The sequence below is a fragment of the Dasypus novemcinctus genome, chromosome 16 (assembly GCF_030445035.2).
Source record: "Dasypus novemcinctus isolate mDasNov1 chromosome 16, mDasNov1.1.hap2, whole genome shotgun sequence".
NCBI classification, from domain to species: Eukaryota; Metazoa; Chordata; class Mammalia; order Cingulata; family Dasypodidae; genus Dasypus; species Dasypus novemcinctus.
Window position 1 is genome coordinate 31,967,628 of NC_080688.1, and position 72,089 is coordinate 32,039,716.

The 72,089-nt window shown below is 40.9% G+C and overlaps 1 non-coding gene and 1 pseudogene across 1 annotated transcript; one reads left to right on the forward strand and one right to left on the reverse strand.

Annotated features, from left to right (window-relative positions):
- Nucleotides 1–23,711: 23,711 nt before the first annotated feature.
- LOC101443633 (V-type proton ATPase subunit d 2-like) lies at nt 23,712–59,667 on the reverse strand (annotated as a pseudogene).
- LOC111759409 (U6 spliceosomal RNA) lies at nt 52,220–52,325 on the forward strand. Its single transcript, XR_002793397.1, has one exon. It is a non-coding gene; the product is annotated as a U6 spliceosomal RNA (small nuclear RNA).
- Nucleotides 59,668–72,089: the final 12,422 nt, after the last annotated feature.

A 72,089-nucleotide genomic window follows, 5' to 3' on the forward strand; every position in this document is an offset into this window, starting at 1 on the left:
ACCTGGGGAACACCTGATTACTGACAGTAAACAAGAGGCTCAGCGATGATTGTGAGGAGTATATTTGGGAAATCACCCAAAAGGAGTAATTTCAGAATCCTCAGACCTCCTTAGGCAGTCTTACACATTTCCTATTTAGAGTGTGCATCTGCTCGGGTCAGCACTCAAGGGGGTTAATTTTCATTTTCAAGGAGGCCTGAGAGCAGGGGCTGGGAGGCCATTGCCTCTGCCTAACTGCTCCTTTGGCAAGTTTTTCTAGGGCTGGAGGATGAATGCCACTATTCTTCAGGAAGGAGGGTTTTCTGGTTTTGTTTTTGCCTAAGTTTCGTTCCGCAATAAAGCTGAAACTAGTTCGTGCCTCCAGCTGAAACCAGCTAAGTGGTGATATGATTTCCCTTTTGTGAGTTTTGAAACTCCTGCAGCCTACAAAAGCCCACTGAGCAATTGTCCAAAGAATTCTAGAACAGGAAGAGACCGTCAAGGTCTTCAGCCAGCTCTGCCATTTCACACGGGAAGATTCTGGGCAAAATCTGTGCAGAATCAGTGCTCAGGAAGGGGATGGAATAACTGGTGGGAGTACTGGGCTATCGTCCAGGTCTCTAGCTCCCTCTTCAAGGACAGACATGGATCACTTTTATTTTTCACTAAACAAGCCTATGTTATGGATATGATAACTGGAATGCCTCATCATATTAATTAAATAATACATAGTTTTAAATATTAAACTGCAATTTGTTCCCAACTTTCAAGCCACAAAAACACACACCCATCCTCCCATCCCTAAATTTCCTCATGATTTCTTTCATTTTTTTTTTTTTAGGTACCAGGGGCTGGGGTTTGAACCAAGGACTTCATATGTGGAAAGCCGGCACTCAACCACTGAGCCACATTGGCTTCCCTGAGTTGTTTTTTTATTTGTTTGTTTTGCTTGGTTTTCTTTTTTTTCAGGAGGCACCGGGAACTGAACTTAGGACCTCCCAAGTGGGAGGTGGGCGCTCAACTGCTTGACCCACATCTGCTCCCCTTCGTGATTTCTTCAAGTCTCTACCACTGAGTTCCCACTGCCAATAATGGATTCTGGGATCTAAGTTCACAGATGGAAAGAGAAAGAGGAAGAAAGAAGCTGCGGGAACCAGAAGGAGCAGATTAGAAGGTTGGACAGCAGCATAGAGCTAGAACCCGTTTCTCTGCATTCCCAAGCCAGGAATTTTTATACAGTTTTTGTTTCTTGTAGAAGGAGAACAACAATAAAATCCACTTCATGCTCCTGGTGCCTTGATTTTATTTACATAAGTCATGCTCAAACTCCTGAGATCATTTCACAAGCAACTTCTCTCTTTAGTGGAAGAAGTTCACCTCTTTGGGGTAAAATGAGGTAGAAAGTCTAATCACAGGAAACTATTCTTTATCTTTTACAAAAATATGTTATTTTCTATACAACAAAAAATTTTAATCACTTTCATGTGTACAACTCAGTGACCTTAATTACATTCACAATATTGTGCTTCCATCACTACCTCTTCCATCACTACCTTTTCCATCAGCCCAAATAGAGACTCCAAACTCATTAAACTAACTGTCCAGGCGTCCAGCCCCCACGTCCCCCACCCCTAGTAACCTGTAAGCTACTTTCTGTCTTTCTGGATTTATATATTCTATTTATTTCATGTAAGTGGAATATGTGTCCTTCTGTGTCTGGCTTATTTCCCTCAACATAATGTCTTTAAGGTCCACCCATGTCGTAGGATGCGTCGGGACTTCATTCCACTTTGAGGCTGGATAATCCTCCATCGTGTGTACACGCCATATTGTTTATCCTATCATCAGTTGATAGGCACGGGGTTGCTTCCACCTTTTGGCAATTGTGAATAATGCCACCATGAACACTGGTGTAATGTACACTTTTTCTCAGTGTTGGGAGTAGGGTTGCCAGATAAAATACAGAACGCCCAGTTGAATTTGAATTGATAAATGACAGGCACATACTTACACAAAAAATATTATTCATTGTTTATCTGATATTCAGATTTCCCTGGGAGTCCTATATTTACATTTGCTGAATCTGGCAGTCCTAGCTGGGAAGTTCCCAGCTGAGCTGCTCTCCCTGGAGCTCTTCTTACCTGCTGCCTGCAGAGTTACTGCTCAACTGCTCAGACTTGCTTTGTGAGGTTGGTTTGAAGTTATTTGGAAGTGATAACCTTCTTTCTCCTTTTTGCAGGAATCTACTCACCATGGCACCTGGAGGAAATGGTAATCAGATGCTGCTTTGTAGAAACGCTATTAAATTAGCAGTCTCAATCTCTTTTCCGTCTTCCCTCGGTCTTGGGAAGGGGATCGTTGGGATAAAGCCATTCTGCCTTCTTATTTTAAAATTTCTATTTTGCATACACTTTTTACACAATTATCATTCTATAGAGTAGTTTTTTAGTCAAAAGCTCATTATTTACATTGTATTAAAAATCTTATTGTCTGACATTTTTTTCCATTTCACTTAATTTTTTAAAATTTATTTTTGTCTTTTTTTAAAAAAAGATACAGAGATAAAAAAAATGTTATGTTAAAAAATATGAGGTTTCCATATACCTCACCCCTCACCCCCCCACATCAACAACCGCTTTCATCATTGTGGCACATTCATTGCATTTGGTGAATACATTTTGGAGCACTGCTGCACGGCATGGATTATAGTTTACATTACAGTTTACACTCTCCCCCAGTCCATTCAGTGGATTATGGCAGGATATATAATGTCCAGCATCTGACCCTGCAATATCCAAGTCCTGAAAATGCCCCGACATCACATCTCTTCTTCCCTCTCCCTGCCCTCAGCAACTACCATGGCCACAGTCCACATCAATGATACAATTTCTTCCATTGCTAGAGTCACAATAGTTCTATAGTAGAATACCACTAAGTCCACTCTAACCCATACTTTATTCCTCAATCCTGTGGACCCTGGGATAGTGATGTCCACTCCACCACTGAATTGAGAGGGGGCTTAGATCCCACATGGCTGATGGATGGGATTCTCCTGCTTGCAGTTGTAGGTACTCTCGGTTCCCTGGTGAGGTGATTGACCATCTTCACCTCCCTTCACAAACCGGTTCCCTGGTGAGGTGATTGACCATCTTCACCTCCCTTCACAATAGGATTTGCAACTCTGCTGAGGCAGGTACTCTCAGTTCCCTGGTGAGGTGATTGACCATCTTCACCTCCCTTCACAAACAGGTTCCCTGGTGAGGTGATTGACCATCTTCACCTCCCTTCACAATAGGATTTGCAACTCTGCTGAGGCTCAGGACCCAGCTGGCACATGGCCAGTCCAGAGATTCAAGTCTCCAGAGTATACACCAACCCCAGTGCCAATCACAGGTTCAGTAATAGTGACAGAAGAGGCATGTGTAGAAAGGTCACATCTGAGTCCAACTCCATCATACTCAGGAGCACAAATTCCAAAGTAGGGCCGCCTGGCAAGGCACTGAACTCCAGAGCTATCTGTCATGACTGTAGAACCTGTGTGTCTCTGTAGCCCTCAGGAGCACCAGTATCTGGGATTGTATCTACTTTGGCTGTCTCTGGGATACTGCTGAGACATGCACAAGTGCGACCCCTCTGATGACCTCCCGACTCATTTTGAAGTCTCTTAGCCTTGTAAACTCATTTGTCTTCACCATTTCCCTCTTTTATTCAAAGTCTTTTTCTAGTTGCATCATCAGCTAGTGATTGGTAGTAACCCCTTGGTGCCAGGGAGGCTCATCCCTGGGAGTCATGTCCCACACTGGGAGAAGGTAATGTGTTTACATGCTGAGCTTGGCTTAGAGAGTGGCCACATTTGAGCAACATGGAGACTCTCAGGAGGTAACTCTTAGGCACCATGCAGCTCTAGGCCTAGTTGAAATTTCAAGTACACAGGCTCATAAGCATAGTCATCAGTATCAAGGGCTCATCATCGGACCACCCTTCTTCACTGGTTTTTGCTGTTACACTTGGGGGATTGTTGCTGTTCCATTGGGGAATGTGACAGAGCTCCCCTGGCTAGGAACTCAGCACTCCCTCAGTTGTCATTTGTAACTCTAACTACTATGAAAATACCCCATGAATATCCGAACATTTTTATATACCCTATATACATGCCCTGGAGAACTCCCTCCCAAACATGTATCCCCCTTCAATAGCACCCCACACCAGTGTTCCTTCCCTGCCATAGTTGAACACCTCTGTCTGACATTTTTACTTCAGGGACACACAGCAGAAAATAGGGAGCAATGTCCAAGCAGCTCGGTTTCAGTGCATTTCTGCAGATAGAGACACAGCCTTTTCTAGAATACTCCCAACTCCAGGCACAATTATTAGACCCCTAGTGAGACCGTGCAGGGTGAGCTGCAGAGGCTTACTGCTCTGCCACATATTACCTGTATGCTCATATGCAGTAATTGACTTCATGGTGCCTCATTCTCCACTTTAATAAAATAAGATACTATTGCAGTTATTGTGAGGATGATGCTAGTTAATAAAATGCTAAGCCCTTAGAACAGTGCTCAGTAAATAGCTTCATTTCTGGGCAAGCTATCTCTTCTCTGTAGTCACCAGTGACCCCATCTGTGAAATGGCTACAACTATCGCATTTAGCTTATGGTACCTGTAAAGAAGTAAGTTGTTAACCAACGAGCCAGTAAAGGTTCTTAGAGAATGTAGCCATTCCTATGGAGAAAGTATAAATTGTTTTCATCACTGACAGATACTTTAAAAGAGATCGAGATTTTTCTGAATGTCACCAAGAAGGGAACTGGTACAAATGGTAACATATTTCTGGATAGGAAAGGGAACTAGGCCCCCCAGAAGAGTTGATCCTCCACCAAGTCACACTGAGTGAGTGGTCCTGTGCCAACTCTCAGGCTGCTGGCTGGAATTTGGATGCTTTTTCTGCAAAGCTCCTGCCCAGCCCACCACTTCCTTTCTCATCTCCGTGATATTCTCACCAGATGAACAAGGAGAGCATTTGGTAACCATCAATTCTGAAGACCCGACAGCCAAAACACTAATAGCAAATGTTATTGGGCTGTTGTGTTCCAACAGGGGTGACAAGAAAGAAGAGAAAGTTCATGAAGAAAACTCTGTCAAGGTTAATGAACTGTAGATAATGGTGAGAAGTGGCAAAGACACTAAGGAACTCAGTGAGGATGTGAGTTGTGCAGGAATGTTTGGCAGGACTACCTGCTTTAGATAATAGGAATCTTCACTTAAAGCGCCCCGAGAATGGTGGGAGAGGTCCAGCTGGAGTGGACTCTGAGCATATGGGTTTAACAAGCTCCACAGGTTAAAAATAACAGATTTGGTCTATTCTAGGACTTAGGCTTATATTATTTAACTTAAGCCTCATGAAAACCCCACTTGGTAGTTAATAGTCCTCTCTTAACCCTAAAAAACAGGGGAGCAGATGTAGCTCAGGCGGTTGAGCACCTGCTTCCCATGTTTGGGTTCGATCCCTGTTACCTCCTAAAAACAAAAAACAAATGAACAAATGAAAAAATCACCTCTCACAGGGGAGCGGATGAAACCCAAATGGTTGAGCACCTGCTTCCTGTGCACAGGGTCCTGGGTTCAATCCCTGGTACCTCCTAAAAAGAAAAACAAAACAGGAAAACATAAGAAACAGATCCAAGGAGACTGACTACCTTGCTCAAGGCACATAGCTGTAAGGTGTGAGGCCAGAGGTTGGTGGCTCCAAAGCCCAGCTCTTCCTTCCATTTTATTGTCTCCACTTCCTTAGAGATTCAGGGCAGCTCACAGGCCTCTGTCCAGCCCTGGGTGCTGCCTTCTTCGTAGGAATTTTCTGGCCACGGAAATGAATGATGTGGCTTGGTGTGGGAGTTTTCTTATTTATAAAAACCCAGTGAGAGAAAAAAAATAGCAACGAATGAGGAAGTGGATGCAGCTCGAGCAGCTGAGCACCTGCCTTCCACATGGGAGGTCTTGGGTTCAGTTCTCAGTGCCTCCTGAAGGAAAAACAGACAGACAAAAAAAAACAAGCAAAAGCAATGAGCAAACAACAAGCAAACAGATGAGGGAGCTGACACAGAGGAGCCAACACAGGGGAGCCAAGGTGCCTCAGTGGTTGGTGCCGGCCTCCCATATACGAAGTCCTGGGTTCAAACCCCTGTCCCGGCATCTCAAAAAAAAAAACAAAATAAAACCCAATGAGGAAACAAAACTAATTAAGCTAAAACACACTTTAATGATCCTTTTAGAATTATAGTGTTAGACACCATTTAGAATTATTAAATAATAACAAAAAAGGAGAACATTCAGAAGGATTTCAATTTGAATTGTTATTTACAGTTTTGTTTTTTTGTTTTTTTTTAAAATATTTGGTTGTTCCAACACTACTTGTTTATTTTTTTTTTAATTTATTTAATTCCCCCCCTCCCCCGGTTGTCTGTTCTCTGTGTCTATTTGCTGCGTCTTCTTTCTTTGTCCGCTTCTGTTGTCGTCAGCGGCACGGGAAGTGTGTGCGGCGCCATTCCTGGGCAGGCTGCACTTTCTTTTCGCGCTGGGCGGCTCTCCTTACAGGGCGCACTCCTTGCGCGTGGGGCTCCCCTACGCGGGGGACACCCCTGCGTGGCAGGGCACTCCTTGTGCGCATCAGCACTGCACATGGGCCAGCTCCACACGGATCAAGGAGGCCCGGGGCTTGAACCGCGGACCTCCCATGTGGTAGACGGACGCCCTAACCACTGGGCCAAGTCCGTTTCCCTTATTTACAGTTTTTAAGCCTATAATTTCACTCCATATCTAGTCACTATCTCCCAGTGCTCCTTTTTGTCTCCCTTCTGAGAATGTTCCTCGTCTGTTGGCTCACTGTTTTTGCTCACTGTTTGCGCTCATTGTCTGCTCGTTGTTTCACTTTGCTTGTTGTCTGCTCCTTGCCCGTTTGTTTTCTTCTTTAGGAGGCACCGGACACCCATGTGGGAGGCGGGTGCTTAACTGCTTGAGCCACACCCTCCCCACCAGAGTTCTTTGACATCAGTGTGGCAGGACTCACCCTGTCCCAAAGGACACCCCCACCTCCCTTAGCAGTGCCACCCACAGTTCATCTCCCCAGGAGCCTCAGCCACCCGAGGAAGACAGGAACTGTCAGACACAACACCTGCCCACGGACCCCTGCCCTAAGAGATTCCTAGATAGATCAAGACACGAAATCCACGGGTCTGCCATTCGTCAGCTCAGTCCTGGCCCACACAGGAGCTACAGGAAGAAGACTGGGGTGTTGGGCACAGGAAGTCCAGCCCCCTTCCTCTACTTCAGCAAAAAAGAGACGAGAGTAGGAAGTGCAGAGAAAAGTGGGAGGCGCTCATGCCTGGATGGGGGAGAAGCCATTTATCGCTGTGCCCCTATCTATACAATCTCACCACAAGAATTCTATAGAGCCCGCCGTCCTATCTTGCTTTGGGGCAGAACTCAGGCTGGCAGAGAGGGCTCAGTGTGGTGGTGTGAAGCTGTATGGACACCCAGGAGATCATGTTCTTAAAGCTGACCTATTCCTGTGAGTGCGAGCTTACGGTAAGGAGCTTTCGATAAGGTCACTTAAGTTACACTGTGGCCCAGGGTGGGTCTTGATCCTTTTACTGGCGTCCTTTATAAGAGATTGAAATTCAAAGACAGAGAAAGCCGTGGAAGCAAGAAGCTGAAAACAAGGAAACCCGAAAGGGAAGGGGGAGACCAGCAGGCACCACCGTGTGCCTTGCCATGTGGCAGGGGCATCCAGGATCACCAAAGGCCAGTCTTCAGGAAGAAAGCATCGCCTTAATGATACCTTGATTGGGACATTTTCATGGCCTCAAAACTGGAAGCTTGTAAGCTAAAGAATTCCCTTTGTTAACAGCCAACCCGTTTGCAGAGCGGATGTAGCTCGGTGGTTGAGCTCCTGCTTCTCCTATACAAGGTCCGAGGTTCAATTCCTGGGACCTCCTTAAAAAAAAGCCCACTCGTTTTATGGTATCTGCTTTCAGCTGCTTAGCAAACTAAAACACTCGGAGAGAGGCTAAGAGCTGCAGGATAGCAAATAAAGGCTAGCTGTTCCCAGGCAGGGGGAAAGGAAGACCGGCGTTCTACAAAACCTTTACGAGGGTGGTTTATTAACCCTCCTTCCTAAAATCTACACTTTGAGCAGTTGTAAACAGAGATTGAGAGAATTGGCAATATCTGGCACAAGGAAATAATTTTTCAAGGGTAGGCAGTGGGACAAAAAGAACTATCTACAGAACTTTGACTACAAAAGAAAAAAATTAAAAAGACTAAGGTTAGCTGAACTGTGGTAGAACAAAGGCAATCCTCCTAAAGTAATTTTAGGAGTTCGCCTAAGAACTCATTCTATGTTATTTATAGTTTGTTGCACGTTTATATTAATTACGTGATAGACTGTACAGAGTGCTCACTCCTTGGTTCCCATTCATTCCTGATTAACTCCTTTTGTTGCTTTATCGAGGTGTGCTTTAAACTGCCCTCCAGATCCTGGATCTAGATAACTCTCTGGAGCAGACAGTCATCTCTTAACAGTCAAGGGAAGACTTTCCAGATGGGAGGTATAAGCAGTTCCTCCTAGATGCTGCTAAATTAGCCCAACTTACTTCTTTCTGCGTTTCCCACCTTAGGTGCCCGGTTGGAAGGGCAGTGGGTTTAGGAACTGGCCTGAAACACTTTGGGACAGGCTCCCAGGCACACCATGGATCCCAGTGTTTGGAAATCCTCGGGATTCAGCTCGCCGCAGTCAGACGTTATGGTATGGTGATACAAGAGAAAGAGGGGTGACCACTCAGCGAGAAGGCTGGAACTGCAGTCCCACCGCTTCCATTTGCTGAGCTGGTGGCCCTGGCAAATTATTTTATGCTTTCAGAGCCAAGGTCGTGACAGCTTCCTCAAGGAACAAAGAGATCCTCTATTCCTGGGGAAACCAAAATACTTGATGGTATTAGTCAGTGTAACGTCCCGCATCTCAAATAAGCACAGGCAATGTGAGAGTACTGTTTAAGGTTTCACCTGCCCTGGGGTTGTATATATTAGCCTCTAAGGGTGGGGTCCCATTGCGTCACTCATCAGTGATTACCTATGCTATGTATGAATAAGCTGGGACTCATTCTGTAATTACCACCAAAAGACAGGGCTACGAGCGGATTTTGTAGAACAAAAATGGTGAGCCTGTTGCCTCTGTAAAAAACATTTTTCTATGCTAGTAAGCAGAGAGAGGCTTTCATGTTTTTACAGAGGATTTCACAATAAAGTCGGTGATTCCTCTGAAAAGATCTCTGGTGTCTTTACAAACTGCGGTAAACATTTAAACCCTCCCAGGAGAAAGTTCCCCTGCAGCCTCACAAAACTGCATCAGAGCCGAGCAGTCTCACAGATTCTGACTCACAAATTCACAGGGGCTAGGTGCCTACAATAGAACATCAAAGAATTGGTAGAAATGTCAATGGCCCAGGTACTTGTGTTTGCTGATAGCACATTCACTTCCTGAAGGGCCATCCTGGAGGAAAGCTCCTTAAAATACAAAAGCCTCCCCAGAGAGCCAGGAATCCAAATAAAGGAAGGCAGGGAAGGTGAACAGTTACTAAGCACCAGAGCCCGGGAGCCTGGGACATTCATTTCCAGCTCAGGGTCACTCCGTCACCCCCCACCTGTAATCAATATAACAGGTCGAGGCCAGACGTTTTTAAAAAAGGAAGTAGATTTAACACAGGTACTGCACTAATGCAAAACAGTTAATAAAACTGTGTGTGTGAGAGGAGGGTGTATGGGTACCCTATATTTTCTGCCTGCCTTTTCTGTAAACCTACAACTGCTCTAATAATTAAAAAAAAAAAAGATGAAAAGATCAGAAAGAATTAACCTAGTAAGAATAAGCTTTGTTTCAGTGAAAATTTTGTTTTTGGATAGACAGGAAGTGAGTACTGAGTCCCATGAAAAAAACAATGTGTTTAAATACTAGTCGCTGTGGGAAGCAGATGTGGCTCAAGCAGTTGGGCTCCCGCCTACCTTAGAGGAGGTCCAGGGTTCGATGCCCAGGGCCTCCTGGTGAGGGCAAGCTGGCCCGTGTGGCAGGCTGGCCCACGTGGAGTGCTGGCCTGCGTGGAGAGCTAGCGCAGCAAGATGACGCAACAAAAAGAGACACAGAGGGAGAGACAATAAGAGACGCAGCAGATCAGGGAGCTGAGGTGGTGCGAGAAAAAGATCACCTGTCTCCCACTCCAGATGGTCCCAGGATCAGTTCCCAGCGCCACCTAATGAGAATCCAAGCAGACACAGAAGAACACATAGTGAATGGACTCAGAGAGCAGACAATGGGGGGAAGAGAGAGAAGTAAATAAATAAATAAATAAATATTTTTAAAAAAACGACCAGTCACCACTTTCCCCCAAAAATGTGTGAAAGTCACTTCTATAGAGATCCTGACATCTTTAATTTGTTTAATAAATACTTACTGGGTACCTGCTCTGTTTATAGCTTTTCTCAGAAAGAGTACACTGGGGGTGGGATTCTGGGAGAGAGAAAAAGGAATAAACTCGTAATGATACCCTTTGGAGTCACATTTTGCAGGTCCCAATGTGCTTGGGGCACGCAGCCTTAGAGGAGTTCCTCTAGCTCCAGCACCTTCATGTGATGCTGGCCACGGCTGGGTCAGCTCCCAGACACAGCAACTCCTATTTTGCACAGAGGGCCACTTTCATCCCCGACCTGTCCAGTTTCCTCTTTCCTCGTTTCCACCTCCTCACTGTTTGTGTATCACCCATTCACATTCTTGAAATGGCCCTGAGGTGGTTTTGTGTTTTTTTCCCCAGGAAGTTATTTAAAGATAACCAGGCAGAATGCCACATTAAATGTACAAGTCAAGAGCCTGAATGGTTATAGCTGAAGGAATCCTGGAAATTAGTTTCTGCCATCATCTTATTTTCATGTGAAGAGACCCAGGTCCAGCCAAGCTCTGACTTGCTAGGGGCCAAAGTCATTCGATAACAGATCTGTCCCGAAACCCGTGAGTCCCCAGCCACCCGGTCCAGCACTCTGTCACTCTGCCGAGCAGCCTAAGAGAAACCTGAAAAAAGAGAACCAGAGAATTGTTCTTTTTTGGGTTGCTAAAGGGGTATCATCCTTCTCTCATTCCATGATTGGCTAACGTTAACAGGTGTGGGGAAAGACAGATGAAAACATTTCATGATGACAGACTGGAGGCGCTCTGTTATTCACTGGGATAAAAATGTGAATGCATCATTTGCTACCTAGTAACTCCATTCATTCATTCATTCATTCAACCAACCAACAACACCTACTGAGACCTTCTGTAAATGAAGCAGTCTTCTAGGTACTGGTGATATATCAGGGATTACAGGAGAATAAGTCCCTGCCCTCATGGACCTTCATTATAGCGGGTGCAAGGGAGGGAATGCCCCACTCAGATCCCTCCTCAAGGAAAAACCTCCTGCTCCTTTAGGGTCAGTCTCGGCTGCAGGGCACTGTTTTGCCTGAGATCAGCCACTCCCTGTGGCCGAGCAGGGCAGAGGAATTAAGAGCCAGAGCCGGGCATTTCAGCAGGGTACCAGAAGATTCTGAGCGGCAACACTTGCTCTAGAGTGCCCCACCGGGCCGCCCGAGACGTTGCCGGCCTGCACCTCCCTCTGCCCCGTCCTGCTCGGCCCTCACCCTTTGCAGGTGCTGATCCCTAGTAAACATTTTGCATAACAAACTGTCTTCAGGGGCAGCGACCAGGAAGTCCCGTGTGTCTGTGTGGCTATTTTATAAAAGGTTGGTGGAGGCTTTTCTAAGTGGTGACTTTTAAGCACCTGGGCAGACGTGGAGAACATCAGGAGAGGAGCCCTGCCAAGAGCTGCAGGAAGATTGTATCAATATGGCCTGTGCATGAATTCAAACGTATCTAATTCCGTGTCCAAATGTGCCCAGTTTCCAGAAAGCCAATTCAGTGATACAGACTCTATAGGTATTCTTTGAGTATTCAGGAAGGATGTAGACTGAATGTGTTTTCGAACTTACATCCAGACGGAATGTGGGCGATAGTTAATTCAAGCTTACCTGGTATTCAAACAAACCCCTAAACTCTAAGAAACTAACAAAGAAAGTCCTGCCTGCATCAAAGCGCCGCTTGACCCCCACTCTTAAGTCCTCTGTATAAAAAGGACCCGGAAATATTGCTCTGGGCTCGGTCTTTGGACTGAAGCCCGCCAGGCCCGGCCGGCTGTTGATAAACCTTCCCTCTCAGAGGAGTCTGGCGTCCTGGCCCTCAATACTGCGATCACCAGCTTCTCTCTGCTACTACAGTTCCAGGCCAAGAGAACCACGAGTGCAAAGGCTCTGGGGCCAGACCTTCTTGGCCTGTTTGAGGATCAGCAAGCGGGGCTAGCACAGACTGGAGGTGAGGGGAGGGAGGAAGTGAGGTTAGAAAGGTGTGTGGGTGGGGGGCGATGCTGGGCAGTCCTGTAGGACTTGTAGGTGTGGTGAGAACCCGGCTTTAACTCTGAGGAAATGCGGCAGTGTGTTGATTGCGTCATGTACCCCAGTTTCGACAAATTCCTAATCTTAACCCTCAGTCCTGGAGGTGTGAACTCTATAAATAGGGCCCCTTGAAGAGGTTATTTTGCTCCAGGTCTGGCCTAACCCAAAGAGGCTGGGCCTTAATCCGGGTCACTGGAGTCCTTTGTAAGCCGAAGAAATTCATACACAATCAGAGAAAGCCACGGGGAGAGGCTGAAGAGCGGCCAGAAGCAGGAAGTCTATGAAAGGAGAGGGGATCCCTGGAGCCAAGAATGCAAGCCAAGGAACTCCCAGGATGGCTGGGCACCAGCTCCAGGATGTCCCAGACTTTGGGGAGAAAGTATTATCTTCCTGATGCCTCGGCTTTGGACTTCTTCTGGCCCTGAAACCGTGAGCCAATTAATTCTGCTTGTGTAAGCCCAGGGTGTTGTCATCATGTCCAGGCAGACTAAGGCAGCTTCCGAGGGTTTTGAGCAGAGGATGCACATGATCCAATTTATGCTTTAAGAGTTTGACTCTGGACGGGGGGTGGATGTAGGAAGGCCAGGCGGGAGGAGCTCGCAATAATCCAGCAAGAAGCGATGGCTGCCTGGGTCAGGAGGGGAGCAGAGCAGGTGGGGAGGAGGGGTCAGATGCTGAAGAGCCATTGGCTGGATCAAGAGGTAAGTTTGGGAATGTTAGGTGTGTGGATAGAATGTTCTTCAGTTTTTGTTTTGCAAGGTTTAAAAAAAATTTTGAAGTATATCACCCATACATAAATAATAAGGGTACAGTAATAGTTGTGAGCTCACGAAACAAACATACATAACATCCTACGGGCTCTCGTACCTCACCCTACCACCAATACCTTGCATTGTTGTGAAAGATAGAACGTTGACTAGAATTAATATCACTTATCGTCCAAACAAGGATACTTTTGAGAAAGAAAGGGCAAGTAACTACTAATTTGTAGGGGATAAGAGGAATAAACTGGATGGTCTGGAGCAAACCAGGTCATAGGGCCCCGGATCAGCCCAGGACACAGGAAAGGGTTGTCAAAGGAAAAATTGACACTGGACCGTGTTTTTTGTTTGTTTGTTTTTCACTTTAAAACAAAATTTATATTTTAATGCAAAATGGAAGGGTGGAGAGTGTGAGGTCCTGGAGTGCAGCTGCAGAGCAAGCAGGGGTGGGGGCTGCTGCCCCTCTCTGGCAATTCCTTTGCTATTTGGACCATGTTAAACAGGCCAGGATAACTTTATTCAAAGCTATAGTTTACAATAGAGAGAGAGAGCCCAGAAGACGACGAGAAGACTAGCACCACAGGGGTTAAAGCAGAGGGCAGGAGAGTTTTTAGGGACTGGAGTGAGCTAATGGAAAAGTCGCGGAGGGGGAAGTCTAACAATGGGGTATGTCAGTCCTGTGATGCTGTCTCCTGCGTTTGTGCTCAGGCCAGCTGGAACGGATTCTATCTAGATTCTTGAGGGCCAAGGTGGAGGAGGGCAGGGTCCTGGGTCGAGAAGCAGCCTCTCTGAACTGGACTCAAGCTAAGGAGCAGTTAAGGATGCCTTGGTCAGTAACCCAATGGACAGGTGCGTTTCTAAACCTCTGCAGTTCTCTGGATCACGGCTGCTGCAGCATGTGCTGGGGGTCTGGGTTTAAGCCTTGTTGCTGGCTCTGCTCAGTTTGAGCGGCTGTTCTCTAAACAGGAGCGAGCATCGTGGGCCATGGAAGGTTTGCACTGAAAGTATGGCATTGAGTTAGGGCCCAACTGTGAGGTTCCAGCCCATGTGTCTAGCATAAAGCTCATCAGTCAAATTAACCTTGGAAGTGGTGAAACTTAGCCAAGTCTGACAAACCCAGAATTCAATTGGATGTCACTTCAACACTCCGAAGAATTAAAAGTTCCTAAGAACAGACGCAAACAAATTCAAAGTTCTTTAGTGAGTCAGGAAAAAGCATTTACATAACTCAAGAGCCAAAGAAATGCAAAAGTAAATCAAGTAGTGTGAGAGGGCCAGACTTCCCAAGAAGGAGAACTAGAGGGTTTGCTCTTCTCTTTCCTGACATGAGGGGTAATTGACAGAGCAACTACAAGTAGAATTCAGTTTGCCCTCTTAGGGTCACCAATAAAGTTAGCGTCCAGTTCACTTAGCATCCTGGCCAAAATCTTTCGTGCTTATGTAATCTCAAAGAATAATTACATGGAAAAGTCATAATCTAAGAGGGAGAGGTCTTATAAATGCAAGAATATTTGAGGAAACAAAATGTATGGCATTTGTATTTTTGTGTTAAGCAATTTGTACATATTTGTTTTATAAACTTATGTTTTAAGATAATTGACTTATCAGAGTAACTGCCTTGTAAATCCTATTTAAAATGAGGGGATGCATAACTGATGCAGACATGTGACTAAATTTATATCCAGGACTGAAATAATGCAGAGAACTTCACATTCAACATATAAATTAAATTTAAAATAATTATCAGATTTAAAATAATTATTTAGTCTTCAGGAAGGTTTTAAGTCAGACAAGACAATTTATGAAATCAAATATAAACTTTAAAAGTGTAGTATAAAGGATGTGAAAGTGTTTCTGTTTATAAATAAGTTTTAATCAAAGGTCTCTTTAAAGTTATTGATAAGTGTATTAGACTTATAAAAATAGAATTTGTAAACAACTTAAAATGCTAAGGAAGCATTATGCTGTGAGATTTGCACTTTAGCATACTGAATAGTCATAGTAAAAGTAATGGCTAGGTGATTCCCCCCTTTATTTTATAGCTATAATTTTTTGGTTTGGCTTTATTAAAGAAGCACAGGTAACAAAATGCAGGATTCCCATATACCACCCCGTAATTAACAACTTGCATTGGTGTAGTATGTTTGTTACAATTGATGAAGGCATGTTTTTATAATTGTACTATGAACTGTAGTGTTACTGGATTTTATCTAGGTTTTAGTCTATGCTGCAGAAATGAATTCAAGAGCATGCTGGGTGAGTTAGGTCAGTAATTTATTCAGGTAGGGAGGGAAGAGAAATGGGAGAAAGTAACAGAGCAGGGGTCCCAGGTAGAGAGGAAGGGGGTGAAAAGGGATAAAAAGGGCTGATTTACAAGCTACAATTCCCCATTATAGATTGTAAATCCCCAGGTTTACTTGTGTGGCCACATGGCAGAGGAAAAATGGTGAGGGCGGCAGGCAGAAGGTAGGAATGGGTCCAGAGGCAAGAGAGCAGGGCGAGAACGAGCTCAGGCCTGTGCCAGGCTTTTAAACTGTTACTATTCCACCCCTGTGCTGATGGCAGGGGAGGGGCTCCAGCTGTTGGCTGTTTTGATTGATTACCCTACCCTTTAATCCCTTAGTGAGGACCCAATGATAAAGTCCCCAGGGAACATCCAGGGCTTTACTTTGCATCCACAAGAAGTCTTTGTTCTGGATAGCAGAATCCTGGGGGTGGGATCCTCCAGCAGCCATCTTGGGGGTTTCTGATGTCCCCGTGGACTCTCTGCCAGGTACCAGATCTGTCTATTAATTCCCTATCTTACTAGCCTGCTTCAGTAGTCCATGGTTTAACATACGGTTCACAATGTAATGCAGTTTTGTGTTCTTTTAAAAATAAGTTTTATGCTAGTATCATATATACAAGCTAAGATTTCCCCTTTGAAACCACATTCAGATATATATTAGAGTGGTCTTAATTATGTTCACACTGTTGCGCTACCATCACGGCCATCCATTACCAAAACAGTCTCCTCATTCCAAATAAGACTTCTGTACATTTTCAGCCTTAACTTCCTATTCCCTGTCCTTACCCCATTCCCTCGTAACCTATATTCTAGATTCTGATTTCATAAGTTTGCTTATTTTAATTGTTTCCTGTCCATGAGATCATACAATATTGGTCCTTTTGTGTCTGGCTTACTTCACTTAACATGGTATCTTCAAGGTTCATCATGTTGCTGCATGTATCAGGACTTCATTCCTTTTTAAGGCTGAAAAATATTCCATTGTATGCACATGCTACATTTTGTTTATCCATTCATCGGTTGATGGACACTGGGGCTCCTTCTGTCTTTTGGCACTAAACCTAGAAAGGGGATTGCTGGGTCATACAGTAATTCTACAGTTAGCTTTCTCAGGAACTGCCAAACTTTTCCCACACCAGCTCTACCATTTTACCACCAGCAGCAAATGAGTGTCCTAATTCTCCGCATCTTCTCCAACACTTCTAGTTTTCTGTTTATTAGTCATCTTGGCCTTTGTGAAATGGTGTCTCATTGTGGGTTTTTTTTTTTTTTTTTCTGGATATCAAGTCAGTGTAAATGTTAAAATGTTCCAGCATGCACAGGGCTGGCCGTAAGCCACCAATCTGCCTGCCTCCCCAGCAGGAATAGACGACTTCCTCGCGAGAACGTCGCAATAGAAAATTCTGTGGTGGATCCAAAAGCACGTGGTTCAAATACTCCCTTGCTAGAGACATCGTGTGCTATTTGGACTGAGGCACAGACTGTGGGCCATGGTGACCTCTGCCATGTGGGCTGTGTTTTTTTAAAGCAATTTTATTGAGCTATACTAACATACCGTACAATCTATCCAAAGTGTATAACCAATAGCTTTTAGTATAATCATAATGTTGTGTATTCATCACCACAAAAAAAAGTAGAACAATTTCATTACTCCAAAAAGAAAAACTCCACACCCCTTAGCATTCACTTCTCAGTCCCTCTATCCATCCCCAGCCCTACATAACCACTAATCTAATTTCATCTTCATATGTTGATTTATATTTATATTTTATATAAATGGAATCACACATATGTAGTACTTTGTGTCTGCTTTCTTTCCCTTAGCATAATGTTTTTTTTGTCTGATATTAACATCTTGTAACATTAACAAACATTTGTTCAGTTTCAAAGAAAAACAGTCTTATATATGCAATATGACCCATATTCATATTTCACAGGAGGTTTTACTATGCTATACAGTTCCATGTTAAGTTTTTTAGCTTTCCTTTTAGTAATATACAGGCATACCTTGGTACTCGACTGCTTTGAAACACGTTGAATTTGGTACTTGATGCATTTGATGCGAAAATTTTGTCCCTGTATTTGTTATTTGTTTGGTACTCAAGTGCAAGCTTGACCTTGCCGGGGTTGATTGCCTCAGGACTCACTACCCTTTCCAATTGAAACAAAGGGTCACATGTTAGTCACGTGGTAGTTCTTGCCCTGTGCGCATCCCATTGCAGACTTATCTTAGCTTCAGAGGTCATTTTGTGTATTTTTGCATTTTTTTTCTTGTCATGAGTCCTAAGAAAATGAGCAGTGACAGTGCTGAACAGAAAATTACTTCATACCACCGTTGAGCAAAAAAAAGAAATAATAGGTAATTATGAGAGAGGTACTTGCATTCCTGATCTTGCTAGGGAATACAGACTATGGTATGCCTAGAACAATGGTCTCCCACCATCATTACGAATAAAGAAACAATAAAAAAGGCTGATGTTGAGAAAGGAGTTAAAGCAGTAACAAAGCAGCATGCCCCAACACTCAAGGAAGTTGAAAAGCTGTTATTAATTTGGGTAAACCAGAAGCTGTTAGTGTGTGACAGTGAATCTGACGCCATTATATGTGAAAAAGTGAAAAGTGCATGCTAATCTTTTGAAAAACCCTGTCTTGTTCAGCCTCCACACATTTGTGAATTTCCCCTTTTCCCATCTATTATTGGTTTTGTTTCATTCAATTATGATCTGAGATGGGGCTTTGTAAAATTTCAATTTTTTAATATTTATTGAGACCTGCCATGTGAAATAACATATGATTTATCCTGGAGAAAGAGCCGTGAGCACTTGAGAAGAATGTATATCCCTCTGGTTTGGGATGCAGCATTCTTATAATTCTGTTAGGTCTGGCTCATTGATCATATTGTTCCAATTCTCTGTTTTCTTGCTGATCTTCTATCTAGTTATTCTGTCTAATGATGTGAGTGGTATGCTGAAGTCTCTAGCGATTATGTAGAGATGTCAGTTTTTCCCTTGAGTTTTGCTAGAGTTTTCCTCATGTATTTTGGGGTACCTAGTTAGGAGTACAGATATTTATGATTGTTATAGCTTCCTGTTGGATTGTCCCTCTTACTAATATATAATGGCCTTCTGTATCTCATAACTTTTTTGTATTTAAAGTCTGTTTTGTCTGATATTAGCATAGCTACGCCTGCTTTTCTTTGGTTACTATTTATGTGGAGTATCTTTTTCCAACCTGTCACTTTCAGCTGGTTTGTATTCCTGGGTCTAAGGTGAGTTTCTTGTAAGCAGCATATGGATGGCTTATGTTTTTTTATCCACTCTGTCAGCCTGAATCTTTTGATTGAGAAGTTTGATCCATTCACAATAGTGATATTACTATAAATGTATTATTTATGTCCACCATCTTATTCTTTGGTTTTCATGTCATATCTTATTTTTGTCTGTCTTTTTACTCTTTTGGTCATCTGTTCTGCCATTCTTGCATTTTATACTCTCTTCCAAGCCTCTCTCTCCTGTCTTTTTCTTTTAGGCTGTAAGGGTCCCTTTAATATTTCTTGCAAAGATGGATTCTTTTTTATGAACTCTCTTAGTTTCTGTGTATTTGTGAATATTTTATACTCACCTTCATATCTGAAGGACAATTTTGCCAGATAAAGAATTCTCAACTGGCAATTTTTCAGTATCCTAAATTTATCATACTACTGTGTTCTTGACCTCCATGGTTTCTGATGAGAAATCAACACTAGGTCTTACTGGGCGTCCCTTGCATGTGATGATTTGCTTCTCCCTTGCTGCTCTTGGGATTTTCTCTTTATCTTTGATTGAAATTCTGAGTAGTATGTTTCTTGCAGTAGGTCTATTCACATTTATCTGATTGGGGTACACTGAGCTTCTTGGACAGGTATGTTCATTTCTTCCATGAGAGTTGGGAAATTTTTATTCATTATTTCCTCAAATACTCTTTCTGCCCCTTTTCCCTTCTCTTCTCCTTCTGGAACTCCCATGCCACATATGTTATTATGTTTCATGTTATCATTCAACTCCCTGGGCTCCTGCTCAATTTTTTCCATTCTTTCCTCTCTTTGTTCTTTTCTCTCTTCAATTTCAGCTGTCCTATATCATTTATTCTTTCTTTTATTATTTTGAGTATGATGTTGTATGCATCTGATTTTTTTTCTCTCCCCTTCCCAACCCTCCCCGCCCCCCCCCCCCAGTTGTTTGCTCTCTGTGTCCATTCACTGAGCGTTCTTCGGTGTCCACTTATATTCTTGTCAGCAGCACCAGGAATCTGTCTCTTTTTGTTGCATCATCTTGCTGTGTCAGCTCTCCATGTGTGTGGCACCACTCCTGGGCAGGCTGCACCTTTTTCGCACTGGATGGCTCTCCTTATGGGGTGCACTCCTTGTGTGTGAGGCTCCCCTACACGGGGGACACCCCTGCATGGCACGGCACTCCATGCATGCATCAGCACTGCACATGGGTCAGCTAATCACATGGGTCGGGAGGCTGAGTTTGAACTCTGGACCTCCCATGTGGTAGGTGGATGCTCTATCCACTGAGCCAAATCTGCTTCCCTCTGATGTTTTTTTTAATCTCCCCTATCATGTCTTTCATTCCCATGAGCTCTGTTACTTTTCTCTTCAGATTTTCAAATTCTTCTTTGTGCTCTCTGTGTCTTCTATTTTTCTTTTTACATTTATTTTATTTTTTAGGAGGTACTGGGAATTGAACACAGGACATTGAATGTGTGAAGCAGGTGTTCAGCCACTGCGCTAAACCCACTCTACTTGGTGTCTTCTTGATGTCCTTTATCTCTTTGGCCATATTGTCTTCCAACTCATTAATTTGATTTTGGAAATTTGTATGAATCTTATTGATTAGTTGTTTCAAATCCTGTGTCTCATCTGGGACTGACGTATTTCTTTGCTTGGAGCATTTCTTCCATTTTCTTAGTATGACTTATATTTTTTTGCGGATGTGTAGGCATCTGATTAGGATGGCGAGTTTATGCAGATGCTCAGTTTCTCTCTCTTTGATAGGGATTTAGTGGCAGGAGGCTCTGTGCTACTGCTGGTCCTTGATTCTTGGTTCAATCTGTTCTGGGTCTTTAGGACCGACCCTGTTACCCAGTAATGGGTTGCAAACCCACTGCCCAGGGCCTTGGGGAGGGAGGTCTTAATACTCATGTGCACTTCTCTGGTCGCCGGCGATGGCATCTTCAGCAGCCCTTGATTTTTTTCCTTGGCCCCCTCTTCTGGGTGATGTCCAACCTTCCCCTGCTGTCCTAAACCCTAGAACATTGCTTCTCAGGTCATTTCCGCCTGTCTTCTAGCTATTTTTCTGGGAGAGGAGAGAGTCCTGTGTCTTTCTAGTCTGCAGGCTCCCTCGTTGTGGTTTTCATTTGCATTTTCTTGATGGCTCATGAAGTTGAGCATCTTCTCAAATGCTTTTTGGCCATTTGAATATCTTCTTTGGAGAGTTTTCTGTTCAAGTCTTTTGATTTCCCCCCTCCTCCCCCCCAAAGCAGAATCTCTATTTTTAAGCAGGAATTGCAGGAAAACCTAAAGTTCTGCCAGACACCTGAAACTTGGGAGACCAGGAAGAGGGCAACAGAGACTGGAGAGGGATCCCCATCAGGAAGCAGACCCTTTTGCTCCAGGGAAAAGCATACCTTTTTGCTTCCAGGGACCCCAAACTCTTTTGAGAGAAAGCGGCAGGATGGCGCAGCCACCAAGCGAGTGGGGCCAGGGCTGGAGGCTCCGGGGGCTTCTGTCTCATGCTGGCTGGGCGAGGTGCTCAGGAGGCTGCAGCCTCAGGGGCATGGCCACAGGGCACCAGCCGGAGGCCCATGTGATACAAGGGACTAGGGACAGACTGCGGATGCAGTGAGGGGCAGTGGGACACAGGTCTGCCCACTGGAATCTAGAACCCTTGAGCCCCACCCCGGACAGTACAGCTCTCCTGGTACCACAAAGACCTTCCACGACAGTCAGGCAGGGCCTGAACGCACCAACCGACAGGGGACAGAGGGGCAGAGGGTCTCCTGGGCTGGGAGTCTGAGAGGAGGACCCCACACTCCCATCCAGGCATGGGGAACAGGCACACAGTGCTCTGGGATATTCCCGGGTGGCTCTTGCTGCCTCTTCATTGCCTACATTTCATTATATTACTTTATCTTTAAATTTATTTAATTTTTTGTTATTTTATTTTTATTATTATTTTTTGCAGGTACTGGGGATTGGACCTGGTCCTCATAGGTGGGAGGCAGGCACTCAACCACTGAGCTACATCCACTCCTGCCACCATTTTTTGTTCTCGGTACCATTTATATCTCTGTACACTGTAAGTACAAAGCAAATGGTTACTTTTACTGGAAGTCTTTATTTCTCTATTCCACTTCCATTCTGAAGAACTTCCTTTAGCATCTTTTGTAGGGCAGGTCTAGTGGTGATGAACCCCCTCAGCTTTTGTTTATCTGGGAATGTTTTTATTTCACCCTCATTTTTGAAAGCAGTCTCACTGCATATAAAGTTCTTGGTTGGAAATTGCTCCCTTAAGTATAGTCATGTATTTCAACCCACTTCCTTCTTGCCTCTATGGTTTCTGATGAGAAATCAGAACTCGGGCTAATTGGGACTCCCTTGCATGTAACATGTTGCTTTTCTCGGGCAGCTTTCAGAACCCTCTCCTTGTCCTCTGAATTCAACAGTTTGATTGTTATGTGACAGGGTGTGCTTTTCTTCATGCTTGTCCTGTTTGGTGTTCTCTGGGCTTCTTATATGTGCATATTCATGTCTTTTGCTAGGTTTAGGAGTTTTCCATCATTATTTCTTTAAATGTTCCTTCTGCCCCTTTCTTTCTTTCTTTTCCTTCTGGGACTCCCATAATGTGTGTATTGGTACACTTACTTGTCCCAGAGGTCCCTGAGGCTCTTTTCACTTTTTATCATTCTTTTTTCCTTTTGTTCCTCAGACTTTCTCATTTCATTTGTCTTGTCTTCAAGTTTGCTGATTCTTTCTTAAGCCAGCTTCAATACACTGTTGAAACCCTACCAGGAATTTTTCATTTCAGTTATTGTAGTCTTCAATTCTAGGACTTCTGTTTAATTATTTTTTAGAATTTCTGTCTCTTCATTGAGGTTCTCAGATTGCTCATTCATTGTTTTCCTGATATTCTTTAGTTCTTTCACTGTGTTTTCCTTCTCCTTGAGCACAGGGAAGATCATTTTTTCAAGACTTTGTCTGGTATGCCCATGACATGGTCTTCATTGTTTTTATTTTCTTTTTTCCCCTGGATTTTTATTCCTTTGGATGGACCATCATTTCCTGTTTCTTTGTCTTGTAACATTTTGTTGCGCACTGTATATTTTAATTAATATTTTAAAATGTTAGCTTGGCAGTTTATTGGCTGGCATGTCTGTTTCTTGATTTTATACCAAGCTGGTGTTATGACAGAGATTTTCTTGAGTGTCTGCCATCTTATTAGGAAAGTACAACCAAAGCAAATGCAAAGTGCATTTTTTTCTAGCCTTTTGTCTTGTCCTGGGTTTGTACTTAGGTGTTACCCTGTTTATAGGAGTTTAAATGCCCTCTCTTACATCCCAAGAGACAGATATTCTCCCCCTTCCAGGTGTTTAGAGCAGGTAGTCCTTTGCCCCAGGCCATCTGCCTCAGTAGTTTCCTATGCTACTTTCCTTTTTGTCATCTCAAGCTGCTTTCATGTGGAGGGCAAATTCTGGGAGAGGGCTTCTTCTATGATGCTCCTAAGCCATGCTTTCTTGACCTTCCCAGCAAATGCAGATCTTGAATTGTCCCCTGCAGCTCTGTGTAGTGATGTTATCTCTTCAGCTGCCTTTGTCCAGGCCAGGCTGGAACAAGGCCAACCTCAGAGCCAAGCCCCCTGTAATCCAAAGTCACTAATCAAAAAACATGATCAGGGAAGCGGATTTGGCTCAAGCAGCTGGGCTCCTGCCTTTCACATGGGAGGTCCAGATTCGCTTCCCGGTTCCTTCTAAAGAAGATGAGCAAGACAGTGAGCTGATGCAACAAGATGATGCATCCAAGAGACACACTGAGGAAACACAGTGAGAGACGCAATAAACAGGGAGTGGAGGTGGCTCAAGAGATTAGGCACCTCCCTCCCAGCAAGGCCCCAGGTTTGGTTCTAAGTGCCTCCTAAAAAAGAAGATGAAAAGACAGCAAGTGCAGACAAAGAGGGGGCAAGGAATAAACAAATAAAAAAAGACACCAAAACTCATGATCAGCGATTGGCCATACCCACCCCTGATCTTGGGGAAGAGGGCTTTTATATCCATTTCTGTCACCGGCGAGCTAGCCAGGGACTGGACCCCACAGTGGCTTGCTGCAAGAGTGAGGGCGGGAACTGGCAACGGCTGTGCAGAGAGCTATTTACTGTGTTTTCTTCACAATTTACCATGCTCTTCCTCCTGTTTTTCCCTGGATACTGTGTAGTGTTCTACTACACTTTGTAATTTAGAAATATTTGTTTCAGACAGTTCCGGCCTGTTTAATAGTTGTTCTGATGGAGAGACTTAATCTTAGAACCTCCTACTCCACCATCTTCCCACAAACCTCCACTTAGTTGATTTTTGACAAATGTGTCAAGTATATTCAATGGAGAAAGGATAGTCTCTTGAACAAATGGTGATGGGAAAACTGAATGTTCACAAGCAAAAATATGAAGAAATGAAGATGGGGTCCCTGTCTCAAAACATATACAAAAATTAACTCAAAATGGACCAAAAACCTAAATGTAAGAGCTACAACTATAAAACTCTTAGAAGAAAACAGAGGGAAATCTTGAGGTCTTTGTATTTGGCTGTGGATTTTTAGATATGACACAAAAAGTACTACCAATAAAAGAAAACATAAAGTGGACTCCATCAAAATAAAAAATGTTTGTATATCAAAGGACATTATTAAGAAAGTGAAAAGGCAACCAACAGAGGGAGCAGATGTGGCTCAAGTTGTTGAGCTCCTGCCTCCCACATGGGAGGTCCTGGGTTTGGTTCCTGGTACCTCTGGTAAAAACTAAAATGAACAACAAGCAAAACAGACCAAAAAACCAACTCAGGGAAGCCGATGTGGCTCAGTGGTTGAGCATTGGCTTCCCATATAAGGTCCCCGAGTTAATACCCGATACCTCAAAAGACCAAAAAAGCAATCAGCAGAATGAGAACAAAAAATCATGTTTCTGACCAAGGCTTAATATCCAGAATATATAAAGAATTCCTGCAATTCAACAACAAACAGACAAGCTAATTTAAAAATAGGCAAAGGATTCAATAGACATTTTTCCAAAGAAGAGAGACAATGGCTAATAAGCACATGAAAAGAGGCCTACTGACTTCAGTCATTAGGAATATGCAAATCAAAACCATAATAAGGAGCCACTTCATACCCATTAGGATGGTTTTTTTTTTTTTTAATTAGAATAGGATGGCTATTATTAAAAAAACAAAAAAACAAACAAAAAAACCCCAGGAAATAATAGATATTGGTGAGGACATGGAGAAATTGGGACCTCATGTATTTTGGAATGTAGAATTGTGCAGCTACTGGGAAACAGTTTGGAGTTGCCTCAGGAAGATAAACATAGAATTACCTTATAGTAATTCTATATTATAGAATGGATCTTATAAACCTTGCAATTCTACTTCCAGATAGAATTTAAAGCCGGGACTCAAACTGCTACCCGTACCAATATTCATAGCTGTATTATTCACAACAACCAAAAGTTGGAAACAATTCAAGCGCCTATTGAAAGAAGAGTGGATAAATAAGATGTGGTATATACATACAATGGCCAAACTTTGTTATTATTTTTCAGCCATAAAAGGAATAAAGTTTTCATACATGCTACAACGTGAATATACATTGCAACTGAGTGAAATAAGCCAGACACAAAAGAACAGACATTGTATGATTCCATTCATATGAAATACAGGTTGATTTGTAAAGACAGAAAGCTAATTAGACATTACCAGGGACTGGGGAAAAGGGGAAAGTGTGCTAAAAATATATTTTTTTGGGTTGATGGAGATGTTTTGGTAATGAATGGTCAGTGGTGGGCACCTATCATTGTGAATGTAATTAACACCATTGAATTGCACACTCAAAAATGGTTAAAATGGGAACTTTTATGTATGTTAACACAGTACATTTTTTTTTAAGATTTATTTTTTGTTTATTTCTCTCCCCTTCCCCGCCCCACCCCCCCAGTTGTCTGCTCTCTCTCTCTCTGTCCATTTGCTGTGTGTTCTTCTGTGACCGCTTCTATCATTATCAGGGACACCCAGAATCTGTGTTTCTTTTTGTTGCGTCATCTTGTGTCAGCTCTCCGTGTGTGCAGTGCCACTCTTGGGCAGGCTGCACTTTCTTTCACGCTGGGCAGCTCTCCTTACAGGGTGCACTCCTTTGCGTGGGGCTCCCCTATGCGGGGGACACCCCTGCGTGGCACGGCACTCCTTGTGTGCATCAGCGTTGCATATGGGCCAGCTCCACACGGGTCAAGGAGGCCCGGGGTTTGAACCATGGACCTCCCATGTGGTAGGCGGACACCCTATCCATCAGACCAAGTCCGCTTCCCCAATACATTTTTTAATTAAGTTTTTTCCTCTACCTCAAACACCCTTGAAAACACCCCCAAATTCACATGTCACATAAGTTGTGAAAATCAAGAGAGAAGCACCATGTAAGCATGCTATAGGAAGGGAGTGCAGGTGGCTCAAGTGATCGAGCACCTCTCTCTCACATGGGAAGTCCCAGGTTTGGTTCCCAGTACCTCCTAAAGAGAAGACGAGCAGACACAGAGAGCACACAGTGAATGGACACAGAGAGCAGGCAGTGAGTGCAAACAACAAGGTGGGGGGAATAAAGAAAATACATTTTTTTTTTAAAAAAAGAATACTGTACGAATATACGTGGTGATGGTGATGGCAGTTGACTCCCCTGCATCCATCCCAGCCCTTCTATGGATTGTCACCATCCCATCCCCTTTCACCCGATCTGTTAGGAAAAGCCTGTCATGTCTGAGTGTGATGGAGGGTTTGCAAGGGCCATTTGGTGAGAGGACCCAACCTCAAGATGGAGTCCCAGTCATGTGGAGAGAAGAGCAGAGAAAGAAGAGAGTGGAGGCCGCATCAGATGATTCCTGGAGCCCACCCTATCTCAGGACTCATGGTTGTAGGAAGTAATGCATGTGTCCGTTGTTTACATGGATCTGACCTGTAGTTGCAGGCAAAAGCATCTCTCTGTCATATAGGTTGTTAAACTCTGTCTAGCGGTGCTTCCCAACCATTTAAACAAATCAGTGACAGAGTTGGATTTGATCCCACTCCCTAGCCATGTGACTATATTTTTGTTTTTCTGAGCTTCAGTTTCCTCTGAGGTATTGGAAATATGAAATAATACAGGTAAGGTTTTGTGTTTTTTTTTAAGATTTTAAAAATGTATTTGTTTCCCCAGCCCCTCGTTATTTGCACTTGCTCGCTGTCTGTTCATTGTGTGCTTGTCTTCCTTTTTAGGAGGCACGGGGAACCGAACCTGGCTTCCCAGGTGGGAAGGAGGTGCCTAATCGCTTGAGCCACTGCTGCTTCCTGCTTGCTGAGTTTCTCATTATGTTTTCCTCCTTGTGACTCTTGTTGCATCATCTGGTTGCATCAGCTCACTGCACCAGCCTGTCACATCTGCTGGCTGTCTTGCTCATTTTCTTTAGGAGGTACTGGGAACTGAACCCACACCTCCCAATCACTCAAGCCATATCTACTTTCCTATGGGTAAGGTTTTAATGTCAGTTTCTTTACTGTATATGAGATTAATATTAGTATCTACCAAGTAGGATTGTTGTAAGAACGAAATGAAGAACTCTGCAAAGATCTTAGAACAGTGCCTAGCACAGGGCTATTTTTATTAATGTTTTTTACAGAATGCCAAAATGGGGTACAAAGACCGGAAGGCTGTGTATTACAATGGTGGATTTTTACAGCCCTGTGCTTTCCCTCCCACACCCCTCCTATCTGCTGTTGACAGGTCTGCAGCAGAGAATTTAAAGAATTTATAGGTCTTTGGAATATCAGTGGGCTTGGGAGTACTACCCCCAGGGGTCTGCGGGTTTAAACCAGGGAAGATGGGGTTGTAAAAAGAGTTAACATCTGTCACTTATTTCTCCCAGTGACATTTATTGACACAGGGGCTGGAGAGGTGAACCCTACCCTAAGCAGAGAGACCTGTTGATCAAAACAGTTCAATACCTAGCTCCTGGGGCTATGATAGAACTACGCAGCATGTATCACCGGGACCCAAAGTAGAGAGATGTTTTGCTACCTGCGGGTGTTGGGAAATGACCCTGAGGTGAGGTGATACTTGGGCTGCGGGTTGGAATGTGGAGGTGGGATTGACTCAGAAGGGAGGCAGGGGCAGAGGAGGCAGGGATCCAAGGAGGTGGCTCTCGGCTCCGATTGCACCTTAAAATTACCTGGGTAGCTTTTAAGAAATACTCACCCTTCCTCTCCACCCCAGAGCGGTAAAAATTAGAATCTTTTTAGAGATTATATGGTTTTTAAAAAACAAACAGAAAACTGCTCACTCGATTCTAATCTGCAGCCACTACGGAGAACCTCTGGTCTAAAACCTGAAGGGTTAGAAAAGGGGGCGAGGCATGGTGAGCCTGGGGCGTGCAAAGGGGCCGGGGGTGGCTTTGAGAAGACAGAGGTCATGGGCGGTGCTGTAACTGGTGCAGGCAGCTTGGCTTCTGCTCAGACAGCCGAACACCCCTGACCCAGAAGGGGCTGCTTTCATGGAGAATGGAGGATCAGCAGCTAGAGCAGGCACCTAATATTATTTATTGAACAAATGAAATTTCTAGAAGCCCAGTCTTTGTAAGTTAAGTGATTTTTTTTAAAGGGTCTCTTTAGAATCCTTACTCATTTCTCCATTCTTTCAATTTCCTAATCAAAAGACTGGCAGGCTTTGCAGTGATAGTGCAGAGATAGAGCACTACTGATGGTGTTTACTGAACAGTAGTCACAATTTCGCTTGTTCTAGAAAGACTCTAACCTCTAACCGTGGATGAGTCTGGCTATTCCCGGTTTAATTTCAGCTGTTCAGATGTCAAACTAAGTATCGAAGCAACTAATATTCTTAGTTTAACATTCTCCAGATCGACTCAGTCTTGTGGGTAATTTGAGGAAGCAGTTGGACTCTTGAAGGCCTTGGCAGGCCTCCTGTCGGATGAATATTTTAGTTCTTTGGTAGTCCTTCAGAATTGGCAGTTCCTCCTATTAAGATTCATTCAAGCATATGTGACAACTAGAAATTAAAATGTTGCCAGAGGTTGCTTTTGAAAAAGTAACTTTGATAGTACATTACAAACAAATGGATTTTATCAGCCATGAATGGATAAATGCAGCTGTTTTCTTCTCTCATGGGAAAGATAGGAAGCTAAAATTATAGGGTAGCTTATTGGCATATGATTTCCATTCTTATGCCAGCTCTTCTAAGATCTAAATAAGTAATTATGCTTTATTGGGTTAAATAAAATACATTGCATTCCATGGTATAAAAATCAAAGGTTTTCTTGTAGAGGCCTCTTTAATAACTTCCTAAAATAATCAATACTGACATAAAAGAAGTGCCTGAAACTATTTAACTAATTTATTTAAAATCCCTTATTGGTTAAAGAGAAAAATCTATAAATCTCTGATATTTACAAAATCTTAAGGCCTTCTCTGTTTTTTGATTCACTACTCCAGTTCATACAAAAGGAAGAGTGTGCTCAAAATATATTCTGTAAACCTACTGGGAACATCTCTCCTAATTTAAAAATCAGACAGATGATAAATTTGTGTAAATAAAAATAGTGCCTTGAGGGAAGTGGATTTGGCTCAACGGATAGAGCATCCGCCTACCACATGGGAGGTCCAGGGTTCAAACCCAGGGCCTCCTTGACCCATGTGATGAGCTGGCCCACGTGCAGGGCTGATGTGTGCAAGGAGTGCCATGCCACGCAGGAGCATCTTCTGCATAGGGGAGCACCACGTGCAAGGAGTGTGCCCTGTAAGGAGAGCCACCCCGCGCAAAAAAAGTGCAGCCTGCCCAGGGAGGCACCGCGCACATGGAGAGTTGACACAGCAAGATGACACAACAAAGAAGAGACAGATATTCTGGGTGCCACTGACAAGAATACAAGTGGACACAGAAGAACACACAGTGAATGGACACAGAGAGCAGACAACTGGGGGCAGGAGGGTGGGGGAAGGGGAGAGAAAGAAATAAAAATAAATAAATCTTAAAAAAAAATAGTACCTGGAAAGGATTGAAACTTAGGTAAATAAGCATTCTTTTCAGTTCTATGTATATCACATACTGAACTATTTCCTAATTTTAGCTTTAGTAAAAAAAAGTAACTATGTAGTAAGAAACTAGAAATCAATAGCTATTAAATTCTATACTTCCTAACTTATAAAATATTTGAATGTAAGATATAAGTAGTCATCATTCATTCACTAGGCTCAGGTGGATGGTTCTTGGTTGGTTCACCAATGTAGTTAAAATCAGATATTGGCTTGATTCATTCACACTCATCTCACGGCTCAGTTGGGCTAGACACCCAGGATAACTCACGACGTGTTTGGCAGGTGGTGTTGACTTTTAGCTGGGAGCTCAGCTGGGCTTCTCTACCCAGACCACATACATGTGGCTGGGACTTCTCACAGTGTGGCAGCTGGGTTCTCATTCCAAGTGACCCATCCTGAAATCCTGGGCATGGCCAATGTGTTCTATATTTCTGTCATTTCTTTTCCATTTCAATAATATTATATAAATAGTATTGTACAGTATGTAACTATTTGGACTTAGATTTTTTTCACACCCCATAATTCCCTGAAAATTCATCAGTTTGTTGTGTGTACCAATAGTTTGTTCTGTTTATTGCCAAATAGTAGTCCATGATACAGATATACCAGAGTTTAACCATTCACCCATTGAAGGACATCTCGGTTGATTGTAGTTTTGGGCTATTACAAATAAAATTGCTATAAACATTCATAGACAGGTTGTTGTATAAACATAAATTTTCATTTCTCTGGGATAATGTCAATTGCAGGGTTGTACAGAAGTTGCATGTTTGTTTGTTGTTGTTGTTATCATTGTTTTGTTTTGTTTTCCCAACAGCAAAGTCTGTGTTGGCTTCAGTAAGACCAAATAGTTAATCTTTAACATAGCTACTGCATTCCAAAGTTGAAGTTAACACAGTTATTACTACAAAATACTTGTTTAAAGACTCTGTCCTGAAGAGAAAGAAAATTAGGGAAAAATGAATTTAAACATTTCCTCCAAACCACACATTTATAAATATTTTCATGTTTAAAATGCTTGAAAGGCATGATTTCTCCATTAATGGAAAAGCAGTTCGCTACTGGCAACACTGAAAAAACCTTAGCAATAGTCTTACCAAATGCTTTGAAATTTCAAAGCTGCTGTGTTTTGGATTCATGTTTTAGCAGTTTTCTTGTTATTACAATAATGACTGCTCTATAGAACTATTGTGACTAGGAATGGAAGAAACTGTAGCATTGATGTGGACAAAGTGGCCATGGTAACTGCTGAGGGCAGGGAGAGGGAAGAAGAGATGTGATGTGGGCGCATTTTCAGGACTTGGAGTTGTCCTGAATGATACTGCAGGGACAGATGCAGGGCATTCTATATCCTGCCATAACCCACTGAATAGACTGGCGGAGAGTGTAAACTGCAATGTAAACGATAATCCATGCGGTGCAGCAGTGCTCCAAAATGTATTCACCAAATGCAGTGAATGTGTCACAGTGATGAGAGAGGTTGTTGATGTGGGAGGAGTGGGGGGTTGGGGTATATGGGAACCTCTAATTTTTTTAACGTAACACTTTTTGTGATCTATGTATCTTCAAGAAAATAAAAAATAAAAAAATAAAATAAAGTAAAAACAAACAAAATAATGACTGCAAATTGCTTTATATTCACCTTCACTCAAATAAAATTCTACAGAAAACCCCACCTGTATGTCTCTCATGTTTACTGTACTTATAGGGAACTTAAAAACTTTCCAGGTTTAGTAAATAGCTCAATATACCTAAAGAGGTATGTTTTGACAGCTAATGGTGCGAAAATTATTTCAGCTCCACTGCTGTAGTCTTCAAATACATTTTCTATGACTTTATGACTTTTTTTTTTTTTGGAGAACCTGTCTAGCCTTCCTCCATTGAATTGCTTTGCACCTTTGTCAAAAATTAGATGATGGCAGATGGACAGGTGTGTTTCTGTGTTCTCTATTCTGTTCTCTATTCTGTGATCTATGTGTCTTTTCCTGCACCAGTACCACACACTCTCCATTACTGTAGCTATAAAATAAATCAGGGTATTAATTAGACCGATTTCTCCAACTTTATTCTTATTTTTCAAAATTATTTTGGCCATTCTGACTAATCTTGTCTATATCTACAATAATCTTGCTGGTATTTTGATAGTAACTGTGTTTAACCTATATATCAATTTAGGGAGAATTAACTGTTATGTTGAGAATTCTAATCCATGAATGTGATATATATTTTCATTTATTTAGATCTTTGGTTTCTATTATCAGCATGATGTAGTTTTCAGCATGTGAGTCCTGTCCATGTTTTGTTAGGTTTACACCTACATATTTAATTTTATTTTGAGTGAAAATAAATGGTGTCTTATTTTTTATTTTAGTGTCCATGTGCTTATTACCAATATATAGAAACACAATTGATTTTTGTGTATTTATCTGTGATCTTGTTGAACTCATTAACTCTAGGAGTTTTTTTGTAATATAGATTCCTTGGGATTTGCTATGTAAACAATCATGCTCTTTGCATACAGGGATGATTTTCCTTATTTCTTTCCCAATTTGAATGCCTTTTCTTTCTTCACTTGCTTTACTGCACTGGCTAGGGCTTCTACAATGTTGACTAGGAGTAGTGACAGTCCACATCCTTGTCTTGTTCCCAGTCTTAGGGGGGAAGCATTTTACCATTATGTACAATGTTGGCCATAGGTTTTTTGTAGATGGCCTTTATCATGTTAAGGAAATTTCCTTGTATTGCTAATTTTCTGAGGATTTTTATCAATAGATTTTTAAAAAAGATTTATTTTTATTTATTTCTCTCCTCTTCCCCCCTGTTGTCTGCTCTCTGTGTCCATTCACTGTATGTTCTTCTGTGTCCACTTGCATTCTTGTCATGAGGCACCAGGAAACTGTAGCTTTTTTTGTTGCATCATCTTTCTGCATCAGCTTCTCCATGTGTGTGGTGCCACTCCTGGGTGGGCTGTGCTTTTTTTTGCATGGGGCGGCTCTCCTTGTGGGGTGGACTCCTTGCACGTGGGGTTCCCCTACTCAGGGGACACCCCTGCGGGGCATGACACTCCTTGCACTGTGGGTAGGCCAGTTCCACACGGGTCAGGAGGCCCTGGGTACCGAACCCTGGACCTCCTATATGGTAGGCAGATGCTCTATCAGTGGAGCCACAACCACTTCCCATCAATAGATATTGACTATTGTAAAATGCTTTTCTCCTTCCATTTATACGTATCATTTGTTTTTCCTTCTTTAGGATTGTGAATATAGTAGATTACATTGTTTTCAAATATTGAACAAGACTTTCATCACTGGAATAAAACCCCTTATATACAATTCTTTTGTATAAATTGCTGGATTCTATAGGCTAATTTTAAAAAAAGATTTATTTATTTTATTTTTGGAATTTATTCCCCCCACTTCCCCTCCCAATGGGTTTCTGTCTGCCTGCTTCATTGTTTGCTTACCTTCTCCAGGAGGCACTGGAAACTGAACCCAGGACCTCCCACATGGGACATGAGTGCCAATGGCCTGAGCCACATCCACTCCCAGAGGACTGCGGTGTCTGCTGGCTTGTGGCATCTGCTCGTTTAGGCATCTGCTCATTGCAGCAGGTGTGGTGTCTAGCTCGTTGTGGTGGGTGTGGCATCTGCTTGTCTTCTTTAGAAGGAACCAGGACCTGAACCTGGGACCTCCCATGTGGCAGTCGGGTGCCCAACTGGTTGAGCCACATCCGCTTCCCTGTAGGCTCATTTTTAAAGGATTTTTGCATATATATTCATGAGGAACATCAATCTGCAGTTCTTTTTTTGGGCTATCTTTGCTTTTGGTATTAGACAAATATTAGCCTTATAAAATGAATTGGAAAAATGTTCTATATTTTCTGAGATAGATTGTATAGGATTGGTGTTCATTCTTTCTTAAATGTTAGGCAGAATTTTTGGTGAAAATATCTGGCCTGGAGATCTTTTTTTTTTCAGATTTTAAATTACAAATTCAATTTCTGAAAGAGTTACAGATAATTTGAATAAGCCTATTCAAATTACCTATTTCATATTGAGTTCATTGTGGTAGTTTGTATTTTTCAGGGAATAGGCATATTTTATCTAAATTATCAAATTTATGTGAGTAGAATTGTTTGTGGTATCCCTTATCATCCTTTAGAAGTTTGAAGGATTGCAATGATATTCCCTTACATTCCTGAAATTGTTAATTTGAGTCTTCTCTCTTTTTTCCTCTGTCAATCAGACTTGATAGAGGTTTGTCAATTTTATTCTTTTCAAAGAACCAGCTCTTGGTTTCATTAATTTTGTATATTTTCTGTTCTAAATTTTATCAATTTCTGCTCTTGCCTTTAGTATTTCTTTCCTTCTACTTGCTTTTTTTAAAGCTTTATTTTATTTATTTATTTCTCCCCACTCCGCCCCCCCCCCATGTTGTTTTGTGCTCATTGCCTGCTCTCTATGTCCATTTGCTGTGTGTTCTTCTGTGTCTGCTTCTCTTCTCTTTAGGTGGCACTGGGAACCGATCCTGGGACCTTCTGGAGTAGAAGAGAGGCACTCAATCTTTGGCGTCACCTCAGCTCCCTGGTCTGTGTCTCTTGTTGTCTCTCCTCTGTGTCCCCTTCTGTTGCATCATCTTGCTGCACCAGCTCACTGGGCAGGCCAACACTCCTGCATGGGCCAGCACTCCGTGTGGGCCAGCTCGTCATGCAGTCCAGTTTGTCTTTCACCAGGAGACCTCAGTAATCAAACCCTGGACCTCCTCTATGGTAGACAGGAGGCAATCGCTTGAGCCATATCTGTTTCCCATCCTTCTACTTACTTTTGAATTATTTTAATCTTTTTCTAGTTTATTGAGGTAGGAGTTTAAATTACTGACTTTAGACTTTTCTCTTTTCAAATGTTTTTAGTATGATACATTTCTATCTTAGCACTGCTTCATCTGTGTCCCACAAATTTTAATATATTGTATTTTCATTTTCATTCAGTTCAGTGCATTTTAAAAATTTCCCTTGAATCTTCCTCTTTGACCCGTCAGTTATTTAGAAGTATGTTCTTGAGTTTCCAGATGTTTCATATTTTCTTCTTATCATTCTATTACTGATTTCTGGTTTGACTCCATTGTGTACCTTGTACAATTACAGTTCCTTTAAATTTGTTGAGGTTTTCTGATGGTCTGTTTTAGTATATTTCTTTTGGGCATTTGAATATTATTCTGCTGTCATTGAGTGCAGTATTCTATAAGTGTTGGTTGGATTCTGTTGGTTGATGGAATTGTTGAGTTCTTTAATATCCTTGTGATTTTTTTATTTAGTCCTTCTAGGAATTGTTTGAGAAAGTATTGAATTCTCCAACTATAACTCTCGATTTGTCTATTATTTCCATTGTCTCAACCTCTGCTTCACTTTTGCTCTCTCTTGTTTGGTACATGTGCATTTAGGCTTGCTGTGCCTTTTTCATGGATTGATCCTACTAGCATTTGTAATGTCCCTCTCTATTTCTTGTAGTCTTATTTCTTTTGAAGTCAACTTTATATGATAATATAGCCACATCCACTTTCTTTTGATTAATATTTGTGTGATATGTCATTCTTTTTTTTACTTTCAATCTACCTACACCATTTTCTTTGACATGAGTTTCCTATATACAGCAGAATTTTCAATCCATTCTTCTGGTCTCTGTCTTTTAATTGGTATATTTAGTACATTTAAATTTAATGTAATTATTGATAGGACTTAAGTCTGTCACTTTATTTTTTATTTGTTCTCTCTGATTTTCATTTTTGTTTTGTTTTTCCTACATCTCTATGGGTTACTTGTACCTCTTTTAAAACTACCTTTTGACTTATCTATAGTGTTCATTTGCATACGATTACTGATGTTTCACTAAAACTTTATAGTGTTTTTAAATGTTTCTCTTTGTATGACTACTTTAGGGGTTGCTGTCACTCTTTTTATGACTGCTTTAGAGGTTGCTGTATTACATTGTATATACATAACCTATCATTGTATTGATTTTATCACTGAGTAAAGTATATAAACCTTACCTCCTTTAAGCCTTAACCTCCTTATTTATAATACTTTTAAATATTTCCTTTACATACCTTTAGGATCACAATCAACATGCTATAATTGTTACAAACATCATACATAATTTAGAGGACTCAAAAAGAAAACGTATTATATTTACCCATTTTGAACTCTTTCCATAGTTTGTTCTTCCTCCCCAATGTTCAAAAATCCCCTTTCTAAAAAATATATTTTTTATTTTTTTTAAAAGATACTTACATTACACAAAACGTTACACAAAAAATATAAAGGATTTCCATATGTTCCACTCCCCACACCTCCCATCCTTCCCCTCATTAACAACTGCTTTCACTAGTGTAGTATATTTTCATTGCAATTGATGAACACATTTGGAGCATTCCACTAAGCATGGACTATAGTTTACATTGTAGTTTACACTCTCTCCCACTCAATTCTGTAGGTTTTGGCAGGATATATAATGGCCTGTATCTGTTGTTGCAATGACATTCACGCCAATTCCAAGTCCTGAAAATGCCCTCATATTACACCTCTTTTTCCCAATCCCTGCCTTCAGCATATCCAGTAAATTCCCCCTTTTAATCATTTTTCTGCTCCGAGAATTTCTTTTAGTCATTCTTTTATGGTAGTTCTGCTATCAACAAATTAATTTTCCTTCATCTGAGAATGTCTCAATTTCCCCTTCATTCCCTGAAGGGTATTTTTTTCTAGATACTGAATTCCGGTTTCATAACACTTTTTTGGCACTTCAAAAATGTTGCACCCCTTCCTCTGGCCTCCATGGTGTATAATGAGAAATTTGTCGTCATTTGAATTTTTTTTTATCCTTCATAGGTAAGTTGTTTTAGTTGCTGAGTTGCTAAAACAAATACCATACAGTGGGTTGACTTAACAACGGGAATGTATTGGCTCACAGTTTCAGAGGCTAGAAGGATGGCTTCCTCCCAGGTTTGGAATGTTTTGCTTGGCCGGTGATCTTTGGAGTTCTTGGCTTTTCTGTCACATGGCAATGCCCATGGCAGTGTCTTCTCCTTTGTCTTCCAGGTTTTATTGACTTTTAGCTTTCAGCTGTTCCTGTGGTTTCTTTCTCTGACTTTCGCTCTGCGCATCAAAGACTCCAGTAGTTTGGATTAAAAACCCAACCTGATTCAGTTGGGCCAATTTTAACTGAAGTAACATTTTGAAGAGATCTTATTTACATTTTGTCCAATCACCAGAATGAGGACCAGAATCAACAACATATCCAAACTGGGGCACACAATTCAACCCACCATATCATTTCCCTCACTGATCTCAAGAGGTTTTTGTCCTTAGTTTTCTGAAGTTTGACTATTGTGACTCTTGTATGGATGTCTCCAGACCTTCTAAACTTGGGCTTCACTGGGCTTTTTTTTTTTTTTTTTAACGAGAGAGAGAGATACCTTTTATTTAAAGAAAATTGAGAGAAAATATAAGTGGTAGCCTTAACACATTTAACACTGCATCTAGGAAATATGATTTGGGGTTGTACTGCTTTTCTGAGCATAGCAGATCAAAGTTTATGAAGAAACAAAAAGCTACAATATTTCCCATCAAATGTGGTCCATGTGGGCTGTATACAGCTTTGGACTTCTATGGACAGAGGGAAGAAAAGAGAAGGTAGAAAGTATTTTTAGCTCAGTATTTGGGCCTGTGGAGTTTTATGGAAAAGCAAAGAGTAAAATACTTTTATTAGGTCTAATTTTTTTTTTTTATTTACTTTTATTTTTCTTTATTTATTGCCCCCTTCACCCAGATGGTTTGCTTGTCTAAACCCGGGACCTCCCACATGAGAGGCGGGTGCCCAACGGACTGAGCCTCATCCGCTTCCTGGAGGCTGCGGCGTCTGCTGGCTTGTGGCCTCTGCTTGTTGTGGCAGCGGCAGAGTCTAGCTTGTTGCTACAGGAAGCGGCATTTGGCTCTGTTGCGGTGGTGTCTAGCACTGTTGCGGCTAGAGGCGGCATTTAGCTCTGTTATGGCAGCGTCTAGCTCGTTGCAGCAGGAGGCAGCATCTGCTCCTCTTCTTTTAGGAGACGCTGGGACCCGAACCCGGTGGGTGCCCAAGTGGTTGAGCCACATCCACTTCCCTCAGTCTAATTTTTAACACAACCAAACAAGAATAAGAAAATTATGAAAGTGTTAATTAATTAAAATTATGTCCAAGTCCCAGTGAACAATGAAACATAAATGTGGAAACACGATTCAAGACTGTTGGAAAACAAGCAGTGCTTTGTTTCAGGGTAGGTTTGCTGTGTTTCCAGCGGGTCTGCAATTTATGAAGGTGCAGCTCAGTTTATTTTTGTGTAGCCTAGATAACTAAACACAATTCCTTTTATTTTCCTCTATAACTTCCTTTTTAACACTTAGGATTTTCTGACTTTGCCTCCACCCCCACCCCCTGCTGCATTGGATTATAAAGTTGGGTTTTTGGGAAGCAGACTTGGCCCAATGGATAGCGTGTCTGCCTACCACATGGGAGGTCCGCGGTTCAAACCCCGGGCCTCCTTGACCCGTGTGGAGCTGGCCCATGCGCAGTGCTGATGCGCGCCAGGAGTGCCCTGCCACGCAGGGGTGTCCCCGCGTAGGGGAGCCCCACGTGCAGGGAGTGCACCTGTAAGGAGAGCCACCCAGCGCGAAAGAAAGTGCAGCCTGCCCAGGAATGGTGCTACATGCACGGAGAGCTGACACAACAAGATGATGCAACAAAAAGAAACACAGATTCTTGGTGCCACTGATAAGGATAGAAGCGGACACAGAAGAACACATAGCAAATAGACACAGAGAGCAGATAACGGGGAGGGGGGGTGGATAAAAAAAAGAAATAAAGTTGGGTTTTAACTGTCAGTGGTTCAATGTCTCTGTGAAATGCATTCTGCTACCCATATGATATTTCTAATTTCTTGTTCCTTTAGTTTTATGTACGCAAAAAATACTCCATACTGGAATTATCTGTTGAAGGTCAGCACGTTCATTGGTACCGCATGCTCATAGAACACATTCTCCAGTGTTTTAAACCCGCATCCTTCACCTATGGCTGCAAACAAAGACCTGTATACTCCATAATGATATGTTACTCTCTTCAGCTGTTCAAAGTCTTCTGTTTGGGCCAAGAGTCGTCACAGTCTGGGTCAAGGGACATTTGGTCATCTTTGCTCAAGTTCCAAAGGAGATAAGAGTGATGATAAAACCCCACTTGTCAACCTCAAACTCAAAGAATGGGCAAATAATTTGCTGTGAAATCACCATGATTCTTCCAGAACTTAAAGAATGACTCAAGGTAAAACTTGTAGTTTATTGCACAGTGTTTCAATATTCAGTGCATCCAGAATATTTTTGGACATACAGTCTTGAAAGAATGGTGCTAGTGGTGTTTCCACCAGAATGGCATTAAAGATATATGAGGGTATTTCTGCAATGTTGACTGCTTCTGTTTCCGTGAAACTGCCCAGTGGGTGGCACTTCATCAAAATCTCTTTCTTAGACTTTTTTTGATATTTTTTTTGCAACACACTTTTCATCAATAGAATCACATTATCTGTTCATGTAACTGCATGTCACGTAGGTGAACAATTTGCTTAGTGTCTTCAGAAAATGATTCCAGAAATGGTGAAACTCACCACAAAGTTTTTTTCCTCATTTCAGTGTCCTTGGAAATGATTAGTCGAAATGTTGCCATAATCGCTATCTGGGAATGAATTTTCAGATCTTCAGAGGTCTCACACTCAGCATTTTGAATCTGTAGATTTATGTCTTTTGTCAATTTTGAAAAGTTTTCATAATTTTTTCAGTGCTACCTTTACTCTGTCACAAATATTAGATCTTTTTTTATAGCCCTACAAGTCCCAGAAGCTCTATCATTTTTCATTCAGTCCATTTTCTCTCTCTTATGTTTAGATAATTTCAAATTTTCTCTGTTTAAGTTCACTGATACTTTACTGCCTCCTCTCCATTCTGCTGTTAAGCCCATTCATTGAATTTTTAATTTTGGTTATTTTATTTTCAGATCTAAAATTTCCATTTGACTCTTCTTTAGATCTTACATTTCTTCGCTGAGATTTCCTTTTTAATTTTTTAAGTGTGTTCATGATGTCTCATTGAAGCATTTTTAGGATGGTTGTTTTATGATCTTTGTTAGATAATTCTAAAATATCTTCTCAGAATTGGCATTTATTGGGGTTGCCTTTTTCCATTCAAGTTGAGATTTTCTGACAATTTCATGCTATGTGATTTTTCAGTTGAAACTTTGGAGATTAGGCTATGAAACTCTGGATCTTCTTTAAACTTCTGTTTTTATCCAGCTTCCTCTGACCCTACCTTAATAGGGGTACAGGGGCCAGTCACCCTCTCATTACTGCCGGGTAGTGGTAGAAGCCCAGGGCCCACTTGGCATCCACTGATACCTGAGGGATGGATGCACTTCTTGTTATTCGGGGCAGGGTGAGAGTTCCAGCTCGCCACCAGGCCTGCACTGCTCTTCTTGTTGGGAGGGGCAGAGGTGCCTTATTCCTGCTCTCCACGCGGCCTCTGCGAACACCTTGAAGGTGGCTTGGTTATTGCTGGGCAGTGGTGAAAACCCTAACATCCCACTAAGCCCTCTCTGACACCAGGCCGTGGAGCTGAGGTGCCTCATGACAGCCCGGCAAGAATGGAAGGCGAAGTTCCCCAGCCAGCCTGCGTTGGTGGGACACGGGTTTTTCTGTGGTGCTTGGCAGGTGTAGGGCAGTTATTGGTTAGAAGTGTTCTGTCTTGCTGGGCTGCTTTCCAGGTCCTTTGGCTAGAGAAAGCAGGCTTCTGGTGGGGCTTCTTGGTCTGTGCCTGTTGGCATTTCTGGGTTACCATCCTCTTCAGCTCCAGTTCTTGGCTATCTGAGGCAAAAGGAGAACCCAGGGAGCTCACCACCTTGTCGGTTTCTTGAATCTCGAAGTTCCTGGTCAGTCTGCCACCTTCTCTCTACTTTTTAGTCTTATGTTTGTTGCTTATATGATGTCCATAGTTTGGGGCTGTATTTAATGGGAGTAATAGGGAAAAGGATGTCTACTACACGTTTTCTGAAATGACAGTCCCTCTCCCTTATTTTTCATTTTTCAATTATAAATTGTTCTCTACATATCTTGGCAGAATGCAATTTTCCTTTTACAGATCTAATGATTCTAGTAGGTATCCTAAGAGGAACTTTTAAATTGACACCTAAGACCTTGCTCAACTTGTGGAAGGATTTAGGCTCAACACAACGTCAAAAATAATTCTGCCCTCCCCCCATCAACCTCTAGCTGACCTTGACTTCTTCACTTACACTCTCAGCACCTCCCTTTTGTTCCTTTCTAATCTTCCCCTCCTTGTTCTCCTTCCTTCCTTCCTTTCCTCTCTGCCTCTTCTCTTTATCTCTTCTTTTCTCAGTTTCATTGCAGATGTTTTAAAAACCTTGTCTGTGGCAAATATATTCTCAGATACTTCCTGAGGGTTTAAATGACAAAATATATTCATGAGTGAACTCTAGAGATTTGTCTATAACAGATGTTTGTTTTTGCAGCTCAAAGAAAAGTTATAAAATCTTCTAGGGATCATTAGAATTTTCTTGTGGGAACAGTGAAAGTTCCTTGTGTGTGATAATTTCTAAAGCAACCCAGATTTTAAAATTGGAAATTTTATTTCAGATGTACCCCAACCTAATGACTTTGAATTTATCATTTATCATTGCTGTCATTTTTCCTTTTTATAAAATAGACATGTTACCACCAACTATGCTCACAGAAGTTGAGAAACCACGTGAGGAATAGACCATTGTTCATATTCAACAATTACATTTCTGCCTGATAGGGTATTGCACTCTGCCCTCCTTGGTGGGTTAGCAGGTAGCTATTTGGGTGAACCCTACTAGATCAGAAGAGGATATCTGTAATGACTGATGGGAGAAAACTATGCATGTTCTGCAAAGCATAATCTGTTTTTCCTTTTGACCTAGTTGTTCTGGAAGCTGCCATATCACTCCCACTTCAAATGACAGGACACACAGTCCATTTAGAGAGGTGGACATTTTGCATTCATCTAAGTCAGTTAAATTTCAGATGTACACATTAGAGGAAATTTTCTTAAAATCAAGGAGGAACTGAAACACAATGCAAATATAAGATGTGCCTTAGTGTTCCTTAGTAGTATAAGTAATATAAGTAGTTAATTGTTAAACTTCCAAAGTTATCATAGAATAAATTGACAAAAAAATGCAAAACACCAAACAGTTAAAGATGAAAGAGACTGCTCTGTTAGGCCAAAACCAAGGAAATACACTAAGACTGAAAAGCTTACATTTTAATTTTCTTATCTTAAAATCTAACCCTTGCCATATTTTTATGTATAATTGACAAAACGTAAAAGATTGATAATTCCCTGTTTTGGCAAGGGTGGGAGGATTAATTGGCAAACCTTTCTGAAGGATAATTTAACATAATCTCCCAAAATTTAAAATACACTTATCTTTGATCTAGTAATTTTACTACTGAACATTTACCTTATTGACTATATTTGCAAAATAATGCCTACTTATATTGCAGAGAGATATTCCTTACAGCACTACTTGTAATGACAAGATTCTGGAAATAACCCAAACATCTAGTCGGAGATGGATTAAATAAATTTTGGTGAACAATTAAATAACACATGCTTATTTTTAAAAATGAGACAAATCTGTATGTATGCATGTGAAGGGTCTCCAAAATATGTTATGAAATGGGGGGAGGGAGCAAAATATAAAAGTGTTTGGTATGCAGCCATTCCTGTAAACATTTTAAAGACTATACACTTACATGATGATGTTTACATAAAAATTCTTGAAGCATAAGTAATTATTAACAAGAATTATATTTGAGGAAGGGGATTCGAAGTTATTGGAGAAGGCGACCTCATTTTATACCTTTCTTTACCATTTAAAGTTTTTTTCTTACCATGTTTGTTTGTTTATTTACTTATTGGGAGGTACCAAGAATTGAACCCAGGACCTTGTACATGGAAGCAGGCACTCAACCACTGAGCTATATCCACTCTCCAAGTTCCTATTTTTTTAAAAGTATCTCTCCTATGGGGACCGGTGACTGTCCCATACATCCATTCAAAGTTTGTAAAATTCAAAATTTTATTGTCTCATCATTTTAGAGTAAAGCCTCCTTGTCTCATAAATAAGAAAATCGCGGGCTGGAGCATTCAGGTGACTTGGGTGACGTGACTCAGTACTGGTGACAAGGCCAGGGGGAAAAGCCGGGTCATCCAGCTCCTGTGCCAGCATTGACCATTGCACAGCACTGTCTTGATATCGTGGTCTCTGGGAAATGGCTCCTCATGTGTTGGAAAGTATAATTAATTTAGATCCCATGGCTTAAATAGCGGTTTCCAGAAAAATATCATACATTGCATGTGTTCACAATGGTCTCGTAAGTTATCAAACTTGTTTCCTTTCATCATTTTGAAGTGGCCCAAAAGTGCTGAAACAAACAGTCCACTCCAAACTGAAAGCCCTGCTGATGGCCGGAGAGTCATCTGATTCCTGTGCAACTGGACATACCTGCAAAGTGCAGGCTGACCTGCTGGGTCACCGCTGTGCTCACTGGACAGAGGGTGTGAGCTGTCAGACGGCACACGGTACATCAAGGGAACTTGAAACGTTGTTTAGATCTTGTAACACTAGTTTAGGTCAAATCTTCACTATTTTTAGGTTATTTTCTGTTGGGGTGTAACTTACATCCAGTAATGCACCCATGTCATAAGTGTTTACCTCAATTTGTTCCCTCCCCGCCCTGTATCCTTCCTCCCAGCCCCATGTCCATCACCCAGCTCAAGCACCCAGTAGGGTCCCTTGTGCCACCTCCCAATCAATATCGCACAAAGATAACCACTGTTTTGGCCACTAGCACCAAAGATTAGTTTTAAAGTCTTTGCTATTGTGGCAGTTTGATATTACAGTTGGATATTATTTATGAATTCCCAGAAAGAAAAAGATTATGTTTGTAAGCTGGTCTGTTCCTCTGCGTATGATACCCTTTGAATACATTAGATTCAGCTGACATGTCTTAATTGAATTGCCTGTTAAGTTTAGGGCTTTGAGGCAACCAAATCAAGGCCCGCCCCCTTGGTGGGCTGATATAATGGACACTCTCTCAAGAAGACACAAGTGGAAGAAGAGAGGAGAAATTGGTCAGTTTTGATCCTGGAGCCCCAGGGAGAGATGAGCCATTTGCCTGATAGTTCACAGCTTATATAGGAAGCTCTGAGAGACAAGCCCTGTGCGAGCCTACAGCTAAGTTCAGAAGAAGCTGGGGCCACAGAGCCTTCAGAAGAAGAAGGAAGGAGAGACCAGGTAGAGATCACCCACCATCTTGCTTCAACGTGACAACAGACTTTGGTGAGAAAGCAGCCTTGTGTTGGACTCTTTAGGGTCTTGTAATTGTAAGCTTCTACCCCAAATAAATACCCTTTATTAAAAGCCAAGAGAATTCTGGTACTTTGCATCAGCATTCCTTTGGCTGACTAATACAGCTACTTTAAAAAAGGTGGTGGGATAGATAAGGAAGAGGGGCAATACAGTTTTCATCTATTCCATAAAGAAATGAAAACCTCTTATCTTGTACCATACCTTCCTCGTTCACTGTGTACTTTAAAAAATATATTGTATAACATCTTATGTTTAATGTTAAAGGAGAATTTTTCTGTTTCTCCTTTTATAGTTTGTGCTTGAACTTTTGTCATGCTCTGGAGATCAGAGAAAATAACATGGAAGAAGGAAAAGAATTACAGAAGGACATTGTTTTTTTTTTTTAAGTCTTAAGTTCTCTTTTTCATACCCGTGATGTTTCTAACTGGTTTTACTCAGGGTCAATGCCTAGCTCTACAGAAGCTGAAAGTATTCACCAAGGAAAAATGTTTACCATGAGAATAGATGTTCTCAGAAATGTGTGCATAACATCTAAGAATACCCATGCTGAAACATTGCTTCTCATTTAACAATGAAGAATAAATGCAACCAAGAGTGTACAGTCTGAGGAAAGGAGACGTTCTGGGGACAGCAGGTCCTGAAATGGATGTTGTTTAAAATGTGGGAGTAATTAATTTGAAGCCCCGAAGCACTGACATAAAGGATGCTGCAACTGGGCCCTCCTCCAAAGGAAAGTCTGATTTCTAATACTCGTAGGGGAGAAGGCGGAAGTTCCTAAGGAAGTACAGACAGGCCCACCCAGAGTTTCAGCGTCCTGGCCGTCAGCTGACCTCATGTGACCTGCCCACAGCAGCTCCTTCTACCAGCTTATGGGTATGGGATTAAGAAATCCCTTTCAGGAGGCTGGAGATTGCATTTGGCGAAGTTAGTCACACCCCCTGCAGATAATCACGCTGCCTTTAGACCTTTTTATTGAGGTACTGGGGCAAGGGATTGAACCAGGGACCTCATATGTGGGAAGCTGGCACTCAATCACTGAGCCACACCGGCTCCCCTGAGTTGTTTTTTCTGTTTGTTTGCTTGTTGTCTTTATTTTTAGGAGGCACCGGGAACCGTACCAGGACCTCCATGTGGGAAGCAGGTGCTCAACTGCTTGGGCCACCTCCACTCCCCTGTCCTTAGATTTTTAAAATCAGAGAGACTGGACTCAACAGAAAAATCTTACAGAACTTACAAAAAATTGGCAAACTTAATGCAGCACTGCAGCGAATGGTAAAGAATAAATTCACTGATTAGGCAGGAATCTATAAAATCAATTTTACTTAGAAGTCTAAAATGTTTACGCAGAAAAGACCAATGATATTTATTTTAGAACTCTGTCCCCCACCATTTACCACTCTTGTCCTTTAAAATGCTTTTTACAGCTCTTTTCTGACTTTGTTTAACAGCAAATACAAACATTCCAGGAGTAGTAATAAAGGAAATCAGACTGATCATGGTTTGAGACAAAACCTATGATTTTGCTTCAGAAATGAGAATTGGGATACAAGAGAAGCTGACCTTGAAATGCGGTTGTTTTTATCCTGAGCAGTCCTGGTGTGATGGGCAGAGCCTCCCATCTCCTTTCTGCTCTCATAGAAGTTTGTCGTCTCCTTCCACTCAAGATTTGACCACTGCAGCCCTTAGATTAGTCACTGCCCTTCACGCCAAGCTTTTTGTCCTATCCAGTTACCTGTAGGTTGAGCTTGCTGTGCTTGCGTGTTTAAAGCAAAGACTCCAACACATCTCTCGTGAGCACAACAGGCATTTAAATGAAAACCAGAATCACCAGTACATTCCCCTAAGTATATATTTGCTAGAAAAAGAGGGAAAAAGAAAAATCTCTGTCCATCCCTACACATCCAAAGGATGGATATAAAGTGAGTGGTTTTCATCCCCCAAGAAAAAGCAAAGCCACTTAAAAGTGTGAAAGAAAAATCAAATTGCCAAAGTCACCAGCCATGTCAGGGCGCCCTGAAGTGACCTCAAGGGCAGCGGAGGGAAGAGAAAACAGAGGCAGGCAAAGAGGGAGTGGCCATTCTTCTCCCTCCCAGGAACGTGGGTGAGACAGTAGGTGAGCAATCATAACAGCTTTCTGGACACGGTCAGTTGTAATTTGGGGGGACACTGTCTACAATGTAAGTGTCCGTGACAACCAGGAGCAGGGCGAAGGAAGAAAGCTTTGACACTGAAGTAGATGAGTCAAGTTTTGGAAGAAATATTTCTACTTCTGTGTAGCACTAAGCTGTGCTTATTGAGCATGGGTAGTGACATGGGCTCAGTAAACGTTAGTTATAATTATGATGTTTATTATTTACTCCAATCCGTCCTTTTAGATGAGCCAGGCTGTCATTACAGACCAGTCTGATTTTCCAGGAGACAGCTGTCTCAGGAGGAAACCACAAAAGATGATTATCATGCTATAAAGTCCATCAGTAAGATGAATCTTTCCTGGAGATCCAGTTTAAAGGGTCATCAAATATCTTCATTTATTGAATAAAAATATTTCGGGATTACTATAGCCAGTAGAGTTAGCAATTGAAAACTAGTCAGCAGCACAGGAGAGGAAAATATTATTACTCCTTGTAAAATTTTAAGCTTATAAATGATCAGGTAATTATTCTCCTAAGAAAAATAGACTTAGATATCGATTAGGTAATAGAATTAGATAACATTCAGATGCGTAAGAGGAATTACACCTGAGTCTGGATCACCAGAGCTTCCATCAGAGTAACATGGTAGCAACTACCAAAAAAGAGCACCCCATGTACAATGACAGTTTTTTTTTTCCAGCTAGGGATTTTTTTCATCTTTTATTTGTCTTTTTAAAAAAATATATTTTTATTACAGAAGTTGTGGACTTACAGAACAATCATGCACATGTGTAGAATTCCCATACAACAACCCAACACCGACACAGCACACTGTTGTAGAACATTTGTTACAGATTATGAGATAATATCATCAGACTATTACCACTAACCATGGTCCATAGTGTACTTTCGGTATATTTTTTCCATACCCACTATTATTAATACAGTGCATCTTTGCATTGATGCAAGAATATTACAGTATTACTGTTAACTATAGTCCATAGGTTACATTAATTGTATTTTCCCATGCTTCTCCACATTCCTGCCACCCGGCTAGGTATATTTGAAGAGGGCTTTGGGAAAGATGAAAAACTTACAAAGCAAATTTAACTAAATTTAAATGAAGTAAAGAAAAATAAGTAAGAAACACACATATTTACATGTGAAGCCCCCGCCCCCGCGCTGCATGCTTCACTTGTCTTTTCTTTCCTCAGTTGGAGGGGAGTGGTGTGACTACCAGGGAAAGGCAGCCGGCAGAAGGAACAGTCAAAGAGGAGGAAATAAATGCCCCCACTTTTCCTTGGTCAGAAACAAAGGTTTCATGGTTCTATCCTGAACTAGTGGGCAACAAGAATCTAAAAGCAAATATCCTCCATGAATTTGGATAGAGAGGTTTAGTTTTTGTTTTTGTTTTTTCCAGAAGGTACCAAGAATTGATCTCTGGACCTCACACATGTGAGGCAGGTGCTCAACCACCGAGCTATACCTGCTGTGCATGAGTAGAGGGTTTTAACAATACAGAAAAAAACAAAACAAAACCAATGACCAGGTCTACAGATTGTGAGAGCCCATGGCCCAATGAAGTGCCTGATTTCTCCCCACTGCCCATTCTTATTGAGACAAGAGCTGCATCCATGGTCTGTTCTTCCCTCCTTCTTTAGTAAAAAAAATCCTCATGTTTTTACTGGGCATGAGGCCACCCAGAATAAAAACTGGATTTCCATGTCACCCTTACAGCTAGGCCCTCTACGTATGTCTTAAGTTCTGGGGAATAAGATATGAACGAAGTGATGTGTACAACTTGTGGGAGGGGGCATTCCTGTCTCCTTATTTTTCTCTTTCCTCCTGGCTGGAAGGCATACGTGAGAGCTAGGGGAACCATCTTGAACTACAGAGAGAATTTGAGACCCTCGCACTGGCCCACTCAGACTTCAACATGTGAGAGATTCACTTCTTTCTGACTTAGGCCCCTTTGTTTTTTGTTGTTGTTGTTTGTTTGTTTTTTCTCTCCTTCCTTCCCACCCTGCTGTTTTGCTGTCTGTGTCCATTTGCTGGGTGATCTTCTGTGTCTGTTTCTTTTTATCTTCTCTTCTCATTTTCTCCTCTAGGCTTCCCCGGGATTTGATCCTGGGGACCTCCAATGTGGAGAGAGGTTCCCTGTCACTTGCACCACCTCAGTTCCTGGTTTCTGTTGCATCTCACCTTGACTCTTCCCTGTGTCTCTCTTTTGTTGGGTCATCATCTTGCTGCGTCGCTCACCGTGCAGGCACACCTTTACCAGGAGGCCCCAGGGACTGAACCTGAGTCCCCCATGTGGTAGAGGGAAGCCCAATCACTTGAGCCACATCCACTTCCCTCGTCACTTTGACTTGGAGTTTTTTGTCTTTATCTTAGTTTCCTAGGGGCAGCCATAACAAATTTCCACAAGCAAGATGGATTAAAACAAAAGATGTTTATTGTCTCACAGTTCTGGAGGCTAGAAATCCAAAATCAGGGTACTGGCAGGGCTAGGCCCCCTCCAAAGCCTTTCGGGCTCTTGATGGCCTTGGGTGTTCCTCGGCTCGTGGCAGCAGCACTGCAACCTCTCCCAGCGTCTCTGTCCCTTCTCTTATAAGGGCATCAGTCATTTTGTATTAGGGCCGCCCCATTCAGGGTGACCTCACCATAAATTGATTACCTGTACAGGACCCTGTCTTACAATAAGGTCCTATTGACAGGTACCAGGACTTTAGATTTCAGCATATACTTCTGGTGAAGGTACTACATTTTAAAATGAATTAAGAATTCTTGAGGCTTCCAGATCCTACCCCCTCCAAACAAAGACAAAAACAAAAGAGAACTGGGAATCACATCCAGCTCCTCCACCTCAGCATTCATTGCCAAATGACAGTAGAAGTCTACAAAATTCTGAGCTTAGAAAGAGTTAGACTTGAGAATGGTAAACCTAATTGAGTTGGCTTTGTACATAAAGACCAACATTTTGTACATGTAATTAGCCAAGGATATAAAACTCATGAGACCTTGATTGAAAAAAAAAGCACAAAACACTTTGCTGAAATGAATCAAAATTCAGGAGTATGGAATAGAGCAGTGAATCTCAAGGTGTGACCCCTGGGCCAGCAGCACCAGCAGCACCTGGGAACTTGGTAGAAAACACACCTACTTGGGCAATCACCTCAGAACTCCTGAACCCAAAACTCTGGGACGAGGGTGCAGCAATCTGCTGGAGGGCTTCAGGTGTTTTTGGTCCTTGCCAAAGTTTGACAATGACTGAAATAGAGGATCCATGGCATAAGAACAGAACATGGGCACTGAAGTAAGTCTAAACAACTGGGGGAAATTATGTTAAAGAAGAAGATGAAAGAGATATCAAAAGAGACACTATAAAATAAATTACGGGGAAGCAGATGTGGCTCAAGCAGTTGGACTCCTGTTTACCATATAGGAGGTCTGGGGTTTGATGCCCAGGGATTCTAGTGAGGGCAAGCTGGCCCACGGGGAGTGCTGGCCCAAGCGGGAGTGCTGCCCCGCATGGGAATGCTGCCCTGTGCAGGAGTGAACCCTGCGCAGGAGTGCTGGCTGACGTGGAGAGCTGGCACAGCAAGATGACACAGAGGAGAGACAATAAGAGAGATAACAGAAAAGGGAGCTGAGGTGGCATGAGAGGATAATTGCCTCTCTCCCACTCTGGAAGGTCCCAGTATTGGTTCCTGGAGCTGCCCAATGAGAATACAAGCAGAAGACACAGAAGAGCACACAGAGAATGGACACAGAGAGCAGACAACAGGCGGGGGGTGGGGGGGCGGGGTGAGGAGAGGAGTGGGAAGGGAGAGAAATAAATCTTTAAAATATATATAGATATAAAACAAGAAAAATTAGGAGATAGAGAGATGTGAAAGAAAGTCTAAGTGTGGTAATTTTTCATCCTTCATAACGCTGTGTCAATGAATATTGTCTAAAATTGATCACAAAAGAAAGAGATTTAGCTGGTTATGTAATACCATTAAAGGTAGCTACTACAAGACCTAAAAGTCTTGGACTTCTTGTCCAAGAAGTCTTCACACACACAAAAAATACACACTTAAAGTAAAGGAAACAACTCATTAAGTAAAACAAAAGGTATATTAAAATATAAAATGTATAATGATATAATTTAAATAAATGTGATATATGAATAATTATAAATGTATTAAATGCAATCAGATTGGGTAAAAAAAAAGACATGCTTGAATACTCTATAGCAAAGAATTATCAGAAACAAAGTTACTCAGAAAGATTGAAAATGAAGAGAAGGATCAAGATATCTCAGGGAAATGAAAAAGAAAGCTGGGGGAAGCAGATGTAGTTCAACCAGTTGGGTGCCTGCCTACCACATGGGAGGTCCTGGGTTTGGGTCCCGGTGTGTCCTAAAAGAAGAAAGAAGATGAGCTAGATGCCACCCCCACCACAGTGTGCTAGATGCTGCCCCTGCCGTGACAAGCAGATTCCACAAGCCAGCAAACACCACAGCCTGCAGGGAGCAGATATTGCTCAGGCCGTTGGGTACTTGCCTCTCATGTGGAAGATCCTGAATTCAATTCCCAGTGCCTCCTGGTGAAGGCGAGCAAACAATGAGCAGATAGACCAGAGAAACATCTGGGGGAGGGGTGGATAAATACAAATAAAGTAAATATATTTTTTAAATGCATAGACAAAAAAAAAAAAAAAGAAAGCTGGTGTTAAGTTCACTCAAAGATGAATTTAAGGCAAAAAAATAGAAGGTTGAAAAGTAACAAGGGCAATTTTATTATGGTAAAGGGTATAACACACAGTGAGGATATAACTGTCATAAATCTTTATGGACAAAATTGCATATTAAAATATATGGGAAAAAAATTGTAAGCACAGGGAATAGGAAGAAACCACAAGTAGTAGGAGACATTAACTCTCATCTTTTGGACAATAAATATGTAAGAGTAACCAGAAAAATTGTGGAAAAGAAGAGAATTGATGGAGACTAGTTCTATTAGATATTAGCATCAATTTAATGACCAGCAGAGTAGGTTAAGGAATCCAGAAATAGAGCCATATATATATATATATATATATATATATATATATATATATATATATATATATGAAATATAGAAGTATTTTCATGTATACAATAAAATCTGTGAAGCAAGAGTAATCAATAAATGGTGGCAGTTCAATTGGCTAACTATTTGCAGGGAGGAATGAATTTCAATTACTGCCTTATTCTAAAATAAATTTGAGACTGGTTTTAATGTAAAATATAAAGGAATCAAAATGCTAGAATAAAACGTGCATGAAAATTTTAAATATAGAATTTTGAAATGCAACTTCTTTCTAAGCAAAGCACCACCCCACAAGCTCAAAAATAAAGATGTTCATTTAATTCAATGAAAATGTAGTTTCTGTTGTGCTAAAAATTATGTAAACAGTTTTTAAAAATGCAAACAAGAAAATTGGGGAAATATTTGCTCATAAATTATGAAAAGAATGAATTTCATTAACATAATTCTTATAAATCCTTTGGAAAAGGGCTATCTGATAGAAGAATGGACAAGGATATGAATAGGTGCCTCATACAATAAACTGCTCATGTTTATAAGCAATTCAATCAGTTTAGACAAATGTATCAACCCTTGTAATCATGACCATATCAAAATAATGAAGATGAGTGCTTGCTTTAGCAGCACATATACTAAAACTGGAATGATACTGAGAAGATTAGCATGGCTTCTGTGCAAGGATGACACACAAATTCAGAAGTGTTCCATATTTTACCAATTTCTCATCAGAAACCATGGAGGCAGGAAGGCAGTGATATGATATATTTAAGACCCTGCAAGGAAAACACTGCCAACCAAGCATCTTATATCCAACAAGATGGTCTTTCAAAAATGAGGACGAGTTTAGAATATTCACAGGTAAGCAGAAAGTGAGAGTGTTTATAACAAAGAGACCAGCTTTGCAGGAAATACTAAAGGGAGTGTTACAGCCTGAAAAGAAAAAACAGGAGAGAGGGGCATGGAAGAGAATCAAGAAATGAATTTTGTATCAGTAACAGTAACTAAAGATGTCAAAAGAGTGGTGAAAACAAAATAAGACAAATAAAACCCAAAGGTCAAAATGGGTGAAAGAAGAACATTAAATGTTAATGGATTAAACTCCCCAATCAAAAGACATAGAGTGGCAGAATGGATAAGAAAATATGAGCCATTTATATGTTGTCTGCAAGAGTCTCACCTTAGATCCAGGGATACCAACAGATTGAAAGTGAAAGGTTGGAAAAGATATATCACACACACACACACACACACACACAAAAGCTGGGGTAACTATACTTACATCAGATGAAATAGACTTTAAAAGCAAAATCATTATTAGAGATAAGGAAGGACATTATACATTAATAAAAGGGGCAATTCACCAGGAAGAAATATTCATAAATATATATGCACCTAACTTGGATACTCCAAGATACATGGGGCAAACACTGGCAAAACCAAAGGGAGAAATAAATATCCGTACAATAATAGTTGGAGACTTCAATATACCACTTCCAGCACTGGATAGAACACCTGGGCAGAGGATCAATAAAGAAATAGCTTGAATAATATGATAAATGAACTAAACCTAATAGACATATGTAAGACCCACAGGTTCTATGGTCATGACAGATGGACTTCAGTGCCATGTCAGTTGGCCCTACTTTGGAGTTTGTGTTCCTGAGTGTGATGGAATTGGACTCAGATGTGATCTTTGTTCTCAAGCCTCTCTTGTCACTTTTATTGGACCTGTGGTTGGTGCTGGGATTTAGTGTATACTCAGGGGACCTGAATCTCTGGACTGCCCATGTAATAGCCAGGCCCTGAGTCTCAACAGACTTGCAACTCCTACCCTCTGGTTTATTGGACTTACCCCAGCCAGCTAACAGGGAGGTGAAGAAGGTCAACCACCACACCAGAGAGCCAAGAGTGCCTACAACTGCAAACAGGAGAATTGCATCCATCATCCAAGTGTAATCTAAGCACCCTCTCAATACAGAGGTGGGGTGGACATAACCATCCCAGGGTCCACAGAATGTAGGAATAGAGTATGGATTAGAGTGGACTTACTGATATACTATTCTGGAACTATTGTGATTAGTAATGGAAGTAAATGTAACATTTGAGATGGAGAAAGTGGCCATGGTAGCTGCTGAGGGTGGGGAGTGGGAAGAAGAGATGTGATGTGGGGGCATTTTCAGGACTTGGAGTTGTCCTGGGTGGTACTGCAGGGACAGTTACTGGACATTGTATGTCCTCCCATGGCCCTCTGGGTGGACTGGGGAAGAATGTAAACTATAATGTGGACCATTGACCATGTGGGGCAGCAGTGCTCAGAGATATATTCACCAAGTGCAATGAATGTTCCATGTTGATGGAGGAGGTTGTTGTTAAGGGAAGATTGGGGTGAGGGGGTTGGGGGGTATATGGGGACCTCATTTTTTTTTAATGTAACATTAAAAAAAAATAAAGACAAATTTTTTAAAAAGGGCATGATATATTCAACCTACACTCAAGAGTTCATAAAACGAATTGATCAATAGATTATAGATAGGCAGACAGAGAGATAAGTAGATAGGTAGGTGACACATTGATAGATAGATGCAAGTGTGGCAAAATATTAAAATTCATGAATCTGGGTATCTGGGGGGATAGGATATATTGGAGTTCTCTATATGGGGTGTGTATTATTTTTGTAACTGTGCTGAAACTTTGAAAGTATTTCAATTTTAAAAGTTCAAAATTTTTAAAAGGTACAAAAGAAACTTTTGAAATAAAAAAATTAAATGATAAGAAAAAATAGATATATATAGAACATTGCAACCCCAAACAACAGGATGTACATTCTTTTCAAGGGCTCATGGATCTTTCTCCAGGATAGACCATATATTAGGTTAGGTCACAAAGCAGATCTCAATATATCCAAAAAGATCAAAATTACTCAAAGCACTTCCTCTGATCATAATAGAATAAAGTTGGAAATCAACAAGAGGCAAAAAAAAGGGAAAATTCACAAATATCTGGAGATTAAACAACACACTCAAATAGTGGGTCAAAGAAGAAATTTCAAGAAAATCAATAAATATCTCAAGATGAATGAAAACAAGAACACAACATATCAGAACTTATGAGATGCAGCAAAGGCAGTGTTAAGAGGGAATTTTATAGCCCTCAGTATTTACATTAAAAAAGAGGAGAGGAAAGTGGATGTGGCTCAACTGATTGGGCTCCCATCTACCATATGGGAGGCCCTGGGTTCACTTCCCAGGGCCTTCTTGTAAAGGCAAGCTGGCCCACGCCTATGGAGAGATGATTGCCCACATCCACAGAGAGCTGGTACAGCAAGATGACACAACAAAGGAGACAAGCAAAGAATAACGCATAGCAAATGGACACAGAAGACAGCAAGTAAGCAGCAAGGGGGGCAAGATAAATAAATTAAAAAATAAATCTTTTTTTAAAAAAAAGAGAAGAGTGGATGTGGCTCAAGCAGTTGGGTGCCCACCTCCCACATGGGAGGTACTGGGTTTGGTTCTCAGTTCCTCCTAAAGAAGATGAGCTGATGCAATGGGCAGACACAATGAGCAGGGAACTGATGTGACTCAAGTGATTGGGCACCCTCCTCCCTCACGGAAGGTCCTGGGTTTGGTTTCCAGTGCCTACTAAAGAAGATGAGCACACAATGAGCAGACACAATGAGCAGACAATGAGCAGACAGATGAGGGAGCCATCTGGGGGAGGGGGGGTGGAGATGAAGAAGAAAGAACTAAAATCAATGACCTAACTATACAGCTGATGGAACTAGAAAAAGAACAGCAAACTAATCCCAAAGCAAGTAGAAGGAATGAAATAACAAAGATCAGAGCAGAAATAAATGAAATTGAGAACAACAACAACAAAAAAATAGAATTAACAAAACTAAAAGTTGGTTCTTCAAGAAGATTAACAAAATCAGTGAACCCTCAGCTAGACTGACAGAGGAAGAAAGAGAAGATGCAAATAAAATAAAAAATGAAAATGGAGATATTACTACAAAACCCACAGAAATAAAAGATATTGTAAGAGGATATGATGAACAAGTGTATGCCAAAAAACTAGACAATGTAGATGAAATGGAAAAATTCCTAGGAATATACAGCCTACAGTGACCCTAGAAGAAATAGAAGACCTCAAAAAACCAATCACATGTAAAGAAATTGAAACAGTCATCAAACAACTTCCCAAAATGAAAAGCCCAGGACCAGGTGGTTTCACACGTGAGTTCTACCAAGCATTCAAAGAAGATTTAATACCAATCTTATTCAAGCTCTTCCAAAACAATTTAACAAGAAGGAACACTACCAAACTTATTCTACAAAGCCAATATCACCCTAATACCAAAGCCAGATAAAGATATTATGAAAAAAAGAAAATCATAGACCCATTTTACTAATGAATACAGATGCAAAACCCCTCAATAAAATACTTGATAATTGAATCCAACAACATGTTAAAAGAATTACTCATCATGATTGAGTGGGTTTTATAACAGGCATACAAGGGTGCTTCAATATAAGAAAATCAATCAGCATAATACACCATATTAATAAATCAAAGAAAAACCATACAACCTTATTGATTGATGCAGAAAAGCCGTTTGACAAAATACAGCATCCCTTCTTGATAAAAATACTACAAGAGATAGGAATTGAAGGAAACTTTCTCAACATGATAAAGGCCATGTATAAGAAACCCACAGCTAACATTGTACTTAATGGTGAGAGACTGAAAGCTTTCCTGTTTTGATCAGGAACAAGACAAGGATGCTCACTGCCATCACTGTTGTTAAATATAGTGCTAGAGGTTCTAGCTAGAACAATCAGGCAAGGAAAAAAATACATCCAAATCAGAAAGGATGAAGTAAATCTTTCACTATTTACAGATGATATGATCATATATCTAGAAAGTCCCAAAAAATCTACAACAAAACTGCTAGAGCTAATAAATGATTTCAGTAGAGTGTCAGGAAACAACATCAATACACAAAAATCAGTGGTGTTTCTATACACTAGTGTAGCAGTTTGATATGGTTATGAATTCCAAAAATAGGTATTGGCTTATGCTTCTAATCTGATCTAGGCATGATTGAGTTATGATTAGGGCATTGAGTCCCCACACCTTGGTGTGTGGGGACTTACAGATAAAAGGCATGGCAAAGAACAGAGTTGAGGGTTTTCTGATGTTGACGTTTTAATGTTGGAGTTTGATGCCGAAGACTTAAACTGAAGCCCCGGGAAGTCAGCACACAGAGGAAAGAGGAGCCAGCCCCGGAAAGAAAGGAACCTTGAACCTAGAGAAAAACAAGCCCTAGGAATGTAGGAACGCAGGAAGCTTGAACCCTCGCAGACGTCGGCAGCCATCTTGCTCCAAATAGACTTTGGTGAGGGAAGTAACTTATGCTTTATGGCCTGGTATCTGTAAGCTCCTACCCCAAATAAATACCCTTTATAAAAACCAACCAATTCCTGGTATTTTGCATCAGTACCCCGTTGGCTGACTAATACAACTATGTAATGCACAATCTGAGGAGTAAGTCAGGAAAACATTCCATTTACAACAGTTCCTAAAAGAATCAAATATTTAGGAACAAACTTAACCAAGAATGTAGAGCACTTATATTCAGAAAACTACAGTTCATTGTTAAATTTTTAAAAGATCTAAATAATTGGAAGACTATTCCATGCTTATGAATCAGAAGACTAAGTATCGTTATGATGTCAATTCTATCCAAATTGATATAATGATTCAATGCCATCCTGATAAATATTCCACCAGCGTTTTTTAAACAAATGGAAAATACAATTATCACATTTATTGGAAGAGTAAGGGAAAAACAGCATGGTATTGCCATAGAGATAGACACACGACCAATGGAACAGAAATGATGGTTCCGAAAAAGACCATCACATCTATTGTCAAGTGATTTTTAATAAGCCTGTCAAACCCACTCAGCTGGAGCAGAACAGTTTATTCAACAAATGATGCTGGGAGAACTGGCTATCCATAGCTAAAAGAAAGAAAAAGGACCCCCTCTCACATCTTATACAAAAATTAAGGGAGGCAGACTTGGCCCAATGGATAGAGCATCCGCCTACCACACGGGAGGTCCGTGGTTCAAACCCTGGGCCTCCTTGACCCGTGTGGAGCTGGCCCATGCACAGTGCTGATGCACGCAAGGAGTGCCCTGCCATGCAGAGTTGTCCCCCACGTAGGGGAGCCCCACGCGCAAGGAGTGCACCCCGTAAGGAGAGCTGCCCAGCACAAAAGAAAGTGCAGTCTGCCCAAGAATGGCACACACGAAGAGCTGACACAACAAGATGACGCAACAAAAGGAGACACAGATTCCTGTTGCTGCTGATAAGGATAGAAGTGGTCACAGAGGAACACACAGTGAATGGACACAGAGCAGACAACTGGGGTGGGGGTGGGAGGAGAGAAATAAATAAAAAATAAATCTTAAAAAAAAATGAACTCAAAATGTATCAAACACCTAAATATAAAAGCAAGAAGCATAAAGCTTCTAGAAGAAAATGTACGAAAACATCTTCAAGACTTGGTGGTAAGTGGGTAGATTCTTAAGCCTTAAACCAAAAGCATGAGCAACAAAAGAAAACATGGATAAATGGGACCTCCTCAAACTTAAACACATTTGTGATTCAAAGGACTTCATCAAGAAGGTAAAAAGGCAGCCCACTCAATGGGAGAAAATATTTGGAAACCACATATCTGAAAAGGGCTTCATTTCCACTCTATATAAAGAGATCATACAGTTTGACAATAAAAGAGCAAGAATCGAATTAAAAAATGGGCCAAAGATTTAAATAGACATTTCTCCAAAGAGAAATGCAAATGACCAAAAAGCACATGAAAAAATGTTCCATATCACTAGCTACTAGGGAAATGCAAATCAAAATGACAATGAGATATCATCTCACAGCACATAGAATGGCTATTATTAAAAAACAGAAAAAGTTAGTGCTGGAGAGGATGTGGAGAAATAGGAACACTCCTTCACTGTTGGTGGTATTGTAAAATGGTGCAGTCTCTGTGGAAGACAGTTTGGCATTTCCTCAGGAAGCTAAATATAGAACTGCCATATGATCCAGCAATTCCTCTTTAGGAATATATCCAGAAGAACTAAAAACTGTGACATGAACAGACATCTGCACACCAATATTTATAGTGGCATTATTCACAATTGCTGAAAGATGGAAACAGCCCAAGTGTCCATCAACCAGTCAACAGATAAACAAAATGTGGTACAGTGGTTCCTTGGTACTCGTCATTAATTGGTTCCAGGAGGCGCAACGAATACCAAAAACAATGAGTATCAAATAAATTTTTCCCATAAGGAATAATGCAAATATATTTAATGCATTCCCAAACCAGAGACAGTGCACATTTTAAAGGCTATATATAAAAAGGTAGAATTGTATATTATTCCTTTACATGAGAAATAAACCTAAAAATGAATACTTAGATTAAATAAAATAAAACTTCACTTTACCTTTACTGAGAAGAGTCCATGGCCTAATTGATGGTGGAAGGAGAGTGGTGAGGAGGAGAGGTTACATGGAGTGTTGCTTGGAAGGAGAGTCCCCTCCAACAGAACATCAGGCACTTGCACTTCAGGTGCTCTTTCTCTCTTCTGCCTGTTTTCAACTTGCACCACAGGCTCTGACATGTTCTTTGTCACCTTCACTAAAAACTTGTCCAACAAGCATTGCTTCTATCTTCTTTTCAGAATGCCTCAAAAGTGTGAAATTGTTTGGTCATTCAGTAAATTCACATTTCTGCTTGTCAGAGCTTTGTCTGCATGGTGCTTCTCCATGACGTTTTGAACTTCTGCTCATTTTGCACACATTTCTTTTATCATGGAACTGGGGACATCCTTCCTTATCTCCTCCTCACCTGAAGAAATCTCTTCAGTCACCTTTTGTTGCTGTTCCTTCTGTTGTTCCTGCAGCTCCTTGATGCTGAGCTCTTCACGATGTTCTTCTACTAACTCAACATCAGCATCACCAGCCTCCAGACCCATGGATTGGCCCAAAGATACAATATCCTGCACAACTGTACCTTCTGTACCTGCAGGCTTGAGGTCAGCCTCAAATCATTTGAAGTCTCTCTGAGTCACAGCTTCTGGCCACAAATTCTTCCATTTCAAATTCATGTTGATCCTCTTTTTAAAATGATCAAACCAGCCATGGCTGACCTAAAAACTTAAACACTCTCATCACTCGGTTCTGGTTTGTTTTTCAAAAGATCTGCATGCAATCCTTTTGCTTTTTCACGTATCATGGCTTCTGATAGCTAACTTCTTGTTTACCCAAATTAAGAACAGCTTTCCAACTTCCTTGAGTGTTTGGAAATGCTGCTTTGTTACTGCTTTAACTCCTTTCACAACATCAGCCTTTTTAATTGTTTCTTTATTCTTTATGATGGTGGAGACTGTTGTAGACATACTGTACTCCGTAGCAAGATCAGGAATGTAAATACTGCTCTCATATTTACTTATTATTTCTTTTTTTTTTTGCTCAATGGTGATGCAAAGTAATTTTCTTTTCTGTACAGCTCTATCACTGCTCATGTTCTTAGGATCCATGGAGGAAAAAAACCACACAAAAATAGACAAAATGACCACAGAAACTTAGATAAGACCACAATGCGACAAGCACAGGGCAGGAGCTACTGCATGATTAATATGTGACCCTTTGTTTTACCTGGAAAGGGTAGTGAGCCACGAGGCAACCAATACTGACAGGTTCTAGCTTGTACATCAAGTATCAAACGATGAGTGCTGGGACAAATTTTTCACATCAAAATGCATCTAGTATGAAATTTGACAAGTTTCAAAGCAGTCAAGTACCAAGGTATGACTGTATATACATATGATGGAATACTATGCTACAGTAAGAAGAAATGCAATTTAGACACATATGATAACATGGATGAAGGCATTATGCTAAGTGAAGTAAGCCAGACACACAAGGACAAATATTGCACCATCTCATTAATATGAACTAAATAAAAAAAAAAAGCACATGGAGTTAAAACCTAGAGTATAGGTTATTAGGAGATAAGAGGAGGGTTGAGAAGAACTACTGATGGTTAATGTATATAGAAGTTTTAATTGACTTGACTGTAAAAGTATGTAATTGGATAGAGTTGATGGGAAAACATTATAGTGTTAAGTAGCTGGTTTATAAATGGTATTGTGGCTGAGAAGAGTAGTCTATAAATTTCAGGGGCAAGAAAGCTAGAGACTAATCTATGGATTGAATAACACAGTGAACCCAGAGGTGGATAAGAATAGTGCTTGATGGTACAGATGCAAGAGTGTCCTTCTGTGAGCTAGAGCAGATGTACATCACTATTGCAGGGTGGTGGGAATGTGGAGAAGCATGGAAAAAATACAATTGGTGTTACCTATGGACTGTGGTTAATGGCAGTATTGTAATATTCTTGCATCAATGTTAAAGATGTACTGTGTTGATAATGGAGGGGTATGAAAAAAGTATGCCAAATGTATGCTATAGGCTGTAGTTGGTGGTAATAATCTAATGATATTATCTCATAACCTGTAACAAATATTCCACCATGGTGTGGTGTGCTGGTGAAGGTATGTTGTACAAGAGTTCCACACATGTGCATGATTGTTTTATAAGTTCACAACCTCTGTAATAAAAATAAATTTTAAAAAATAAAGGGTCAGTTTGGGGAAAAATAACACCAAATGCAAGATATGGACTGTAGTTAGTAGTAATATTTTGATGATGCTCTTGCATAGTTTATAACAAATGTTTCAAAACAATGCAAGATGTTGGTGGAGGGGTGGCGTATGGGACCCCTGTATGATGTTATGCATGTTTACTTTGTATGTTCACGACTTTTTGTTTATACTTATACTTATTGTTTATATATGGTCATGTATAAATAATATACTTTAATATCATACACTTATTGTTTATATATGGTCATGTATAAATGATATACTTTAAGAAAAAATATTTTTAAAAAATAATGACGATGAAGTGGGGGTGTCCTTGGGTATCAGCTGGGTGGTCTCAGCCAAGGCTCCTGAAGCCATTCCTCCTGCCTGGTTGCACATCCTTCTGGGCCATGGGGTACACTTTTGCTTCTCCTTCCTTATCCACCTTTGAACTACTCATCTCTGTGGAGGCAACAAGCCAAGGCCTAGCCTCCTGGACCAGGAGAGGAAGGAGAGCCTGCAGCAGAATGGGAGGAAAAAAGCAGAGTGATGAGGAGAACAGCCTCTAGATTCATACCGCCTGAGTCTGAAGCCCTGCTTTGCCACTTAATAGAGGAGATTATTTGAGAGGGAGCCAAGTGGAGAATTGGGAGCTCCTGATGTATGGGGATTTTCTTCAAAGAATCCTGAACTAGAGTGAAGAAACAAAAAGAAGAGCAAAGAAAGCCAAGAAAAAGAAAAAGAAGAAATGCAGACCCTCCGGTTTTCTCTTTAACTCTTTATGGAAAAGATCAAATGCATACACAAGTACAGAGAATAGTGTAGTATTTTCTCATGTACCCAGTACTCAGCTTGAACAATTTGCAAATTCTGGGCAATTTCCACTGCCCCAATTATTACTTAAAAATTTTTTTTTATCAGAGAAGTTATGGGTTTATGTATAATCATGCAAAAAATATAGGATGCCCATACACCACCCCACCACCAATACCTCGCATGGATGCATTCTCTAACCCCAAACTATCACCTGTTCTAGTTGTAACTCTGTGAGTTTGCTTATAATTAGTTCGTATCAGTGAGATCATACAATTTTTGTCCTTTTGTGTCTGACTTATTTCACTCAGCATTATGTCCTTGTAGCAGTTTTTTTAATCCCAAAAGGTTATATTTTTTATTTAATCCATTCCTGTGGGTGTGAGACCCTTTTGTTGGACTACCTCAGGGAGGTGTGTCTCAGGTTGAGTCTCTGCCCTCTCATTGGGTCTGATATAAACAGAAATACGGAGAGACACACACATAGGAAAAGGGGCTCTTCCATATTTGATCTGGCTACGTGAGAGAGCAGTCTATCACCCACAGCTGCAGAGAGGCCCCCGGAGGCTGAGAGAAGAGGCCCGGAAAGACACAAACCCTGTGCCTGGTTGTCTGTAGCTGAGCTCCAGGAGACGGCAGATTCTGGAGGGAAAGGCAGAGACCTCGGCAGAGATTGATGGCATCTCCGTCATGTGGCCAAACACAGGATCACCAGTAGCTGACTTTGGTAAGAAAGCATACCTATTGGTGCCTGGACTTGGACATTTCACAGCCTTGGAACTGTAAGATTTTGCTACAGGTAAAATTCCCATTATAAGAGCCAACTCATTTCTGGTACTTTGCAATGGCAGCTTTTGGCAAACTAAGACCATCCTCAAGGTTAATACCTTTTGTCACCTGCATCAGGACTTCATTCCTTTTCATGGATAAATAATATTCCAATGTATGTGTATCCCACATTTTGTTCATCCAGTCATCAGTTGATGAACACTTGGGTTGCTTCCATCTTTTGGCAAAAGTGAATAATGCCACTCTGAACATTGGTGTGCAAATATCTGTTCGAGTCCCTGCTTTCAATTCTGAGTGTATACCTAGCTTTGGGATTGCCAAGTCATCTGACAGTGCTATACTTAGCGTTCTGAGGAACTGTCAACTGTTTTCCACTGTGGCTACACCATTTTACAACCCACCAGCAATGAATGAGTGTTTCTATTTCTTCACATCCTATCCAACACCTGTAGTTTCCTGTGTTTTGTTTTTGTTGTTATACAAAACAATTTAATAGTTAACCATTATTAAATGAAAATCTCTTTCCTGACAGTAATCCTAGATTGATGTTAGAAGCAGATTATTAAAAATTAGGCCTGTGTGCGATGGGGTGGACATGGTAATCACAGTAAATGAAATTAACCTTAGATTTCTAGTTAAGAGTTTATGTAGCCTAGAAATGTTCCTATCAAGGATTCTTAAAACATATAAAATCAAAAGCTGCAATTGAAGGTACAATCTAGTAAAAATTAATACATTGAAAGTAGATGTCATTATTAAGTTAGAAGGATCTAGACAAGTCTTATGAGCTCCCTTTTTAAAAGATTGTCAAGAAATTGTAAATATAAAAATTTAAAAATTCTCATAGTTAACTCTCAACCCCTCAAATATACTTAAAAAAAATGAATCAATTTTATTGATACATATTAATAAAGCTACAATTCATCTGAAAAAAAATAATGAAGATTTCTGTCCCCCTAAAACCTCCCTTGTGCCCCTGTCATCCCTCTCTCCTCCACTCTCCGTCCCTGTCTCTAGGCAACCATTGATCTGCTTTGTTTCTCTACAGATAGTTTGGATTTTTCATAATTTTGTATAAATGGAATTATGTAGTATGCATTATTTTTTGGTCTGGCTTCTTAAACTCAACATAAATATTTTAAGATTCACCCACATTGTTGTAAGTATCACTAGTTCATTCTTTTTTATTCCTGATACTATTCCATTTTATGGATATGTCACAATTTGTTTATCCCTTTACATGTTGATAGACATTTGGATTGTTTCCAGTTTTGGGCCATTACAGATTGAGCTGCTATGAACATTTGTGTACAAGTCTTGCATGGACATATGCTCTTATCTCTTGTGGATAAATACATAGGAGTGGTGTGTATATCCTGAGAGAGAAGGAGCTCCAAGATAGGTTATTAAATTAAAATATTAATTATACCATGTGTATTTTGGTCTTGTTCATGTACTTTTTTTTTTAAGATTTATTTTATTTATTTCTCCCCACCCTCTCATTGTTTGCACTTGCTGTGTGTTTGTCTTCCTTGTTTTTTTGGGAGGCATGAGGAACCAAACCTGGGACCTTCGATGTGGGTAGGGGAGGCACCTAATTGCTTGAGCTACCTCTGCTTTGTTGGGTCTCTTATTATGTTTTTCTTCTTGTGTCTCTTGTTGCATCAGACTGCCCCACCTGTTTGCTGCGCCTGCCGGTCACATCAGCTTGCTGTCTTGCTTATCTTCTTTAGGAGGCACTGGGAACTGAACCCTTGACCTCACATGTGGTAGGTGGAAGATCAATCACTTGAGCCACATCCGCTTCCCCATGTGTTTTTTAAAGATATAAAGCTTATATGAGTACCACCTGTATAGTTTAGCTAAATTACAAATGGCTATTAAAATTAGTATTCGGTTAAAACTAAAACTGAAACTGTTTATCATCATCATAGAATGAACTTCTGGGTTACATGAATATGTCTGAAATTGTATTAAAATATTCAAACATCGGTTAAAAATTTAATAGTCACATTTTTAAAGATTGTCATAAGTGGGGTGAGCATGTCATGTTACTGTGGCAATGGATTGCACATTGCAATTAGGAAAATAGGCATTCTTTTTCAATTGGTACATTTAATAAAATCACTTTTATTTTTGTGCAGAGCAGAATAAAATTCTGGTAGTCGTTTTTCAGGAACATATTTTCTTAAAGGACCTTTGTACCTAAGATTTATAGATTGGGCAGCTCTCAATAATCTTTTTGAAATAACTATTGAATTTGAAGTAATTACTGAAAATGTTTGGCAGTCAATAGTGGTCATTTCAACAAGGTTTTGTTGAAATTTTGCACTTCCATAGAAGTTACAAGGAATTGCCTACTTAAAGCAGTCTTGTAGAGTCTGTTGTTTTGAAGGGTCAATAGAGTAAAATGTATTTGGGGTACCTCATTTTTCTCTGTCCTTCTATATATTCTTTATTATGTCTGAATATATCACAGTCATTGTGGTAAGTGATTTTGGAGTTTTCCTTCCTTGGAAAACTTTGAGGTGATAACAAAATTGACATTCTGTATTTAATTCACTATAGAAAATATGAGGTGTTCCCCCAAACAATATTTGCTAAAAATAATCATGGCCAAATTGGAATTAAATAAATAATTAGATTTTTTTTTTTTAAGATTTATTTATTTATTTCTCTCCCCTTCCCTCCCTCCCCCCCAGTTGTCTGTTCTCTGTGTCTATTTGCTACGTCTTTGTCCGCTTCTGTTGTCAGTGGCACGGGAATCTGTGTTTCTTTTTGTCCCTGTGTGTGGCACTATTCCTGGGCAGGCTGCACTTTCTTTCGCGCTGGGTGGCTCTCCTTATGGCGCGCACTCCTTGTGTGTGGGGCTCCCCTACGTGGGGACACCCCTGTGTGGCAGGGAATTCCTTGTGCGCATCAGCACTGTGCATGGGCCAGCTCCACACGGGTCAAGGAGGCCCGGGGTTTGAACCACGGACCTCCCATGTGGTAGACGGACGCCCTAACCACTGGGCCAAGTCCGCCGCCTAATTAGATTTCTTAAGGAATATTTTGTTCACCTAGTGTGTTGGTTACCTTTTCATTTAATGATTTGAAAATCCTTAATAATTGCTTCCCACCCCCACAAACTTAGCCTTCACAACATTAATTATTCCAGCATTTTTATTTTGTCATGATAAATACAGATTTATACTTTGACAGAATTTCAACATAAAACCCTTGGGGAGATTTCTCTCTAAATTATATCTAGAATGGCTTCTATGTTTAAAAGTAAATAAAATAAATCTTTTTTTTAAAAAAGTGACTATTTGACTCTTCAGTTATCGACAAAAAATTGACATGGACTTTGGTTTCTGGATGCTTTTGTGGTGATTAGATATGATGATAATCTAATCAGAGATTGAGGACTTTTTCTGTCAAAGGCCAGACAGTAAATATTTCAAGTGTTGTAAGCCAGTCTCTGTTGCAGTTACTCAACTCTGCCACTGTAGCTTTAAATAGTCATAGACAATAGCTAACCAAATGAGTTTGATGGGTTTCAATAAAACTTTTTTTATAAAAATAGGTGTCAACCTGGGAAGGTTGAGGTGGGAAGGTTTATGTTGTATATGTTTCCACAATTACAAAAAGAGAAAGACTAATTTAAGAGACAATGACAATTAAATGCAATTCATGGTCCTGGGCTGAATATAATGGTGGAGGAGAAAATGCCCAAAATGACATTATTGAGACATATGAAAGAGTTGGAATGTAGACTGTAAGTTTCATATCAATGTTAAATTTCTTGAACTTGTTAACTGTATTTAAGTGAGTGTCCTTGTTCTCAGGAAATGTACATGGAAGTATTATGTGTTCAAGGAGCACAATGTATAAATGTAGTCTCAAATGTTTAAAAAACAGAAAAATAGATGATAGGAGATAGAGGATAGACGATAGGTGAATAGACAGATGGATAGATGGATCGATAATATATAATAGATATAGATGGATAGAATGAGATGGCAAATGTTATAGAATGTTAAAAGTTGGTGGATCTGAGTATCTGGGTGATGAGTATGTTGGCATTCTCTGTGTTTTGCTTTATTTTTGCAGATGTCTTGTAAGTTTGAAATTATTTCAAAATAAAAAGTTTAAAGTAAGCACCAACAACAAAAGCAAGTAGCAAGGGAGGTGGCAATGGCAGCAGTAGAGTATTAGAGGGATATGTGCAGACAGAAGTCCACTCACCCAGTCTAGGAAGTACCTGGGATTGAACCCAGGAGGTCATACATGGGAAGCAGTGCTCGACCACTGAGCTCCATCCACTCCCCAATGAGAGTTCTTTATTTTCATTTGTTAGCTTGTTTGTTTTGTTTTTAGAAGGTACCAGGGATCAAACCTGGGACCTCGTACATGGGGAGCAGGCACCCAACCACTTGAGCTACATCTGCTCCCCTCAAAACATAGCAGATTTCCACAGATTACCAAGACCATGCTGAATAACAAAGCTTCCATAATGTATGTCAATGTAAGCACTACACAATTTTTGGAAGGATAAACCAATACTTGTCTTGGTTACCATAGGAGAGTAGGGAGAGGTTGAAGTGGGGAGATATTGACTCTTCATTTTACATCCTTGTTTACCCTGTGCATTCATTCCTTTTAAGCAAAGTCAAAGAACTTTTCCTCACTGAATGACTTGGGATATATAGAATCAGAAAGCTTGCTATTTTGTATGAAATAGATACTTGCTGTTGTGGCATTCTGCTTAGCAACCCTTCTGAAATTCCCTAGGGATGATAATATGTGCCAACACTTTTATCAGGATAATTTGACTTAGTCATCCTTGGACCAACCCAGGATGCAAATCCATGTATTCAAGAGGCTTTACTAGGCATAAATGATAGTGATTATATTGTTGACTCAACACATTTTTTTACTAAAAATGACTTTGTAATTAATGCTAATACTGTGCTGCTGAGGCAGAATATTTTAAAAACCTTGGAGAAGATATGACTAACATATCTTGAGTATTTATAATGAGTTAGTATGCTAAATGCTTATCATGGATTATAGCAATTAATACAGCAAACTTCTGAGAAGTGCTTATTTTGGCCCATTTTGCAGATGATAAAAATGAGGATGATGGTAATGATAGCACAACATTCATAATGTTATTAATGCCACTGAATTATATATCTGAATGTGATTAAAAAGGGAAATTGCATTACCTTCCTCCCAGCATGGGACATGACTCCTGGGCATGAGCCTCTCTGGCACCAAGGGATTACTACCAAGCACCAACTGGTGATACAACTAGAAAAAGACCTTGAATAAAAGGGGGAAATGGTAAAGACAAATGAGTTTATATGACTAAGAGACTTCAAAATGAGTTGGAAGGTCATCAGAGGAGTAGTGCTTATGTTCATCTCAGCAGGATATCGGAGACAGCCAAAATAGATACAACCCCAGGTAGTGGTGCTCCTGAGGGCTACAGAGACACTGAGGTCCTATATGGTCATGGCAGATGGCTCTGGAGGTAAGTGCCTTGCCAGTGGGCCCTACTTAGGAATTTGTGCTCCTGAGTGTGATGGAGTTGGACTCAGATGTGACTTCTCTACACTTGCCTCTTCTGTCACTTTTACTGAACCTGTGGTTGGTGCTGGGGTTAGTGTATGCTCAGAAGACTTGAATGGCTGGACTGTCCATGTGCCAGCTGGGCCCTGAACCTCAGCAGAGTTGCAACACCTACTCTCTAGGTCGTTGGACTTACCCAGATCAGCTAACAAGGAGGTGAGGATGGTCAACCACCACACCAAGGAACAGAGTCAGTCTACAACTTCAAGCAGGAGACTCCCATCCATCAGCCATGTGGGATCTAAGCCCCCTCTCAATTTAGAGGTGAGGTGGGCATCGCCATCTCAGGGTCCTCAGGATGAGAAATAGAATATGGATTATAGTGGACTTACTGGTATCTACTATAGAATTATTGTGACTCTAGCAATGGAAGAAATTATATCATTGATGTGGATACGGTGGCCACGTGAGTTGCTGAAGGGAGGGAGAGGGAAAAAGAGGTGTGATATGGGGGCATTTTCAGGACTTGGCGTTGTCCTGAATGAGATTGCAGAGACAGATGCAGAACATTCATACACCAATCCATGCTGTGCAGCAATGCTCCAAAATGTATTCATCAAATGCAGTGAATGTACCACACTGATGAAAGAAGTTGTTGATGTGGGAGGAGTGAGGGGTGAGGGGAGTGGGGTATATGGGAACCTCTTATATTTTTTAATGTAACATTTTATGTGATCTATGTATCTAAAAAAGAAAAGAAAAAAAAATTAACTGACAGAAAAAAGGGGAAATTGCAGTTATATATAGCTACTAAAATGAAAATTTAAAGATTAAAAGAAGGCTTGGAGAAGTTTAAAATGTTGCCCTAAATGACATAGGTAGTAACTTCTGGGATTTGAAGGTAAGTAGTCTGATTTGAGTCTTTCACCTTCCTCTTGATATTTGACTCACTGAAAGGAGGATGGAATAGATAATTCAGAAAGCATTTCAAGTTGGCTTTGGAATGTGTTTTATAACTTTCCAGCATATAAGGAGGCAGGGAGATGGGATGGGTGTGTATGTATGGGGGCAGGGAGGGGAGCCAAGTCATCTGTCCACATTTTTGTGGTTTAGAGCATTGAATAAAATTGACATTCCATTTCTGACAAAATGTCATTTGGATTCAAGGAGAAAACAGCACTTTTCAGAGCATCAGTAAAACTTGTTCAGGTTTTAAAATTTGTTGGTGCTGGTTTACATGCAAACCAAACAGTAATTGTAATTTTAAGAAGTAAACATCTTCAATTCCTCCTGTAGCCTAATTGTTCTAAAGTAGTGGAAATATTACTGGGTTTCTCAGAACACCAGTAACACCCACTCAGCAGTAGATTGGACTTGGGAGGGGGCCATGTAAGAAAAGAAAACAGAAGTAGAATCAGAAGGAAGGGATGAGTGCTAGAGCTAAGGAGAGAGGAACTAGAATTTTATCTGCATAGTAACGAAGCCTTGGAGAAACCACATGTGCATTTGGCATATGCAGCTGTAAAGAGGCTATAATGTCAACATTTGAATAAGGCGGTTCCCTCAAATCCTTGAAAGCATGTGTTTGCCCTCTAAATGACCGAAGCCCATAATAAAGATAATATTCACAACTAAGCCAGCAGTCTGCCCTCAGGTCAGGGCTGTGTGAAACAACCAGACAAAGGACACGGGAAGGTCAGGAGCCCACGACTCCCGGGGGCCCAGCAAGCTGTTGCATTCTGTTTTTACTTTTTTCTCTTTTTGGTGAAGTCTGACTTCATGACTGAAAACAGAGTCCTGAAACTTATAAATAATTTACAAATTTTACTTCCATTTTTCTTGTTCCTGGTCTAATTCCTTCTTAGTCTGGCTACTTTAAGTTTATCTAATTGATGTGAGCATCCAACATAATTGATGTGTGAATGGTGCTGGGTATTAAAGTGCAAACATCACACACCTCCCCAGTGCTTAAATTTGTTGGAGCGCTTAACTATTGGGCTTTAAAGTCTCACCCATTAAGTTGAACTAACAATATGCAAGTGCCTGCTGAGTGTGAAAATGTGCTGTGTGTCCCCAGTACTGTGTAAATGTGAGGTATATTATAGTTCAGTGGTTTCTAGCCCTGGCTGTATCAGTATCTCCAGGGTGGGGGAGTACATGCCAAGAATACTCTGGGTCTCTTTCTCCTGAGATTCTGTTTTGAACAAGCAACTTATGTGCTTCTGTTGAGCAGGATTTTGGATTTGCTTTTGAGATTCCCTCTGTGCGCATGTCCTCTACATCCTCTGCCCACATTTACGTCACCCAGCCCTCGCTTTTCCTTCCTATGCTCAAGGACACTTCCTTCTACTTAAGTAAATCTTGTAGTAGTTTCTATTCTTAACTTCTCACCAATCTAGGCCTTCTTCCATGTTGAAAATTCCTCCCACTTCACACATAATTCCCTCCCTTTCCCTAAATATATTCCCTCCTTTTCCTAAAAACTATTCTTACTGAGCACACTTGGCATAAATTGGGCCCAAACTTTAAATTGGAGGGATTAGAGAAAAGAGTTAGTAGAGCTATAGAGATACTAGTGGAAAATTTTCCAGTTGTTTAAATATACATTTTGGGGGAATGTTAAAAGTTATAGAAGGCTTCCACTCAATCCAGATCTGACCACCAGTTGAGAGGGGAAAAGAGACACATGGTAATGACACTATGGGGATGCAATAATGAAAATCCAGAATATAGGAAACTCTAGAGCTTGCTATGCAAAATATGGTCCATAGATCAGCAACAGCAGCTGTACCTGGAAGCTTGTTAGAAATTCAGAATCTTGGACCTCACCCTAGATCTACATTTTAACAAGATTTCCAGATGATTTGTGTGTACTGTAAAATTTGAGAAGTACTACACTATTGGACAAGACATTTAATTTCTTCAACAAATAAGTTGCAAGGAATAAAAGTGAGAAGGGAATGTACAGAATAAAAGAGATTAAGAGGGAGTGGATGTGGCTATAGCAGTTGAGTGCCTTCTTCCCACATCGGAAGTCCTGGGTTTGGTTTCTGGTACCTTCTGAAAACACAAAAACAACAAGCAAAACAAATGATGAAACCAACTCGGGAAAGCCAATGTCACTTAGTGATTGAGTGCCAGCTTCCCACACACAAGGTCTCACTTTCAATCCCAGCTCCCGATTCCTCAAGAAAAAGAAATTAAGAAATGGAGACATATCCATGAAATTCAATGTGTAGACTTTGGATCTTGATTTGAACAAACCAACTATAAAAAAAAAAATTAGGGGAAATTTGAACACTGATTAAATATTGTTATGTAATGATATTAAGGAGTTATGGTCCATTTTTAAAGACAGTTTACTGTATTGTGGTTATTAAAAAATAGATCTTTCTGCCTAGAGGAGCCTGCAGCAAGTCTTGGTGTGTATCTCCATCTTTCTCTCCCATTTCTCAGCAAACTCTGTTCTTTCCCCCATTTCCCAATACTTAAAAAAAAAAAAAAAAGGGCCTTTGTGCTTTGGAGATATGTACTTTAATATTTTACCGAAGAAATGATGCCACTGCTTCAAAGTATGGGGTTAAGAGGGG